We start from the raw sequence: 72,089 nt of genomic DNA, 5'->3' as shown, positions 1-72,089 counted from the left end.
GCAGAGAGGGTTAAACCTCTCTACGAACTAATTAAACCTGATTTTAAACAAATCAATTGGACTCAAAAACACACAGAAATTTTGAGATCGCTGCAAACAGACATGTTAGCAAAAACAAAATTAGATACACGTGACAACACACGTGATCTTGTAATCCGAGTCATCCCAGGAAGATGCGGATTCACGTACCTGACCTCTAATGAGGGAGAAAAGGTACCAATTTCAATTAAATCTCACTTGTACACACAAGCAGAAAAAGCATTCAGTTACACAGAAAGAACTGTGAAAGCAGTGCAAATCGCATTAGCAAATGAAAGAGAACTAGCACACGGCAAACGGATTAATATCCTTACAGCGGAATCCGCCTTCGAAGCGCTATTCAGCCCAGTATACATGCCCACAGTGTCACTGGATCCGAAATGGATACAGTGTATAGATTCTCTAGGAGCGGAAGATGTGAAATACTATTTCGCTCCGCAATACGAAGAACTGAATGATTTAGAATATGAAGAAGAATATCCTCTGCCAATCGAAATTCTGCCTCTCCCACTGTACGCCTGTATAATCTATACAGATAGCTCTGTACAGCATTTCAACGTAGAGAGAAAATCCTACGATGCAGCATGTGCGATTATTAAATGTCGTTGGCTGTGCGGTAAATTCAGACCGAAAGTAACAAAAACTGAATCTGTAAGAAACTGTTCGGTTCAGAGAACTGAAATCAGATCTTTAAAGCTGGCGCTTGAAAATGCAGAACGTGAATTCCCGACACTTATAGTGTGCGATTCTCATTTTTGCGTCAACTCTTACAACAATAAACTGCAGAGTTGGATTGAAAACGACTACAAAGATGACACAGGTGCCACAATAAAGCATAAAATGCTATGGAAACAGGTAGCTCTTTTAAGTAAAGAACTACAAAAGACTCACGTGATTCACGCACAGAGTCTTCAACGTGATGGCGTTCACGTTGCAGGGAATTAATTGGCTAATACAGCCAAAGCGGAAGCAACTAAACCGGCTTCCGTAGCCACAAAAAAGCGTACAGATAAATACATAGACGGGGAAACCATGCTGGCAGTAAAAACGACCGTAAAAGGCGACTGTGCAGCACTACCCGTGAACTATCCACTCAATTATGCATACATAATCGATGCAAACCTTTTGCTCGAATCCCTGGAGTGGGGGACAGAGTAATTCCAAACAGGAGCAGGAGGGGCTTCCTCTTACTGGAATCACACATGGGGTTGGGTCTGAGACACCAAACAATCAAAGCCTCTCTGAAAGAATTACAATCAGAGTACTGGTGGCCAGGAATGAGTATAGATATTCAATGTTTTGCTCAAAATTGTGAAGACTGCAACAGAGATCGCAGTAATGAACAGGCCAGTGTAGTTTCAGGATCCCTTCTAGACAGCATAAGGCGGTCTATCTGCGCAATCAAAGAAGAGAAGCGCGTCCCAGTGTACACCATTAAGACGAAAAGCACTTAAAAAATGAGGCCCCCAGCGCTCGGCTGACGCTAGAACGGTTATAAAAGATTTGCGAGTCTTCATTGGCACATACGCAATTACCACGTTCCATTCTGACCAGGGTCCTGCTTTCAGCTCTCGAGCTTATAAGGAGGCCATGGCTAGCATGGGAATTGGGTTGCGGTATTCTTGTCCGTCGCACCCCGAAGGGAACAGTGTGGTAGAAAGAAAAAACCGTGACATAAAGCAATCTATAACAGCGAAGGTATTAGGTTCAGGCGCTGAGTGGGTCAAACATTTAATAAGTGTCCAAACTAGTCTTAACAACATGCCAAGAAATTCTCTAAAAGGTTTCAGCCCATACGAACTATTGTTCGGAATTAGAATGCGAGTTCAGGACCTCGATAGTCAGATGTCAGTGGTACAAGAAGAAACAACGCACTTTGATGTAAAGGATCGTTTGGCTGTTTTACAGGAACTGAAGAAAATCATTAAGCAACATAAAGTTAAAGCAACAGCCAAGTACCACTGACGAGGCACTACCAGCAACAGCCCCAGCAAGGCCTGTCTGGATTCCAAAGATTGGGGATCTAGTCAGATAAAAGATCGCGGTTAAGAAGGAATTTGGGCCTTCTTACAGAAAAGCAGTACCTGTCTTGGCAGTCACCGGAACAAGATCAGTTGTGCTACCGCCCCTTGCTGGTAAAAAGGAGAACAGAGTTGTGTCTATCGATCTGGTAAAACCACAAGCATGTGGCCTATAATCAACAGTAGGCCCAGTGGACTCCCAAGAAACAACAGAATACCCAAACTTGCAACAATCCAAGAGGTTCAAACTGAAAGACTAATCACATTCGATCAGCCTGCAGTGCTCAATGAAGGATTATGCAATAATGCCATGGAACTCGTGCCTCTTGAAACACAGATTGAAACAGTTCATCAAGAAACAGCACCAGTCTACACTGATGTGGCATCAGAAAGTGCTACCGAGAGACAGATTGAAAGAACAATCCCATCAATTGACAAAACTGCCTCTGGTTATTTCATCAACTTCGACAACTTCTCTGAAGATTGAAACGACCCCGAAGTGATGCCAGAAACAAAAAAGTATTCTAAAGAAAATACAACAGGACTCCTTCAACAAATCAAAGAACTATATCTGGATTCACCGTTGATTGAGCATTGGATTATTTCAGGGGTATTCATACTCCTACTATGCCTAATTTTAGTTTTAATTTTAGGAAAGTTTATTACAATTGCATGGACACAGCAAGTCAGAACATCAACCTAGTCCTGAAACCACACAGATCATCCCACGTGAAGAAAAGAGAACTGTCAACAGTAAATGTCACAGCAATTCCAATACCTGGTGGGGTAGTATGGGAGAAAACAGACTATGAGATCTATGGTCCGGTCGAAATCCTGAAGTATCCTCATCAACTAAAGGTTTCCTTAAGTGACTTTGTAAAACCTAGTACATTCTCTAATGATTGGGACTTTAACAGTATTAATGACATGATGTCTGATTTAGTAATGTCAGCTAGATTCACAGATCATGATTATTTACAAGGTTAATCTAGTTATGAGCAGTTATTCTGTTACACGCACTATGGGGATCATTACTTGCATAAATCTGCACAGCCTAGAAATGTTTTTATGTATAATCAATGGCAACATTGTTCTACACCACCTAAAAGCAGTTCTAAAGCATTTTTTGAGAAATTCAAATACTTCTCAGGGTTTAACACCAGTGATGCAGAAACGTTTTATTACAAACTGTTGGATAAAACAGGAATGAAAACAATGCTGACAAATTCTAAATTGATATATTCAGAAGCATTTTATGACAAAATGATGACATTTGGTTTTGATTATTGGAAAAATAATATTGAAACGAAAACAATTTGGGGTACAAAAGATTGGCAGGTGCAAGGCATTGAAGCACTATTTAGAACCTGCATGATACCAGAACAAATGTTGTTTTTGAATGACACAACACACCAAACATCTTGTCTTGGCCTAGCTAAGATCAAAGACCTTAAAACACCGTCTATACCAAAGCCAATACCTTAGAATGCAACCACAGATATTGAGTTAGACGTGTCACAAATTTTACATTTCAACAGAACAAATCCTGATTGGAAAAAGTGGTTAATCTGGCCTACAGACACAAATAGCTGTCAAGATAGATTCCTGAATAAAACACAGGGGTTAAAAATGACCAGATTAGACTCGAGATATTCCCAGAGACAACATCCAGGGATTATAACAATATACAGTGTAGGGAAACTCTGCCTTGAATGGCTAACTTCGTCCACACTGGCTGAAATTAAGCAACACTTGTCTTTACTAAAAGATGGTGCTGATTTGCGCGATTTCATTCTTGGATCACGCAAACAGCGTCAAAAGCGTTTCATAGCGACCAGTATCTATGCTGCTTACAACGAGGCTTGGAAAGTAAAGCAAATTGAAACTGCTGAAAAAATACGAGAAATTGATCGTATTAATTTGGAGAAATCACTTTCTGTAGTAGACAATGGGTTAATGACTCTGTCTTCCAGAATATATTCGTTGGACAATATTGTATCCTCTGCCTTTGATGTGATAGACAGAGACTTGCTAATGTTACAACAGGGCCAGTCTCAATTACGCTCTATTATAGAACTAGGCTGGACGCTGCAAAATCTTCGTTCAGGCTATGTGCCTTGGCGTTTAATCAACACAACGTCATTATTTTCCAGTTTTATCCTTACTGATAAACAGATCAGTTTGGCGCAGAAAGGAGCAGACTATACAATCCTGAGCATCGAAAAACTCGAGAGATTACCATTGACAATGTCAGAGAGTCCTGTCATTGAATGGATAATACACGGAATTATCACAATTCCGATAACAACTTTCCGATTTAAAAAGTGCCTTGAGTACATACCTGCTGGCCAGTATGAACAATTGGGTAAAGGATATGTAAAATCAGAATGGAAATTACCATACACTCATTCTTGCTATAGTGACAGCTTCAAAAATGTATTTCTTAGTGGTAACAACTGTAAACATTCACTAAGCGGTATACTTTTGTGTCAGGGTATTAATTTACACGGAGCATGTGATGGAAATTCAAACAACCTTTCATGCCACCAGCTAGTCACACCTGCAACTCAGATAGAGCCCTTCTTTATGCAACTTTCGAACGGGAGTAACATTCTTAGAACGGATCACAGATGTTGTGGCCTCGTGCCAGGGAAAAGTTATCTAGTAGAAGTAACATCCATGGTCAAATGCTGTATGCAAGCATTGTTTCCGAGTGGGCCTGCAGACACAGTGACTCCCATCTGGCCTCGTCTGAATCTCTATTCTATACGAATTGATACATTAAGCAAAATGAAATCTGTACTTTTACAGACAACAGTGCCTATAACGTCATCTAAAGAGACGTATGATCTTCTAGTTGCAAGGACAGCTACTGAAGTTCATGACCTTTTATCAACAAATTGCCCCGTGCATTTCGTAGAAATGTTCAGCCAACTCCTTAACATGTCTAGTGCAACAAGCATCCCAGGCATATTTAAGACAGTCTTTACGGGACTGCTAACACCCTTCTAGGCAATTTTGGGAATCTTTCCTAATTTTGTACACTCTGTTTTTGGCGGCATACCATTATTTTTGGGACTCGTCGCAGGGATTCTATTTTTGACCCTTCTGCTACGTTATGGCAAGCCTCGGCTCAGACATAGCTCCCATGGGAATGGAAGAGACAATCCTAGCAATGCGCTACCGGGACAGGATAACTAACGTCCTTGGATTGGCCAGGCTGAGAGATCTAAACATGACCTGGTTCCTTTCATTCAGACCGATATGGCAAAATTGCATTTTACCTGTGCTACGGTGTATGCTTTGCGGCGATGAATGCGTGTCAAGCAATAAATCTTTGAATTGGACAATTTTTCTAATATTCATTTTTTTGGCACAAACAATTCTTTGCTTAACGTAAAAACTATTCTTAGAGAACAGAAGCTTCACACTTCTATTTCTAAACACATCTAGAGACATAACAACATTACACCAGCCTCTAGCACATGTTATTACAATGCATTTTTATGTGATGATTTATCTCGCCTTTCTTCTGTCAGAGATACTTCATGTGTAATTCTTTATGCATAATCGTTCATTGATTTCATATGCAATAATTTTTTAATGATTTCTATGCTTCCAAAAAACATACAGTACCTAAATTTCGTATATTTCAAGTACGCCTATTTCGAATGCATTTATGTATTTTGGGGTGGGCAATGTTACACATGCATCTAATTGCTTTAGTTTTAGTAATTTGATGGACATGAAAACGTGGAGTGGGTGTTGCGTGTTTATCTAGGTTCCTGATCGATACTGTGACCTTATGCCCCTATTCGGCTATAAATCCATTTATTCCCTATATTGGCATAACCGTTCAAGTGCGATTTTCAGAAAAGTCATCTCTGGCCTCACACGAACAGAGCCACATTCCAGCATAGTTCTCTGCCACTTCCTTTGCGACCAATTAGTGCAATGACAGAGCAGAAGTCACTATCTGATATTCCTAGATTAACACTCCGAGTTCTTCAACAAGATAAAAACTCAGCAAACCTGGAAATCCCCGCTTGCTTTGTTTTGATTAGTAATGGAACTCTAATGAGCAACTGATAACTATCACTTCCTAGTGACATCTTTAATTGACGTCTTATGTCCAGCAAACTTGCGTCAAACCCGGCACCTGTCAGGTATAAATATTACCAACGTTGCCTTAAGCAGCGAGCTACTGTTGCTGATGCCAGCTGCCTGCAAGACCCCGTGTTGGTAAATCTAGCACTCTGTCGCTGCAGCCTGCTGTCCCTGTGGTGGTGAAGCTGCTGATACCATTATCGCTGCTAAAGCGCGAACTATGGTGCAGTACGCTTAGGAGCTGAACAGCCGTCCCTCTGCGAAGACATCCAGCAGATTCCAGCTGCCCGCGGACGCTGTCCCCCCTCCTTCCTCGACGCGCTGAAGAGACCCGCTGCCTTGCTCGTGCAGAGAAATCCAGCTCCGGCGTTTCCGGTCTACCCTCGCGGGTGACTGGGATATCGAGAGTGACCCCTGAAGGAGATACCAATCCTCCATCATTCTATTCAGAGGTATGGTGTTGACTAAACCCTTAGACGAGAATTCTTGAAACAAACCTTGGCAAAACCAACTTAACTTAAAGCTACTTACTTACTCCCCTTCCACGTGTTAGGCTTAGGTCAGGCACACTGGGGTAGGCTTAGTTAGAAGCACCAGTTGAGTATGTTAGCCTAATGTATATATGACTGTATATATGTTTTATTACTTTTAAACCATTGTATGGCTAAGAAACCATATCAATGCTTTTACAGTTCTATTTCGCAATACTTATCTTACTGTACGTACTTTTTATCATAACAAGTCTTTCAATTGTGGCAATACATTTCTCTTGTACGAGAAGAAAGACTGTTCAATAAATGTTAACCTTTATTGACAAACGCCCGTCTCTCTATTCTCTACATCTCGTGAAAGTAAACTGCACTAGACTGACTGAGTGAAATGCATGTCTATTGTTTCACACGACCCTAGAGATTGACTCTTGATCTGAGGAGCAAAGTTGTCATGTTGCACGGTTGTTGGAAAGCTGAATCCCTTCTTGTCTGTGCCAAGGAAGCTGATCACTTCCCATGCAGAGAAGAAAGTTTCCAGTGACCTCTGAGCTAGTTGGCAACACACCCAATTAAGTTTAGCATAGTCAGTGGAGGCCTGGAATATCCGCAGTTCCACGTCGATACTACTGTTTATGTTATTCCAATGCGCAGGGCCTAGTGGGAAACTAGGAACTACACTACACTTGGCTCTGTGGACTCTCTCAGCGGATTTGCTGAGACGCCAGAGTATAAATATTGGATCTTTCCCCAACAAGGGGAGAAGGAGTGCTTAGTCAAAGGGCAAAGAAGGATAGGGGGATAGACGGTGTGGCGGGTAAGGGGAAGATTCAGGTGAGAGGGGATAGGAGCAAAGGAAGTAGACAAAGAAAGAAAGAGTACTAAATTGAAACAGACAGCATCAGTTAGGGGGCTCTTGCAGTATTTACATGCTTAAAAGTTCTAGTTGCTGGGGATTTTATAAACCGCTGCGGAATAAGCCCGGGATGGCGCTAATTGAGGAAATAAGAACAAACATTGAGTTTGCACCAAGTCTCTGTAGCATGAGCTCAACCCACTGACCTATCTTACTAATACTTGCTGATGATTGTAGACTCCCACCCAAAGTAGGTTGTGCCAGGCACCCCCAGGGATCAGAGACCGCAAATATGAAACAGGGGGCGGCCGATGCCCCCCCCCTCCGATGCCCACTGTATCAGATGCTATGCGCACCAATTGCTTCTGGGTGATGGAGGACCGGCGCGTAGGTGCAGCGCGGGTCGCCATTTTAAGGCCAGGCATAGTCTAGAGTTTATGCAGCATCTGGGTGCATGTACGGATGCGTTGGCACCTCTCTGAGGGCAGCGGACATCTCTGGGTACAGCAGCCTACCTCCTCAGGGTTATCAGAGTACTCCGGTGGAGGGCTACATCATTCCACTCTCTTAGAATCAGCTGCGAAGTCCAGCGGGTGCCATTTTGGAGTCAGGCATCTGTGAGCAATCATTGGCACCAGAAACCAGGTTAGTGGTATCACCAGTTCCCCTTGCCCGCTGATCTCAGGCGGGAAGATGGCTCCACACTGCCACGCTGTCGGCTATAGGGGCCAATTCGTGGAAGCAAGTCCGACTCCGCTCTTACCTGTAGGCATTGTGACTTGCTCCGTAGATGCCAACGGTAGGTCCGCTCCTTCACCAGTTGGTCCGCTACCTCACCGCTCCCCAGGGGAGAGTCTTTCTCCCGATAAATTGTGCTGTTGGAGCATTGCGATTAGTCGCGGGCTCCGTGGATTGGGACAGGGCTCTGGTGGTGGACAGCCGCCATCTTGTTTCTAGGGCCGGGACTGATCGCCGTGAGTGGCGAGTAAAATACAATCAAGTCCCAGGCCCGTCCTCCTACGCCACCAGCTCCCATGTGCAGCTACTCCCCAGGGCGTCTTTTTCTCCTCAGTCGCTGATCCCCAGCCACTTAACGCATCAGTGGGAAATGGGTCCCAATCTTAGATGGCCATCATAGCTACGAACATCCCCATTCCTGGGTGCACCCAGCCGTCGGCTCCGGCACGCACCCCGGGTCTCCTCTCTCCTCAGGCCACTGTTTGGGGGCAGTGAGTTCCGCCCAGGGCTAAATCGCGGGCCCGCCAGCACTCACCGCAGGCTCCGGTTTCCAGCCATGAATCATACTAGAGGGGTTCCTCACAAGCTGCCTACTGCAATCACCACTCCTACCGGTCACTCACTGCAGCCGGCCGCACTTCTCCAAAAACCTCGCTACTCGCCTCACTGTCTCACCAGGGCAGCCGTGCGGCTCATCTTTATCAACAGCAGCCTTTATCTCCGCAATCATTAGGGGGAAGCACGCCGTCAGCGGCCCAATCGCCATTCTGTATAAGGGTTGGGGCTGGTTCAGCCAGCGCGGTCAAAAACCACCAGTTTTGGTTGTTTTTCTGGGGCTATCCAGTCTCCGTTTTTTTACTGTTCCCTGTATTTTTCAGTTCTATTGTTGTAAAGTATTTTATAAGGCTAAAATGTGATGGGTAACATATTATACATATATACACTTTATCTATTTTTTAATGAATACATAATATTCTTCTCCCTTATTATAAGCTATGTCTGGTGCCTCAGTGGACTAATGTGTCCACTGCAGGGGCCTATGTTTTACCTCATTGTGACAGGTTCAAATCCTGACAGGTCCACTTGCCTTTCATCCATCTGAGGTTGACAAAATGAGTACCATTGTGTAACAATAAATATCTGTTATTCAGTGCCAAGATGCCTATGGGTGAACATGCGCTTTACAAATGCACATGTTATTTATTGTGTGTTAACCATGTTTGGGCTCATGTTAAGCTCTGTGCTGCTGCTGCGAAGCCCAAAATGTAGCCCAAGTCGTGCCTACACTGTATGTGTGTGTGTGTTTAGGTAAATCTGTGTGTGTGACAGGATTTGTGTTTTTGGGGGTGTGTGGCTGAATAGGTGTGTGGGGCTATGTACTTGTGTGTGTGTGTGTGAGAGTGAGAGAGAGAGTCTGTGGATGTGTATATGTGATTGTGTGGCTTGGCTGTGTGTGTATGTGTATGTATGTGTGTTGTGAGGGTGAGTCTCTGTGTGTTTGAGTGGTTGTGATGGACTGTGAGTATGTGTGTGGTGAGTTGTGTACTTGTTGCTGTGTGTATGTGAATGTGTGGGGTTGCTTAGCTGTGTGTGTACTTTGTGTATGTGATTGGAAGGCCTGGGGGATGATAGTGTGTTTGCAGGGGTGGCAGTGAATATCTGTGTATGTATATATTTGTGTGGGGTTCTGTCTGCAAGTGTGTTGGGGAATTGCATAGCTATCTGTGTGTGTCATTGTGTAGGTGTATGTCTATGTGTGTGGAGGGTTGTGTTGATGTGTGGCTGACTTTATTTTTAAGGGTTGTGTGAGTGTTTTGGATTGTGTGACTATGTTTGACTATATACATATTGGATGGCTTGGTTGTGTGAATGCCTGTGTCTCTGTGCATGTGAGAATATGTTAATCATTTTAAAAAACAGCCATCCTCGTGTGTGCATGTGAGAAAGTAAGTGTGTGTGGGGTTGTGTACTTGTGTCTATGTGTATGTGTATATGTGAGTGTATGCGGTTGTGAGGGTGTAAGTGTGACTGTGTATAGGAATGTGAGCATGGTTGTGCCTCTGTGTGTGGGGAATGATTGCATGTGTATGGGGGATGATATATATGTATGTGGGATTGTGTGGGTGTGTGTGCTTGTGGTGTGTGAGATGGGTTATGTTTGTGAGTGTCTGGAGGTGTTCTGTAGGTATCTCTGTGTATCATTGTGTGGATTTATGTGTAGGTGAGCATGTGGTGTGAAGTCTTGAGCATGTCCTACTGTGAGTCTTTTTAAAAAAACTGAGCGTTACGATGGCTTTGAGAATACGTGTATGAACAAAAAAATATTTCTTTAATAGTTTCAACTATGGAGGGGATCCCTTCTCGACACCCTAAACTGATGCAGGGAGTCAGAGTACCTCTACCCTGCTCCATTCCACCTAGTTTTTAGGGAGCACAGGGACCGAACCTTTCATCCATCTGAGGTTGACAAAATGAGTACCGTTGGGTAACAATAAACATCTGTTATTCAGCGCCAAGATGCCTATGGGTGAACATGCGCTTTACAAATACACATGTACTGTTATGTTATTGTGTGTTAACAATTTTTGTGTGTGCTCATTTTAAGCTCTGCGCTGCTGCTGTGAAGACCAAAATGTAGCCCAAGTAGTGCCTACACAGTATGTGTGTGTGTGTTTGTGTAAATCTGTTTGTGTGACAGGGTTTGTGTCTTTTGAGATGCGTGGGTGAATATGTGTGTGTGGGATTATGTACTTGTGTGTGGGTGTGTGTGAGTCTGTGGGTGTGTATATGAGATAGTGTGGCTATGTATGTATGTGTGCGTTGGGAGGGTGAGTGTGAGTCTCTCTGTGTTCAAGTGGTTGTGATGGAGTGTGAGTATGTGCGTGGTGAGTTGAGTACTTGTGTCTGTGTGGTATGTGAATGTGTGGGGTTGCTTGGCTGTGTGTGTGACTTTGCTTATGTGATAGTCAGGTCTGGGGGATGATAGTGTGTTTGTGGGGGTGGCAGTGAGTATGAGTGTGTGATGGTGTTATGTGTGTGTATGTGGCATTGTGTGAGTGTAGGTGTGCATATGTGTTGTTTTGCAGTGTTGTGTTTGTTAGTATGTGAGAGTGTAGTGTGGGTGTGTGTATGTGTCATATTATGGATGGATGTTTGGCTGTGTAACATTGTGTGATTGTGACTTTGTGTGTGTGGTGTTGTCTACATGTCTCTGTGTGTATGTGAGTGCATGGAGTTCTATGTGTGTGTGTACAACAGTGTATATTGAATTCTAAAGATACGCTTGAATCTGTCTGTGGGGGTTGTGTGTGTGCGGAGACTGAGTTGTGTGTGTGATTGTGTGGGGAGGTTCTCGGCGAGTGAGTGTGTGTATCTGTGTAAATCTGTGTGTGTGTGATAGGGTTTGTGTTTTTTGGGGTGCGTGGGTGAATATGTGTGTGGGGTTATGTACTTATGTGTGTGTGAGAGAGAGAGAGAGAGAGAGAGAGAGTCTGTGAGTGTGTGTATGATTGTGTGGCTGTGTGTGTGGGCGTGTGTGTGTGTGTGTGAGGGTGAGTGTGAATGTGAGTGTGAGCTTCTGTGTATTTGAGTGGTTGTGCTGGAGTGTGAATATGTGTGTGGTGAGTTGTGTACTTGTGTCTGTGTGTTTGTGAATGGGTGGGGTTGCTTAGCTGTGTGTGTGACTTTGCTTATGTGATTGTCAGGTCTTGGGGATGATAGTGTGTTTGCGGGGTGGCAGTGAGTATGGGTGCATGTGTGTAGTTGTGTGGGGTTCTGTCTGCAAGTGTGTGAGGGAATTGAATAGCTATCTGTGTGTGTCTTCGTGTAGGTGTATGTCTATGGGTGTGGAGGGTTGTGTTGGTGTGTGGCAATAAACTCTGAAACCTTGTATTATGCGAAATTCCTTTCCACGTGCAAAAAATGTGAGATGCCGTCTTTCTAAACACCTTTAATAATATTGTCCAACGTTATAGTGCGTTATAGCGCGCAGTTCAACCGTAGCCGCTTCGTGGGCACATAAACCAACATTATTCTCAAGTAACTCTTTCTGCAGCAGGGCCACTCACCTACTGAGAAGCCTCACTGGTACTGCCTGTGCCAGTCGTGCCCATCATCCCTTCCCTGCCAAGCCCCGCTGTGCCAGCAGGAGGGCTGCACCTGGAGCGCTCCCGGGTTCTGACACACCCTGCGCCTGAGAAGAATCGAGCCCGTCGTGACTTCCTCAAAGCACCCATCAGAGCAGAAACTAGAGGCAAGCGGCAGAGAGCTCGAGCTCGCTGCAGACTGCCATCGGGCGCGAGGGAGCCGCGCGCAGGACGACGCCAGTTCAGCTTTCACGAAAGGGAGGGCAGAGAGGTGAGTCTGGGGTCAGAGACCTACGCGTGCTCGTGTCCGTAGCGCCGGGTCCAGTGCTTAGCGTTGAGCTGCTTCGTGGCACTGGCCCAATCTTCGCTCGGAAAACACCAATAGGTTGACGGTGGGAGGTCGTTTGGAGTCTCATGTTTGTGCGTAACATTGGACAGACGACCCAGCATTGCTTGGGTTCAGAGGCTTGGAAATGAGAGCCCAGGCGTGGGTCAGCAAGGCGACTGGGCAGCGGGACGTGGGAGTGCCAATGCCCAGTAAAGCATTCCAGATTGCGCGTGTGAGGCAGTGTAGGGTCGAATTCTGTAGGCCGTCTCTTGAGGCACACTACGGAGGCTGATTCTCTATGTCAGTCACACCAACGTTCAATTTCTCGCGGCCACACCTGGAGTATATGGTATCCAAATCTAGAGAATATATGTAGGGAGTTATGGAGGACTCATCTGGTGGGTGTACAGCACTATTTCCAGCTGTGCAGCACATAGAGTATTGGTCTCAGTTTTAAAGATCACCTCTGAAATAATGAGTTGAGTTCTACTGTCTACACTATATGTATTGTATTGTAATATTTATATAGCACTTACTGCCTCTATGTTTTGGTGCTAAAGTGCTTGCTGACACGAGTAGTGTGTAAACTGTGATGGATGTGTGATTTGAAGTGTGCAGTCTTTGTTTTGATCCTAGTGGGAAGTGTTTCCATGTTTTGCGTGATGGTCCCCAAGGTGAAGTTATTGTATTTGGGGGATGCAGCGCTTAGCAGTGTGATGGATGAAGAAGTGTAAAAGAGAGAGAGGAGTACAGCTGATGTTTTTTAGTAACCTAGCAGCTTTGAACAACACTCTGCATGTCCCTTTATGGTGTTTCTAAAGATTACAGCCCACTTGGTTACTGCTTTCTGGGATGTTCTTCTTAAAGTTCATGGTCCTGAGCAGGCATATTTTAGTGGTAGGAACGTTGGAGAGATCTGTGGGCATGAACTTTGGTAATGTCATCCCACATGAGATTGTCATTGTGAGATGTCAAGAAGAGGTCAGAGTGTGTAGCTTTTTGGGATATGCAGTGATAGGCTGACTTAAAGTCCTCCATGGACCAGTGGCATTTCTCTTCAGTTATTTCTCACTCTTCAGTTAGTGATGGGTGGTTTATTGTCATGGACTGGTACAATACTGGGAGATGAACATGACCTGTAGCAGTTTTGTTTTATAGAGTGTGTGAGTGTCCAGCATTGCAAGGAAATGATTATGCTGTCTGTATAACCTGCAATCAAATGCCCAGCTGCCGAGTGTTATGTATTAGTAATCAGTGTGGGCCAGGTTTTATATTGTATTGTAATTGCATTTATATAGTGCTTATTACCCCCGATGAGGTGTTGAAGCTCTTTACGCTGGGTGGCACACCGGTGAGCAACCCAAGTTGGTGGGAGTTTGTTGTTTACTGGGATTTGGGATTATTCTTGTCCACTTAAGGAAAACACTCCATGCATTCACTCCAGTTTCTATTTGGTAGATTACAATAATAGGGTTAGGTGTGATATTTTGTAGGCGCGGGTATATGAATTCATGCAAGTGACTGGGGGTATTAATAGATGGGCTACAGGAGATTAGGTATTGTTAGGTTCCATTGGTATGATCCTTGAAGGAGAGCTTGTGATCTTTGAGACGAGGTGTGAGCAATTTAGAGAAATATAATAATAGAGATTAAGGCAAACTAACATGTGACTAAGACAAGGCTATGCTCAGATAGAGGTGAGACATGCAGAGAATGGAAATTAAGGAGAGATTCTTATTATAGGGAAACATCAAGAGGTATAGGCTGCACTCAAAGCCTGCAGTAAACTCATAATCAACATGAAAGAGTACACAGGATAAATAATGAAAACATTGAAAAGGAGATTCTGCAACTACTGGAGCATATGTCTTCTGATGCTCGTCCTAATTGAGGCTCACGGCATTAATTACAAAAGCAAAATGGGACCCATTTTGGATGCCCCTGTTTGTGGCATGTCACAAGTTGGGGGGTGAGGATGTGCATTGCCTGTATTCCTGTGGGTGGAGGGTGAAAACCCAGACAACAAAGAGACTAGTATGTAGACAGGGCTACTTTTAGCAATTATGAGAACCTTAGAAGCAAGGGGATGCTGATTAGGTTTTCTCTAGTTCTGCTCAATGGTAGATGGTAGGAGCGAACAGTGAAACTATGGTTTCTGTTGTTTAAGATGAAAATATTTTTAGGCCTGGCCTGCATTTTTTCTGTCCCTAATTGCTTCTTTATAATGGTTAAGGACAGCTAGGTGCATAGATCTGACACTTCTTTGTGCTCATGTTGTGGGGACTCCTTCTTTGGACCAGCCACAGTCCTACCGGCTATAGGAAGTATCACTCTACACAAAAGCAGAGTGCCTGAGAAGGACACTTGAAAAGAGCTAAACCAAACTGGTTCTTCACCAGCCATAGACTGTTGGAAAAGTAGCATTTTTCCTAAAGTTGCAAAGAAGCCTAAAATTGTAGGGGCCTTTGCTTTAAAATGACTGGGTTTTTTTTTGGGTCTTATGGCTTTTGGTCTGCACTCTCAGAATTTCTGATTTGGTAAGTCAGAGTTATATTTTGCAATCACTAGGTGCTAGTTGTAAAATTCTGGGACTTTTGACTTCAAATGTTTGAGTTGATTCCGAATCTAGTTGCTTTTGTTATGCAGTCTCCAGATATGTGTTTGAGAACCGTAATGTCTTGGTGAATGAGATGGAATCTCATGGCTTTAGATTTATAATGTAAAGACTCAGGTATTTTTGGTGTGATATCTCTGGGTTCCTTAATCATAAGCCCACTGCGTTTGGAATGGAATCCCCAGGTGTTTCTTTTGAATGTGTTTTTTTAAATTTAGTTTTTAGTTTTTTGTTTTTCTACCACTAACCAGTTTTTATTTGGTTTACATCTCACAAATATATATTTTTTTACAAGAACCAATTTGTCATTGAATTGCACTCAGACAATTTAATAACCAATATGATAATTATACATTACATATATTAGGCTCTGTGGCCACGAGCCGCACAGCATCCAAAACATGTCCTTCTTGGTATCTGTAACGAGGTACCGCCCAACAATGGCTGGAATACAGTGTCCTACTTGATATGGCAAAGCAGCAAGCGGGGTACCACTGGGTAGCCTGACAGTTTTGTACACCAAATCGATCATGCACAAACAAGTCTTTAGAGTGGCACAGACTAAATGCATTAGCTATACTTGATCATCACAACAACAGAGTAATTCTAAATGTAAACAGGAGACCATTGTTTAGCAAATTATTGTATGATCTCCCTCCTTAAACAAACTTGGCACTACTTCAAAGTCATCCTCATGAATGTTGCCCATGAAGAATTTATTAAAATCTCCAGCTGTCATCAGGAAATCCTAAATGTCAACTAACTCCTCATAATATGCAAAACTACCTCGAAAAATCATATTTACCCCACGGCACCAGCGAAAAGACAATCCTACAGATCCAAACCTTCAATACAATGGTTTTCCAAATAGCTCTCAGAGACCAAATGCTCCAAATGCAGAGAAACAACACATTGAAATGGATTAAAGCCCCCCAAAAGCTCACACAAATTAAAGGAGTCTACTACTCTCAGATCCCTCATCATCACAGTTAAATTCACCTTCTACAAATGTATCATCAGTGAAGGGACCAATAGGTAACAAAGCACTTTTAAAGACCATAAAACACTTCACTAACACCCTGCAAGACCTACCAATTCCACAATCAGTTGATAAGTGCAGAGTTGACAATTATTTCTTCAACAAGGGTGTACTCAAAAGCAGGACTAATATCTGCAAGCCAGGAATCCACCCTGCTTTCAAATTCCCACAGTTTCACCTCTAAGCCAGCAGCTTTTGACCTATTTCTGCAAAACAAACTTACCAACATCATCAACTACCTCAAAAACACCACCTGTGAAAATGACATTATACGGTCATCCATCGTAAATTTTTTTATGGAGATGCCCTCCTGCACCTTCTCAATGTTGTCAACTTCTCTCTATCCAACCTTCCCAGATGATCTCAAAAGGGACACATCATTTCCTGCTGTGAAAGTTCTTCCTGGATCCAAATGATATCAACATATGCTGCTTCACAACCCACTTACCTTTTATTAAAAAAAATCAACAAAAATGCAGTTCCCATTCAACAACGAGATCAGATTGATAAGACGTCTCCATTCAACTACAAGATTGGATCACTACGAATAACCCCTTAAAGGAGTATAAATTCAGCTTGCTCACCACAATGGAGGAGGGAAACTGCCATCTTTCAATGATGCAATCCTAATCACTGACAAGAAGAACCCCTGTCTCCTGATCCTACTTAGCATCACTACATCCTTCAATAGAGGCGAGTACCAAAAAATTATCCACATTCTGAAAACCGTTATAGGCTCCTCTGACGCAATCCTCTATTGGCTCCTCTCCTACCTCACCAACCATCACCAACTCATCCAGTTAGGAGCATCAGGATCCTGACAGGAGTATTGATATCCACCAACGCCTTGAATCCACACAACTCTACATCCTCAAAACGTTCCATGATCTCTTCCAGTTTTGAATATCACATGCCTGCCTAATGGTCCCCCTGACCTAAACAGAATTCCTCCTGCTTGCCAGTAGTAATAAAAAAGCACTGATTCACGTCTGGCTTTCTTATTTAACATGGACCGTCTTAGCCCAGCATGACAGCATTGCGAAATTCATTGTGGAATCACCATCAACACATATGACTTTTAAAAAAACACACATTACAAAAATTCATGACATCATATCATATCCTGTTGAGAAAAGCAAAATCTTGCCTACCTGGACCGACATCAGAACAATAGTCAAAATAGAGTTCTTAGTCCTCTCTCACATGGATGGAGGAAATGTTCTGTTCAGCTTTCTCACAAATGCCACATTAGTTCCCCTAAATACCCCTGCATGTCTCCTCAAAAGCCTAAAGCAATTTGACCACATCCCTCAAACACTAAATACATTACACTGCCCTCCTAATTGAGCAGCATCATCTTCAAGACCAGTTGCAACACATACAAGGAAACCTGTATATAAACCAGAAATATACCCATGAAAACCTGATTGAGAAGATAATTGCCTAAAATGGACAGTGTCACATCAGGGGCCAGGACTGCACTTTACTGGAAAATAACACCCTGAAGAGTTTGGTGGATGTGTTACTCTGACAGAAATGTGAAGAACTTCCTAATCACTTTATTCCATATGGAATGTTACATAATGCACTAGTAATAAGGCAGACAGGATATCTGTTACATTTGCGAAGGCGTAACCCATTTGTTAAATTCTTGAAAAGGCCCCTGAATGCAAATGAGAAAAGTCTGAAAGAAAGTCTTCTCCATCTATGCACCCAGGATCAAGAACAACATTCCAGTCAATATCAGAACTGCTTCTGGCTCTCCTATAGTTCTATAAGGAACTGAAGAAATAACTCACCAGAGTAAACTACTTTCCAACGTGAAAGATAGCAGCTACCCACAAAACCTGTCCTTGTTAGAAACAATCATGTATTGTTTTCAAAATTTTCCCCCTTTCTGCATCTCGCTGTGCTGCTAGGCTTGCTCTCTACACATACCATTACATGCATCCTAGGCCTGGATGACATCGTAATTTCATGTTACACATGTGATGTGAAATTATCAAAAATTACGTGATTATGCCTTCTCATGTAATTCTGAGTAATTTGGGAGGAAATGCCTGAGGCGAGAGCTTATGAACAAATTGCGAATGGCTGCTGCTGTACCTGTTCTGTTGCATTTAGCTCAAACTTTTTGACACGAGAATGCATTTTGTGCTAAGAAAATAGATCTAATTGCGTGGTTATGCTACTTGTGTAATTACGCATAATCTTAATAATTTTGCTGTAATTTTGTGTAATTATCCTACAGTAAATGTTGTGAGTTGTGCCCACCGAGCCACACACTAAGCCACAGATGCCAAAATCATGCCAAGGTGTAATATATATATATCAGGGCCGAAATCTGCATCAATGTTTGAGGTAAATATCATTATGCAAAAGATGGCCATTTTAGTGCCAGGATGACCATAATATATTCAGCACCGCTATTATGTCAGGGGTGGATTTCATACTAATAAGTGGGGCCCAATATACTAAAGCCACCAATAATATGTCAGGGTCCTGTTTATTCCAGGTGTGGCTGGCCACTGTTAGAGCCACACTGTGCAGAGGATTCCCATAACATGCTAAAATCACCAAAATGCCAAGGGTATACAAAAGCGAAGGATATCCACAAAAAGCTATGATGAGCATTATAGTCAGTAGTGACCAACATGAAGCCTCAATATGTCAAAGATGACAACAACATAATGAGGTGCACCATCATGCAGAAATTGATTACCATAATGCCATGGTAGGACAATATGCTAAATGATGCCCCCAACTTGTTAGGGTTACCATTATGCCGAGGGTAGCCAGTAGAAGGGCCATAATGTGACATGGACATCTACAATACACCATTACTACCATGACAGAGATGGCCACCATAATGCCATGGAAGTCAATACGTTCAGAACTACAAAACTATTACATGGACATTATTATGTTTCCGTGTGCCAAGGCCCCCAAAATCATTCTACACCCACTGCTATGGGATCAGACACACTGACATGCACAAATAGAGGCATGATTTCTCACACACATATTCTCACATGCACACAATACCTATCAACCCCTCCACTTAACTGGAAAATGACTGTGCTGATAAAAGATTTGCAGTGTTTCTGCATAGATCATGAAAATACCACAGGGTGTCATCAGGTACCAGGGTGCAAGAAGCAAGTGTGGGAGTCAAGAGAGAGGAGCTGCAATTCCACCAAAGTGAAGCAACATGGTGCAAGACCGTCGGGGGCTGCCTCTTGATACCTCAGAGCTTCTGCTACCAATAACCAGGGCAGCTGCAGGGAGCAGGCATTGGCTGGTGGATTCAAGGAGGCAGGCAGATTTCAGGAGCCTTGTGGCACATGTGAGTTTATAGTGATAGAACGAAAGTTGAAACCACAAGTCACATAAATCAGAGTGTAGTTGGTTAAAATTTAGGACTGACTGACAGTGACCAAGCTGACTTGGAACCTGCTGGCATCTATGAAATAGTATCCTTGCCAAGAGTCTACCAAAACACTGCCGGCCAAAAACTGGCCCTGCGCTGTGCAGGCTGTGGCTTTGGGTACTATTTTGGGAGCTGCAGAAGAATGACCGAACAGTTTGCCACTGATTACAAAGGGCAGTTGTGCTAAATTGTTCACACACACTATTGATTTTGGTTGGCGCAAACCAAAGAGGGTTGTGCTGCGTGAATATCCCCAAACAATAGGGTAAATCCACATGTAAACAATAGACATTGTTTTGATGTTATTGAATATTCTAAATTAAATTCATTCTGATGTGTTACATTTTTATTAGAATCACTACTGGTTTTCTACCAAGTAATGAAGAATCCTCATAAAAAAGATGAATACCTACATCACTAAACAAGCATTTGCAATGCAATCGGTCTCTCCTTTGGGACCTTATAAGTATTTAGCTATGCAGCACATTAGCCTGAGTGCGGAAACATCTACTGTTCCTTAACATGGAGGGAAAGTAAGCACCAACCTGCGTGACACGCCAGGTATGGAAACACATGGAGAGAAATATTGCTTTTCAGCGGGAAATAGTATAGTTCAAAACTCTGTTTTTAATATAAAATCAAGATCTTTTGTGGTCATATCACTGAAAATATAAGATTTGATAAAAATATTATTGTCTACGGGTGCTCGTGGAAGACAATTTCCATGGACTGAAATCTAGAGAATGCTAAAGTGATTCTGGTATTTTACTGACCTCTGCTGGTCGTTTTCTATCAAGAAAGTTAAATAGAGGCAGTTGCCAGAAAAATAAAAGAAAGAAAGTCCCTCAGCAGAAAGCAATTCTGGAATGTTACTGACCTCTGCTGGTCGTTTTCTATCAAGACAGTTAAATAGAGGCAGCTGTACAGAAAAAAAGTCTCTAAGCGGAAGCAGAAAGTCCTAGGGCTGATCACCAGAGCTCACAAAGTGCATACACATATAAGTATATAATAAGTATATACCAAAGTATATACAAGAGGTCTCTAATGCTCGACCTAAATAGGTGCTGCTACATATGTTACAATTTGCTATTGGCAAAAACCCTTTAAAATTATTTAAAAAATATTTAGAGCGCTCAACTTTCCCATGTCCCTGTTTTTGCTTTGCATTCTTGCAAATGTAGTTTTTTACCTATTATAAAACCAGGACTACAAAACCCACAGTGCAAAGTTAAAAATCTGGACTGGAGTGGCGGCTCCACCGCTAAGGTGGAGGAGCGTCGCCTCACTATTCAAAAGGAAAAATACAATGATAATAACGTAGGAATGGCTTGTGGGGCTAGGCAGCACATGGGGCGGAGTGGTTTGCACTCCCTAAGTGCGCAGGACTGCTTGGTCGGTCCTCTTGGGCCGGCCAAGCAGTCATGGACATTTTGCATGTTCACCACCAGGCTGCATTAAACTGCCTGGTGAGGAACATACAAAGTCTCCCTGTCCTGGTCTGATCGGCAAACCATGGTGCTCAAACCAATCACAACACAGAATTGCAGCGTTGTGATTGGATCAGGAGAGCCTGTGTGCCAGAGTGCTTCCTGCTGCTGCTGCTGCTGGCTGTGACTGGAGACCGGAAGATGAAGAGGATGGAGGCGAGACTGCTGTTTGTCCATTTAAGGTAAGTCCTATTTTTTGTTTTCCATTCCCCCACCCCCATCACTTAACCCCTGGCGGGTAGCAACTACTACTGCTGGACTGGATGAGGAGTTCACGCATGAGCCTGTCAATCTTGAGACCTAAGATTATTATGCCAGTAATGTAGGTGGATGAAAAAAAGGTTTAAGAGAAAAACCCAAAATGCACTAGAAAGAGAAACTATGGGCAGATCACTGACAGAAATCATAAACAAAAATACTGGACAGAATATTGTGTCAAAAATATTGAGGACCAAAATATTGAGACGGTGAGTGCAATTAGGTAAGAATAGATTTACTATTCTTAACTCCACATCTACTGTACCTCGGCAATATATACACAGTCAAGGTACATATGTTTGAAGTTATATATAGTAAAACTTAGCTTACTTTATAAACTTGCCTTCATATATTTTGCCCTCGATATTCTTGACATGATTTTTATCCCACAATGTTTGTCTTTCCGATATTCTGTCTAAACACTGTTGTAAGTACTTATTGGTAGATACAGAGGGATACCATGTCCAGCGAGATCAATGATGATACTTGCAACTGTTTATATTAGTCCTGTGGACCCACACACAGCTCACAATCGCCACTAGAGCTGGATCACTAGTTACCTTAATAGATCTGAAAGCTTTGACTTCAGTCAGAAAGGGCTTGGAGTTACTGGAGACATGGATGCATAGCTTTTCAGATCACACACTTGGGCACTCGTGGTGTGCCTGCAATAATGTTCTCCACAGTCTTTCGCAAACAGAAGGTAATTCAGTTGCCCATGGGCCACCATCACATATCCGGGTTGCCCACTTTGAGTGAAGGATAGCCATCAGGTGTCAGGGAATGCCCTCTATGAGTGAAGCATAGCCATCGGGTGTCAGGGATGTCCACTATGAGTGAAGCATAGCCATCGGGTGTCAGGGATGCACCTATGAGTGAAGCAAAGCCATCGGGCGTCATGGATGTCCACTATGAGTGAAGCATAGCCATCAGTGAAGCATAGCCCTCGGGTGTCAGGGATGCCCCTATGAGTGAAGCATAGCCACCGGGTGTCAGGGATGCCCCTATGAGTGAAGCATAGCCATTGGGTGTCAGGGATGCCCACTATGAGTGAAGCATAGCCACCGGGTGTCAGGGATGCCCCTATGAGTGAAGCATAGCCTTCAGGTGTCAGTGATGCCCACGTTAGTCCAGAGAGTCTCAGAAACAATGACACGCCTTTCTTTATGAGGACCTCAAATATATATATTCGCTATTTGAGACTATATGGACTGCATTACGTTTAAGTGGTACTGCCCCACTCTGTGATTAGGTGCACACTTAAGTCTGTGTGCCGGGGCAGACTGGGACAGTGCACCATGACACAGCAAATTCGCTAATCCCAGTGTGGGTATGAAGCCGCTCCAGCACAGGAAACTGCACACTAGTGAAAAGTGAACTGGCTCTTTGAGGCCACCAGCCCACCCTTCACTGTGCAGGTAGCAAACATCTTGACTTTAAAAGGGATGCTGAGATCCACTTGTAAGCAGGTGCAGTGAGTGTGTGCACCTGTGTGCAGGGGCATGCGCGGTTCTCTGGCGCCCCCTTTTCTCTCTTCCACCACCGGGAGGCACGCTGTCTATGTGGTTTGGTGCGCAGTCTCTTTGTGCCTGCCTCTGTAATGTGGCATGCGCATAAAGTAAATGGTTGCCCTCATTTCCAAGGGGCCACACTCCAAGGAAATGAAGGCACACCTCCTTGTGATAGGGCAGGCGCACATTTTAGATCTGTGCTATCTGTCTTACACCAGGGGCCACGGGAGCCTCTGAGCCTCCTTGTATAATACCAAAATGCTCGGGGTGCCCAAAAAGCAAGCACACACGCTAATTGTGCCCCCATGCACTTTCTAAAATACAGCCCCAGATCCACTTGGATCCCTATGATAGTTATACTTTGTTACAAACTAAATGTGTCTGCGTCAAAACATTTGTGAACTCAAAAACCTTTAAGTACTTAAGATAAATGGTCTGGCTTCTGGTTTCATCAACTAGTCTAGTACTAATACAAGGCCTCAACGATGCAATTATGAGTGGTTATGAATGCCTATGTAATTCTGATGAGGTTGGTAACCAGATTTACTAGCCTCATTGAAATTACAAGATCCTTGGGAACACTGTGGATATGTTGTGCTTTATTCAGAAATGTCAGGTCCTGGCGAAATCCCGACAAGAAACTGTGACAGAAATTCAGGAATTCCCCATTTCTGATTGAATCATCTATGCACTCACTCATCTTCACCATTCATTTATCAATGCACTCGTTATCCTCCATTCATCCACCCAACTATCCGTCCATGCTTTCACCGTTTCATCCATCTATGCAGCACACATCCATCCATGTTCTCACACATTATGCATTGATACACTCAGTTTCTCACACAAACTAAATTGCCTATCGACGCACTTTCCTTTAAAAACGCCAGTCCCGTTCGATGGCCAAAGCTTGTTTGTTGCAAGAATTGAAGAAATGAGGATAGCTGTCCGGAGAGAAGAGAACTATTTACTTCTACAAACACTTCCACCTAGTGCTAAGTATCTGAGAACCAGATTTGGCACACACCCAACTTGAATCACCTATAAGTCTCTCAGGAGAACAAGCCCCTTCTAGTCTCCATACGGATTTAGAGAATCATGCACGCGGCTTGTCCCAGAGCATCCTTCCAAGAGAGAGGCTGCTGGTACTTAAACCCTGCGTTTAAAGACATGGCAGGAGAGCTTCTTCAGTTTCCTCTGTTACTTCTTCTGGGGGATTTTGTAACCTTCCTCTGAGCTTAAAACAGCTTCCCTTAAAGCGACATAGAGCGGAAAGAAATATTTCGAAAGACATTTCAAGAGTTGTGTTCATTTTATGCACTGTGTTTCCCTCAAGTCTCGTTGAGCAAGTACCCCATTTATTGGTAGGTGGTGGGTTGTGCTGTAAATGACTCTCGTCATCCAGAACATAGTGTTCTGGAACAAATGCATAGAATCATATTGGCCTGGTCGGAGATCGCCTGAATCAGTGCACGTGGCCACATGATGCAGTGTGTGAGGACGGTGGGCCATATTTATGAAGAATTTCTGTCGGTGCAGTGTCACAAAAATCGATGCAAATTTGTTATATGTCTTGAAATAGGATTTACTTCCAGCACAAATGTTGATTTTCTACCGAAAGTAGCCTTAAAGGAATGCACAGAAGCACTTTGTGCTACTTTGCATCAAGGAGGCATCCATGGGTGGCACATGGGCATTCCCATCCAGCCACCCGTGGCTTTTGCTGAAAATCCCTAGCTAATAAAAAAAAGATAGATAGGGCTGTGCATCAAGAAGTTATACCTCCTTGAGGTAGGCTTAACATTTGAGGAAAAAAAAATATTTTCTTCAAACTTTCCCACCTTTGCATGACAACGTTAAAAAATTGTTAAAGTATGTCTAAGCGTCGTATTTTATACTAGAAGGATACACTTCCAGTCCAAAACCTATGCTGTATGCTAAACATCACACATACACGTTTCCCCTAAAGCAAAAGGGTGTGTGTGCATGGTGCAAGGCAGCCAAAAGTGAACAAGTACAGGGCATGACAGCAACAGTGCAATACGTTAGTAGATATGGCGCTGTCCTGCTGTCTCGCTTTCACGCAATGCAGCACAGAACGTTTGATTTTTGAGCTGCCTTGCATGATATATAGGTCAATACAGTCCAACATCTTTCGCTGTCCCAAGCTAGGAGCACATGATTTGTGCCAATGCTCCAGGTTCAACTGCCATAGAAAAGGGAACACGGCTTATTCCAGATCCTATAATCCTCCTGCAAAACTGTGTGAGGCTAGCAGTGGGGCGACAGAGCCTGCACCACTGCATGTAGAAAAGCGAAACAGTGTAAGCTACGTTTATGATGCTCTTTAAAATAGAACTCAAAAGGGTGTCAATAGGAAGACAATTATAATTAGCACAATCAATTGCTGAGGAATAAATCAAGAAGGGGAGAAACCAGGGAGACAATATTCTTTGCAAAACAAATTGTATTAGTGCACCTACATATTTGACATATTCAGTTTCATATGACCAAACAAACGAAGAGTTTCACTGCGTTACATTGAATGACATGTAACCTGTTGGATACTGTGCACAAGTGCTCGTGAAGAATTGTGACGGCGCAAGTGACACGTGAGGTAGTATGTACAGCGATGGTGGTGGGTGCAACGACAAACAAGTGAGATTTAAAATTATACAGAGTAGGGATAGCCAAGCAATAAATGATAATGAAACCAAAAGTAATCAAGTAGGGTATCCTTGAGGGGAGAGTTGAGAGTTCCACTGTGAAAGTCGACGGCGTTTCGGCCTCTAGGGGTGTTTAGGCCATCATCAGGACCAGGTTACGATAATTTATTTAGCAGTGCTGGGGATAAAGGAATATGCGTACATCTGTATATAAATGATCACTCCTGAGTGGACCAAGGAGACAGGATAGAGAAGAAAAGGGATATAATTTATAAATGTTACAGTTGATAGGACCTGGGATAAGGTGTCAAAGTGGCATACTAATTATATGCTCTATTACATTGGTCCTCTTTGTGCAGCATAGTAAACAATAAATACGACAATTAACACAGTATGCAGAAAAAGTGGCAAGTACATGTAGACATATAGCGACACTCAGAAGCCTAATAATCACTGGGAGATATGTATAAAAGCATGTATCAAATCAAGAAGGCCAACAATTAATAGCAGGACATGGACTATGTGTTCAAAGACCTGATTTTTAGAAGTTAGTAATTTTTTTAAAAGTAAATTTAGCCTTTTAGTACCATAGCGGGTTGTGGGTTTATAGGAGAAGAGGGTGGGAAGTAATTTAATTATAGTAAATTAAATAATCATTTTTAGAACTTATTAATTATTTTTAATGACATTTAGGGGTCGATTCCGATTCAGGAAAAAAAACGTCCGTACGAATCGTATCCGGAGCCCTCTCCGTACGATTAATACCCATCCGTCCGAGTCGCGTAGTACGATCCGTATTTGGTGAATCCGTCCAAATCATCGTGATCCGTACGTATTGCAAGGCTGAAACCGTGAACCGTATGACTCGTACACATGCCTTACGCCACGACGAGTATGATCCGGAACGGGGTATGAGGGCGCGATTCGTACGGTCCAAGTCAGGTAAGGGCAATTCGTACGGAAAAGGGTCGTACGGTGCGTACCCGATACAAATCGTACTTGCTGGGTCGGAAAAACCAGCCGCAAACCATACGGATGTCGCGTAAAGCGGGTTCTGAGGGAGAATCGTACGGGGATTTCATTTGTACCGTCTCTGTATGATTCGTACGGAGTACAGCTCCTGGTACGAATCGTACTTCATCGTACATACGGAGGACGTTGCAAGGTACAATTCGTACAGGAAAAACGCTCCAAACGGCTATTCGGAGTGGTTTTTCCCGAATCGGAATCAACCCCTTTGTGTTTTAGCTCTGTAGCACGTTGTGGGTTTATAGGGGAATAGGGTGGGAAGTAATTTAATTATAATAAATTAATTATTAATTTTTGTTTTTGGTAATGATAATTAATTTATTGCTAATTAATTATTAGGTAATTTTTATTAATTGATTAATTGATAATGATATTAATTGTGGTAATTTAGTTTAGGAGTGGGTTGTCTGTTTATAGGGAAATACGGTAGGACGTAATTTATTATAATTAAGTAATTATTAATTGGTATTGATAATTTATTGTTATATAATCATTAATTGGTAATTATTTTTTATTAATTGATAATTATATTAATTGTGTTAATTTTTATATAGAGCGGGTTGTGGGTGTATAGGGCAACAGGGAGGGAAGTAAATTAATTATATTAAAGTAATAATTTATTTTTATTTATTGGTATTGATAATTAATGTATTGTTGATTAATTAATAATTGGTAATTAATTTTCAATAATTGATTAATTGTTTATTATATCAATTCTGTTAATTTATTGAAGGAGTGGGTTGTGGGTTTATTGGGGAATAGAGTGGGAAGTAATTTAATGGTATTAAAGTAATTATTAATCTAAATTTATTGGTATTCATAATTAATTTACTGTTAATTAATTATTAATTCATTATTTAATTTAAAACATTATTTAATTGATAAGCATGTTAATTTTAACCCTCTGCTATCCAACACTTTCCCTACTGTTGCACTCTCTGGTGTGGGAATAGTAATTTTTACCCCTGCGCTATCCAACACTTTCCCTACTTTAGCACTCTCTGGAGTGGGAATAGTAATTTTTACCCTTACGCTATCTAGCACTTTCCCTACTGTTGCACTCACTGGAGTGGGAATAGCAATTTTTACCCCTATGCTATTCAACACTCTCCCTACTGATGCACTCTCTGGAGTGGGAATAGTAATTTTTACCACTTCGCTATCCAACACTTTCCCTACTGTTGCACTCTCTGGAGTTGGGATAGTAATTTTTACCCTTACACTATGCAGCACTTTACCTACTGTTGCACTCACTGGAGTGGGAATAGCAATTTTTACCCCTATGCTATTCAACACTCTCCCTACTGTTGCGCTCTCTGTAGTGGGAATATTAATTTTAACCCCTACGCTATCCAACACTTTCCCTACAGTTGCCCTGATTGGAGTGGGAATTGTACTTTTAACCCTTTCGCTATCCAACACTTTCCCTACGGGTGCACTCTCTGGAGTGGGAATAGTAATTTTTACCCCTACGCTATCCAACACTTTCCCTACTGTTGCACTCTCTTGAGTGGGAATAGTAATTTTAACCCTTACGCTATCCAACACTTTCCCTACTGTTGCACTTACTGGAATGGGAATAGTAATTTTTACCCCTTCTCTAACCAACACTTTTCCTACTATTACACTCTCTGGAGTGGGAATAGTAATTTTTAGTCCTACACTATCCAACACTTTCCCTACTGTTGCACTCTCTGGAGTGGGAATAGTAACTTTTTACCCTTACGCTATCCAGCACTTTCCCTACTGTTGCACTCACTGGAGTGGGAATAGCAATTTTTACCATTATGCAATTCAACACTCTCCCTACTGTTGCACTCTCTGGAGTGGGAATAGTAATTTTAACCCCTACTCTATCCAACACTTTCCCTACGGTTGCCCTGATTGGAGTAGGAATAGTACTTTTAACCCTTTCGCTACCCAACACTTTTCCTACGAGTGCACTCCCCGGAGTGGGAATAGTAATTTTTACCACTACGCTATCCAACACTTTCCCTACTGTTGCACTCTCTTGAGTGGGAATAGTCATTTTAAACCTTACGCTATCTAACACTTTCCCTACTGTTGCACTTACTGGAATGGGAATAGTAATTTTTACCCCTTCTCTAACCAACACTTTCCCCACTGTTACACTCTCTGGAGTGGGAATAGTAATTTTTCGCCCTACACTATCCAACATTTTCCCTACTGTTGCACTCTCTGGAGTGGGAATAGCAACTTTTACCCCTACGCTATCTAACACTTTCCCTACTGTTGCACTCACTGGAGTGGGAATAGTAATTTTTACCCCTATGGTAGCCAACACTTTGCCTACTGTTGCACTCTCTGGAGATGTAATAGTCATTTTATTCCCTCCGCTATCCAATATTTTCTCTACTGTTTTAGTTAATGTAGTGTATAATTTATTGTAAAAAGATTAAAAATATTGTACTTATTAAATTTGTTTGTATTTTTTTAAACAATTAACAAGTTATTAAAATAATCATTTATGAATATTATTAAATAAGTATATATATATATAATATTTTATATATATATGTTTAATTTATTTTTAAATTATATGTATTAGTTATCATTTGTAAACATTTAAAAATATTTTAACTAGGTTTCTTTTAATTATATGTATTATTTACTTTATTTTACATTATTTTTTTAGCATAAAAAAACGATATTTTTAACAACGATATTTTTGACAACGATATTTTTTTCTCTCAATATTTTTGTACTTACCATGATATATATAGGAATATATATAGGATGCCGATATTCTTGACTTCCATATTTTTGTCATGATATTTTTGTACCTCGATATTGTGGTAGTCGATATTTTGTCAGTGATTCGCTATGGCACCGAAGATGGTGGTCACGTGGACCTGTTGCTCTGCGTCAGCCCAGTAAACATCCTGCTGCATTGGGACAGAGGTCGGCCACAGACGAGCCTGGAGTGGCATCCCTGATATATCGTCCACCCCGAAATGAAAAATCTGGGGCTAAAAGTAGTTTCTGGGCGTGATACAGCAAAGTTTTGCCCTGCCTGCAAAATGTCCAGGCTACAAGATGGAGGCGAGACAAAGACAGGGGCGAAAAGGCAGACCGGGCTCAACCTCTGCTATAGATGGTACATACTGCTGGATTGTATCCTGTAAGACTCTCTGCGACGAAGTGGTGAGCTGGCCACCCCGTGTCAGTGTGAAGAATTTGTTGGTTGCTGTGGGCCTGGGTGGAGTGGCAGAGCTACCAGAGTCCAACCCTCTCAAAGGAGCAGGGGCTGCCTCAGCTTCCCCGCTGTGCCTGGGGTTCCCCTCTGATCTGCCAGCCCCTCTGTTGGGGCCTCGGCCTGTAGGAGAGTGTCGGAGCTGAGGAGACTGGGGCTTCAGCGGCTTGGGCCCTACGGGCTGAACACTGCCCTGTGCCATGGATGCTCAGGGAATAGATCGGGGCCCAGCGTGTGAGGTGCGCAAGGCTGGGCGATGGGCCAAACTTAAGGCCCTAGACCACTGGGGCCCACAATGGTGCCCCTGCATTTTCTCGACATGTCTGGACTAGGGCACCATGCCCCCTGGAACCTACCTGGTGAGCTGTGGATGGTTGAGTGGAAAGAGGGTCCATACGCCAGCAGTGGCCATGTGGTGAAAAACTGCTCCATTCCGAAAGCTTCTGCCTTAACTACAGTACTGGGTGGACAGTCAGTATGGGTAAGCCACAAAACAAACAAGAGGCCGCTCACCCAGAACCAAGAGAGGCCTCTCAGGGGTTCCCAGAACCAGTGGATAATAGAGATGCTTCAAATAATTCGATCCACTCACTCTTGGATAAAGTTTTGGCTGCTTTAGCAGACACCAAATCACTACTTCAACGGGCCATTGGAGAAGTTTCTGTGAGGTTGGGCCTCCTATCAACAGAACACCATAAATTGGTGGATCCAGTCAAAGAGTTGGAAAAGTCGGTCGGTGCAGTCCTGCCTGTACATCAACAAACTGAAGGATCCAACCAACAGAGTGGGCACGCTAGAAGGACAGGCAGAATACAAAGAGGGTCTTTACAGCTGCAATAACATTAGGCTGGTGGGACTCTCTGAGGGAATTGAGGGCAGAGACATGGTGTCCTTTTTAGAGAACTGGCTGCGCACTGAGGTGGTACCTGATGGCCTCATGTGCGATTTTGCCCCAGAGAGGGCTCATCGAGTGCTGGAACAAAAGGAAGGTTCCTTTCTGTGGTTTCTTACCTTTAATTATCTTTGTATAAATGTAACTTGTAATGCCAAACACCTGTCAAGAACAACTCAAATACCTCAGTAACACATATGCCAATAGACCATGAAATTATATCAAAAATATCACATTTATTAAAAAGAAAAACATTTCTCATAATAGATAATTAGACATAAACAATTTCTTGCAATGAAGTTACATACAATTAAACAATAGATAAAAACAATTTAAAAAAAGCCAGTGTTGTCGACGCGTTTCGGTGCTTAGACGAATAGCACACCTTCCTCAGGACTATGATTAAAAGCTTCATGAATCTAAAAAGTATATGGGATATATGTTAGTATACAGTACATGAGATTTTTTGGTACTTTTACAGACAGAGTTTTTTTACGAGAATCACACAGGGTTATGGCTACAAAAAATTTTTTTAAGATCTTACTAGAGCATTTTCAATTTGCAGTACCAGTCTTGATCCTGGATTGTAGTATTCTTTATACTGTTATGTTCCTCCGCTTAGTCGTCTAGAGGATCTATATATAGAGTAACAACCATATTTCAGTTTATAGTCCAACTAACATTTTTTTGTTTGACTAGTATACTCCTTATGTCATAAATTGATAGCTTACTTTATGGTAATACAGAATATCTCTTGGATTAGAGGAGACTCTTCCCGGCGCTGTATATCTAGCGGGTTGGGTCACTTTTTAAGTTGGCATATTCATTCCTTTAGGTCGTCAAAAGTGTTTCTTGATCCTCACTTTTTTATGAATTTTGAAGGCGACCTGTACACCCGAAATAAGTGGTGGAACAAAATTTGGATATTAGCGAAATGCCCAATTTCCAATTGATAACATGTTTTTTTGTAAATAAGGGGCTTCATTGCAGCCTAATATGCCACTTGAACTGGGGGGGGGGGTTTGCAAAAAATTCTGAAAAACCAACTTTATTTAACAGAAATTTTTTTTTTCAATTTAATTTTGGGTGTTGTACTTTGTTTTAATCCCCTCCCATATGTGCGGGCTCGACTATTTAATTAGAGGCACACACTCTCAAATGCGGAGCCAATATGATCAGGTGGGTTGTCAGTCTCGATATTAGTAGTGTAGGAATCTTATGGTTTCCTCAAACAATCTAAGCTTGTGTGAACACGATATTAAAACACACAAGAGGACTGACAAATATACAGGTTGAATGCAAGAGTTACTTTCATAGTTTAAACATGCACTATATTTAACCTGGGTACATGGCTTCTAACTCGGGCATTAGCTTAAGGCAAAAAGTTCAGAGAACGAGAAGCAGCTTCTTACCTCTTTTAGTGTATGCACGAACCATCCGCCTGGTCTCCCCGGTCTCCAGAGTCGGTGTGGGGGCTATGGCGTGAAGGTTCTATTTATACGCATGTCCATTGAATTTAATTGAATAATGTCCCGCACCTGGTCGGATTAACTTTCGAAACAAGGCAGCGCCATTTTAGTAGTTTTTTCGTTTGTTATGCATTGTGCTAGTTCATTAATTAGAAAATGGACTCGTTTGTTTAAAACTCAAGCGCCATGACAGTCGTTTTTTCCTTCGCTCGAAAGTAGCGGACCTATGTGTCTATTGTTTATATCGACTAAGGGTGTTATCGTAAATGATCACCCTTCAGTCTGAAGGGTGATCATTTACGATACATTTACGACACATAGGTCCGCTACTTTCGAGCGAAGGAAAAAACTACTGTCATGGCGCTTGAGTTTTAAACAAACAAATACTACAATCCAGGATCAAGACTGGTACTGCAAATTGAAAATGCTCTAGTAAGATCTTAAAAAAAAATTTTGTAGCCATAACCCTGTGTGATTCTAGTAAAAAAACTCTGTCTGTAAAAGTACCAAAAAACCTCATGTACTGTATACTAACATATGTCCCATATACTTTTTAGATTCATGAAGCTTTTAATCATAGTCCTGAGGAAGGTGTGCTATTCGTCTAAGCACCGAAACGCATCGACAACACTGGCTTTTTTTAAATTGTTTTTATCTATTGTTTAATTGTATGTAACTTCATTGCAAGAAATTGTTTATGTCTAATTATCTATTATGAGAAATGTTTTTCTTTTTAATAAATGTGATATTTTTGATATAATTTCATGGTCTATTGGCATATGTGTTACTGAGGTATTTGAGTTGTTCTAGACAAGTGTTTGGCATTACAAGTTACATTTATACAAAGATAATTAAATGTAAGAAACCACAGAAAGGAACCTTCCTTTTGTTACACTTTTCCCAGTCCTTTCTGGGTTTGTTAGGGAAAACTCTCTTCTTTTTCCGACTCATCGAGTGCTGGCACGCCCACTGGTGCCAGAACGCCATCCCCTGTTGGTGGTGGTCCATTTGCTACACTACAGGGATCTTCACATTATCCTCCAGATAGCCAGTACCAATTGCCCTTTCAAAATAACTAGCAGTAAGGTGCCAGTATTCCTATATTTTACTGCCAAGGTTTGGTGCTTCATTTGTGGAAGCCAAGAAAGCCCTCCACAAGGAAGGTATTCAATGTTCATTGAGGTTCCCTGCTAAACTTCAGATTGTACTAGAAATATAAATTTCTGTGACACATCAGAAGTGGTAAGGATATGGTTGGGTCATACAAAGAGGGGACCTAACTTCCAAAATCCCAAAGGCAGCGCCTTGGGAGAACGTCCAGGGACCTACATGGTCCCTGGTTGGCCTGCACCCCCCCTTATGAAGAGCAGGGTCCCTTCTCTTAAGCTAGGCCCCATTTGTCTTCAGGGTAGTACTACCACACCAAGTCAGGGAACCTATAGATCCCGGCTAGGCCTGCACCACCCCTTTGCGAAACACAGGGCCCCTTCACTGCAACGCTACCCTCTGAGAGTCAGGCGCTACAATTGGCTGTTTTGTTCCCAGTGAAGGACAAATGTAGTCATATTATTTGTGCAGGCCTCACAGATGCTGCCTCATTTTCCAACACCCTCTGTTTCCCCTCCTCTTTGTCCTGACCATATGGCCATTGCCATAGCTTTTCCCACAGCAAGGAGTAGGATACAGGATTTTTAATGGAGGGAAGGGCACATATTATTTCCCTCTATGCTGACAACCTGCTGCTGTACCCAATGGACTTCCATAGAGGAGTCAAGAATGCATTGTCTCTGCAGGAGGACTTAAATAAGTCTAAAACATGTCTATTCCCTATGACAACGGGGGCATCCCACTCAATGGCCCTGTCCTCGGGGCTGAAGTGGTTACCAACGACCTTCAAATATTTGGGTATTCAGGGATTTCATGATTTCAAAAAACCTTAAAGAAGGTAGTCTGGGACCAGCGGTTTGCTCTCAAGTCTTGTATCCAATTTTGTTATTCCCTAAAATTACTAGTGATGGCGAGAACATCATTAACCAATATGGCTATGCTGCCCTGGTTGCTGTATTTCTTTGTTGATCTCCCTGTACAGATAACGTGCTCTTGGTTTAATCAATCAGATATGTTGCTTTGGGAAGTGATATGGGATGGGGAGCGCAATTGAGTGTCTTTGGTGGTACTTTTGAGACCGCCAAATGACGCAGACTCGGGTGTCCCGGATTTGAATTATTTTGCCTGGCTGCCTAGCTTCAATAGACATCTCAATGGTTGAATGGCTAGTTTCTTGAAGAGCTGGGTCCCATAGGGTTGGCAACTAATCAGGGGACTTCAATAGCTAGACTCCTTAAACTGAAAGTGACAAATCCGCAGCCAGGAGTGTTGCTGAAGGTGGCGTTGCACTGTCGGCAGAGATGTCAGGAGAGGATGGCTGGGGCTCCTTTGTACGTTCCAGCTTTGCCAATGATGCGGCTGCCGCGAGGTGATCCCTCCCACCCCCCTTCCCATTCACAGGGCAACAGTTAGCCGAATGGTCCACAGTGAGCCTGATCACAGTTGGGGATTGTTACTGATTGGGGGAGCTTTTCCCATTAGTGGACTTGATGGTACAGAGTGAGTTGCCCCCGTCCAATTCCTGATGTACCAAGCCATAATGCGAGCATTTACGGCCTTGTGGCCCAACTGCCAACAGGAACCTGAGACACATATGTGCTTCAGGCATTGGTGACACTGGGCACCGCACATCTCCTTGTAAAGTGGCTCTATCGGGCTTGCCCCAGGTGCAGGTTGCTGGTGGCAGTTTTTGGATATATGACATGGAGCTGTCCAGGGTTGCGACCCTTCTGGGACTCAGTGATAACTACAGTTAATGGAGTGTTGGTCTGTTTGCTCCCCTGCACTGTTAAGGTGTGCCTTATGGGGTTATTCCCCAGAACTAAAGCACATAAGATTGGTTCTAGATTTGCAGACCTGGCTTAAGTGTTGGACAGACAACAGATAGCAATGCACTGGAATGCCAGGTGTGGTCCTTAGGTGGCCCTGTGGACAAAAGATGTGGGCATGTGGGCCTGAGCAGAGTAGCTGGCATTGATCAAAGAGCATTCGTGAGGGATAAGATGACGCCCATTGGCGGACTTATGGACGGAGGTGCTCCAGGCAGGGGATGGTAGACGAGAGGACCAAGGGGATGGAGCCAAGGGTGGCTCTGTGCCACATATGGATAATGAGGGCTCATCTCGGAATCACCTGGGAGGTCAGTAGATATTTGTAACTAAAATTTTAAGGGACTGGCTTACAGGGGGCTATGAGCACAGCCCCTGCAGATATGGGGTATAGAAATCCGAGAATTCCTTAAAAATTAATCCGGATAAGACGGAAGTGTTGCCCATTTCCATCACGGGCAACCCCTGGAGCGAGAAATTCTGGCCTGTGGAGCTGGGTGTGCCACCGAAACCGGCGACAGCAGTCAAAAGTCTGGGCCTGTATGTGGATGATGCACTCTCCATGAAAAAACAAGTGATGACGGTAGTGGGTACCTGTATAGGCCTGATGCGACAACTGCGGAAGATCTCGGCATTACTCTCATTTTCCACCTTGAGACACGTGGTCTCAGCCACAATTCTGGCTAGGCTGGACTACAGAAACTCCCTGTACATAGGCCTGCCCCAGCGGCTGCTGGATAAGCTACAGGGGGTTATGAATGATGCAGCCAGGCTGATTTATAAGAAACCCAGGACTGCCCACTCGTCCCCTCTGATGCAGGAGCTACATTGGCTCCCGATTCGGCAGAGGGTAGTTTTTAAAGGATTGTGCATCGTACACAAGGCGCTGTATGGTAAAGCACCAAGATATCTGAAATCCCGCCTATCCCCATATACACCGAGCAGGACTTTGCGCTCGTCGGACGCTACCCTCCTGTCCCAATCCCGTTTCAAATTGGCCACGGTGGGGGGACGTGCTTTTTCCAACACGCTCCCTGCTTTGTGGAACAAACTGGCCCCAGAATTAAGGAAGGAATGCAATCTGCTTTCCTTTAGAAAAAAACTAAAAACTGTTTTGTTTAAGCAAGCATGGAGCAGCCTCTAGGTGCACTGTTAAGATCAAGTATATGCTAAACCCCACTACGCAATCTGGACAAACAGCGCTTAGAGACCCCGGTGGTTATAACGCGCTATACAAGTCAGATAAATAAATAAATAAAATAAATCCCGAAGGAATGGCGATGTTTGTTTTTCCCTCGCTCCTTCTGGAGATGAGTACTATTGATAACTTATTATATATGATAGCTGGGTTATCCTGAGAGATGGAATGCTCTATGGAGCCTCCTCTTCCCCCCTGACCTGTTTGACTAAGTGACATGTGACCCACCGGGATAGTTATGCACCCGGGATGATTTTATGTGTTTTCCGCTCTGCCTTTTCTCCCTAATTTAACCTACAGCCTACTGGTTATACTGCTAGACACATTGGTGACGGTAGATTTACCCTATAACTCCCATGAGGAAATACATATAAGAAGCAATTCCTGATAATACGTATATAGGAGATTGGTGGCTAAGTTTTATAGACTATTTTAGTGTTTGGAAACGTGGGATGAACAAGATCAATATAGGCAGGAGTGTTGCTAGTAATCCTGTCTCAGATAGATGTTTAGCTGGTGCTTTGCACAAAACTTACTTTACAGTTCCAAAACCACCTAACTTCATCATGTGCTATATCTGGTTTAAATTTCACTATTGTACGAAAGATGAATAACCCTGTCTTATACCATGTAAGGACATGCTCGTATGTGAGACATTGTAATGTTATCACTAAATGCCAATTAGAAGCATATTTAATAAAAATGAAACAAAAGTAGCACAATGTGCCACTTTGCGTTACTCAAGGGCTACTATCCAATGCAAATTAGGATGTGTGCTGTAAAGTAAATACTAAGTGATACAAAGTCATTGTGAGCATTGTGTTAGTATAAATGTCCTTTGGTGTAATTACTTACACAGACCTTTCACATCCACTAGATTACATGCAGTAAAGGGAGATGCAATTTTCTTGGTTTACTTCGCATGATGCAACTTAAAAATCTGCTGTTCCTTCATCTAGTCCACACCTTGGCCAATTGTGAGGTGACCTAAAGAGGGCATCTTGGATTCTCTGGATTGGTTGTTGGTGTAGTGACAGGGAAAGGAGTATTCAGCTGTGTTCCCTTTGATTTCCAAAACCCCGCACTGATAGTACACTCCTATAGAAATCACTGGCAAACCCAATAGTACAGCCGTGAAATAAAACAAATAGGGCACAGATTGAAGAGCCGAAGAGAAAGATAGGTTGCACAGAGAAAAGGGTGACATCCCTGAACAAACATCACATTGATTGTGACTGAGAGTGCAGAAAATCATCTTGCATGAGAACACTGTCAGTGTGGCAGTAACCAATATGAGAAAGGAATTCACAGATGTAACTTCCCAAAATGCAGGGATTTTGAAACAAAAGATGTTTTTTTGTTCAACTAAACAGTCTTTTACCACCACTCCCTTTCTCTCTCGCTGTATAAGGTAGGACAGGGATTACACACAAATAGCTTTTTTTTTGGTTTTACTCCATTTGATGAATCTGCACAAAACCGTCCAAAAAAACTCATCCACCACAGCCCATTCCTATAAAATTGTGCGATGATCCATCAAATGCAGGGGCAGTAAAAAGGGGGAACCCCAAAACATTCATTTCCACTGTTAATTCCCATAGAAAACTTTTCTCTCTCATGCAGAAACAATGAGTGAATGGAATTACACCTAATTTGACAAAACGTTATTGCTTTACTCAGAAAGCATGCTATTGTATTTTGCTGTAAATATCTTCTACCATTTTCAAACACCTTTGTTTAAAGAGGTTCTCAGGTTGAGTTTGAAGGGATTAAAATGTTAGGTGTACTACGGAAGTCCCGCAGTTATGAAAATTCCAAAAATAGTGACTGCTGGAGCTTTTACTTCTATTGGGCATTTTGGTACCGTACCAAGTGATCAGATTGGTTGCAGCAACTCTGAAATTTTTTTTGTTGCAGCCACTCTCACAGGACTCAGCGACTCAGTCCCTGTGCCCTAAAACAAGTTTTCTGAAGTTAGCATAAGGGAGCACCATGACCGCAAAGAGCAGAGTGCAAGAAAGGAGTTTGCAGTTTAATGCCACAATTCAGTGATTCAAGACTCCTGTTAGTCAGAGGTGATTTTTTTGCAAAATGTGATTGCCTCGTCATGGTATTTGTAAAATATTTGTTTTGCTCTCTTGAGAATCACAATTCAATTTCATATCACAACATTTGTACTTTTGAAAAGGCCAGGCACAGAGGTGTGGAGAATTTGACTAACTGACAAAAAAAAGAGAAAACTGTACATGATTCACAACTCAGGATGTGATACTTTACACATTGCCTCTAAGTTAAGCCTAACTGTTCTGTGCCATGCTACCACAGGGTTGAGGACAGGCTAATTTGGAGTTTGCTTGTGCCTCACCCTGACAAGGATTCTGGTTGCTGTTTTAGTGTGCTTCTTGAGTAGGAGTTTATTACCCTCAACCAGTAACCCAACTTTTCACACATTCTCAGTGGGTTAAAAACAGGTGTGAAAGGCCGATGGGATGAGAAAGAGAAGGGTACAGCCAAAGAGCGAGAGAGAGCTGGGCAAAGACAAGGAGAACGAAAAAGAGGGACACAGTGAGAGGAGGAGAATAAAGGACATACACATTGGAATTGTTCAAGCCATGCTGTGAATGTGTGTGTACTTGTTATGCGCACTGTGACTCCAAGGAGTATCCTGGCACTGAAGACCGCTGGGGAACCTGTCCTGGTTTTCCCTGTGAGATGGTCTCTTTCTGGGTATCTCCAGGGTGAAACCAGGCATCCCCGGCGGGCCGTTGTAGAGATGAGGCAAGCTTAATGCCCAGAGTTGCCAAGTGTGTTCCCTGGTTAGAGTAGGCACCGAGGCAAGAATTATCGAGTCCGTTTGACCCTAGTCCACGACCCTGCAGCGTCGGGGATTGAACCTTGGTCCCAGGCCGTTCTCTGCTTACGGGTCTGCCGCCTCTAACCAGTGAGCCACATCACTCCACTGAATGACTGAAGGTGTTGCATAGCAGTGTTGGCACCCTAAGGTGGATTGTGCAGAATGGGTACATGGTAGGAATATAAAAATGCCTTGTAAAAAACATAGAAATTCAATGGAGCAAACACAATTAAAGGTCATTCCATCACTCCTCACTTGCACTCATCATACCACATTTCTCTTAAAAATATCTCCGCTAAAGTGACCCTTCTGGGGACCCGTAGGGCATTGCAGCACCGGCCCGAAAAGGAGCACTGCCCTATGATGAAGCATGACATCCCCTTGGGGGTGTGTGAGGGCAACATGAGACAATCACACTGACTGTCTTGATTATGTTGGTCTGAATGTACCTTTCTAGAAATCATATTTTTTCTATCTTAGGAATAGTAGCCCTATTAGTTGTGTCTTGTAGTTATACAGAAACAGATACATGGGGGCATATTTACTGATCTTTCATGCGATGAAAAGCAGCAAGCAAAGTTGCTGCACTGTGTTGCGTGCAAGGGAGAGAGCAAAAATGCTCCATATTTACAAAGCTATAGATACTGAGCATTTTTGCCCTCTACTTGTGTTGGTGCACTGTGTGTTACCTAGCGCCAACGCAACTGCGTTACGGGCTGAATTACGTTTATGCAGGAAGGAAAGTCTTCCTGTATGAAAACATTCATCAGTGGGATTTTCCTACTTTGAAAGAACAAATTACAAGGATAAACAGAGATATTTCTTCTTGTTACGCCTCACTGTGGAAGGAAGGCATAGCATTTTGATACCCTCTCAGGTTAACTAGCTTTAGTAAATCTGGGAAAATGCCTAAATCCATGGGTGGATGGATGAAACACCATGCTTCACCTATTGAATGCCTCCCAGCTTGAAATGTAATGTAACCCAGCAAGCTGCTCTGTTGCATTTCTTTACAAAGCTGTGCAAGGTGGCATAAATAGCCCCTTGTGTAGCTTTCTAATGTGTTACTTAAGCCTTTGAGCTGTCCTTGTGGTCTCATGCACAACACAAGGACAACGCAAATGGTTGATACGTCTGGACCTCCTCCTTTGAGAAGGGTCGAAGCTCAGTTAGGGGGGACACAATGACGGTTGTCCCATTGAAACCCACCCACTGCCTCCCTCTCACTGTAGACTCTGGCCCTGGTGCTGAGTCCTCCGGTGCTTGTTGCCAGGGGCATTTTAAGGCATGGGCAAAGTGGACAATACTACCCTCGGATATGCAGTAGAGTAGTACTGAGTACTGTTGAGATTTGAACCTTTTTAGACCTATAAATCACTTTAACTCGACAGGATAACCCCGTAGGTTTCGCGCCTTCTATCCATTTAAATTTTGGTACATTGAGTCCCTTTGAACTGGTTATTAGTAACCTCTGTTATTCACTGCACATAAGAATGACAGAAATGCGGGTTGAAGCACGATGTAAAAAGGCGTTATTATTAAAGATCCTGCATGCTATTATTTTATGCTGTGCACACTGCTGTGTTGTGTGCTATGGCATGCTATAATACATTTATAAAGAGACAGCATGACACCTTTCAAGCTGTTCGAAAGGGTAGTAGCCACAAGAGCATGGGCTGTGGTTTCATACATATTTAACTATGTTCTTTGTTTACCACTACAAAACAAGTGGGGACGTCACATTATATGGAACCAAAGTATTCAAACGCAGCACGCCTCAGCTTATATTTAGCAATTTAAATTAACGTCATTTTTCTTTCATCCCCTCAGTAGCTTTCTCTGGGTTGTGTTTTGCAGAGTAACTGGAATTATGCGGTTCTGCAGCCACGGTTATTTTACGTATAATTATGCAGCTGCCACACTTACCACATAATCCATCATCTTCAGCATAGTTTGCAGATTTTAATAAAAAAAATGTGTTTCTAACTCAAACGGATCAGAAGCTACTGAAGACACTACTACACGTGTCGCCAGCAGTGGCAGGCCTTTTGTCAGGCAGTCAGTTTCAGTTTGTGATTGTGATTGTTATAGTTAGGTGTTAAACTGATATTAACGAGGTGATACCTTTGCCCATACAGCAGTAACGTGTAAAAATGAGACAACACTCAAGAAATACTGCTTCAAAATGTGCCACATTAGACAGCATTAATGGACTATTCTAGTCGCATAATATCTAAACCCTACCTCATAAATTGGTTTCCTGTACTGCATAATTCCAGTGGCCCGGCTCATATCTATTCTTTCTGTTAACCTTCATACTCTCTCCATTTCTTCTTTTCATACTATACTTACTCATCTCCCCATGGCATTTACTTCCTCACTTTAGCCCCCTCTGTGTAATGTTTCTCTCATTTCTCATTTTTTTCCTCACTCTGTTGCATCATCCCTGTGACACCTAGGGGCATATTCAGAAGGAACTAGCGCTGAACCAACGGCACTTTATTGCAGCCAAAGTCGTGATAAATTGACCAACCCATTCACAAGCTGGTGCTAACAGCAGACATTGGCAGAATTCCTGCGATAACACTCCCAGAACCTAACACCACGGCGGACACCACCAACTAACGCTAATGAGATGCAGAGTAGGCGTTCCCGTACAGAAACACATGTGAAAAACAACAACACAACTTTCACAACAAAGTGACAGATCGGCAAAGCGAACCAAAAGCAGGCGATAAGCTGTGGTAGCCGCAGGTATTTAACACCTGCCTCAAACAGGTGTAAAGACGGACGATTAAATGCAGTAGGCAATGGAGCCCCGCACACAGCCACACCAGAAGAACAAACAATGCCATGGAGCTACTTATCAGGCAGCTAAGAGTCCCAACAGGCCCGCAACACCCACTGCCACCCCAGGACCACCACCCCCAGGACCTAGACCCGCACCCCCCCCGGACCACCACAGAGGCAGCGCAGAGTAAGACAGCGGACCTACCTAAAACGCACCACTCTCACAGACCTTGAGCCCAAGGAAGTCATTGCCCACTAGAGGCTCAAAAGGACAAACATTCACTGCATCATGACCCATATCGCCCACGGGTTGGCGGTCCCAACACAGCAAGAACCAACATCCCTCCTCAGACAAAGCTGCTGGCCGTGCTGCACCTGTTGGCCTCTGGTACCTTCCAACCAACATCTGCCAGAGTTGGAGGGGTCTCACAGCCAGCCCTATCAAAATTCATCACACCTGTCCTGGTTGCCATCCTCAGCTTCATACCCCAGTACCTCCACTTTCCCGAACACTGTGCAGGGACAGCTGGCGACAAAGCAAGCTTCTACACCATAGCCGGATTCCCGGCCGTGATGGGGGCGATCGACTGCACACATGTCCCACTTGTGCCCCCTGCGGATACTGCACACCACTACTGCAACAGAAAGCACACACATTTCATCAATGTGCAGGCAATAGTGGACCACCGGGGACTCTTCACCAATGTCGTTGCCAACTACCCAGGTAGTGTGCATGATTCCTTCATCTTCTGACAGTCCATCATCAACCAGCACTTCCAGGATGGCACATATGGAACGGGACTGCTCGTTGGTAAGTACAAAGTCAACACACCACACATACCAATGCCTCCACAGCACAATGCACAACTGTGGGGATGCACAAGTGACCAAAGCACAATCGACATGTCAAACTACATGACAGCCTACCAGGAACAACCACACCACTCCTTGGTCATCCTGGCATACCCCTGCACCCAAAACAGACACTACATGGCACCACACCCACACAACAGTGGAACGAGTGGATTAGCGAAATGTAGCCATAACACATTTGAGGCACTGCTCTGCCCACATGACCCTTCCTCAGTCTCCCGCAGGTCAGCATCTCGTGCAGGTGGGCCCGTTTCATCCACTGTGCATTCGGGGCCACTAGCCCTGTACGAATTGTGTCATCCCCCTTGTAGTTCTGTCATCGTATTTCTGGGTGCCTGGAGATTGTTGGTGTAGTTGCCAGCATCAGCCACTCCCTGCGGGCTGGCTTACACTCACCCCACATACAGCCAGCACATGCGTCACTGGATTGGTGGACCTGCCATCACATTTGGCTGCTCTAAGTATCGACTCTTTTCTCCCTACACTGTCACAGGTGATCAAAAATATGCATTCTGCCCTTGGATGATAACACCCCTCCGAGATCAGAACACACCCGTCCAGAGGCAGTACAATGCGGCACACATACGCACCAGGGGCATTGTGGAACGCACATTTGGCATGTTGAAGTCACGATTCAGGAGCCTGGACGGCACAGGTGGGAAGCTCCTGTACAGCCCGGACATTGTGTGCAAGCGTACCGTTGCATGTTGTGTGTTGTACAACATCTGTGTTCGCACCAGGGACCCATGGATCCCAGTCCCAGAGGTACCGGCAGATGATGGTGGTGATGGGGTAGGTGGGCCACATCCAACTGCAGCAGCAGCAGGACTGGCCCGTAGAAATGCCATCTTTGACACTTACGACTCATGAGCATGTAACAATGTGACCGTCCATGGCAATCAAGCGACAGTAGTGAATGTCCATATGCTCTGCATTTGTGAATAAAACATATTTGCAGGTACTTGTACATTACTTGTACATTTTAATGTTACTTGTCCCTCCAATTTCAGATGTGATTTGCAAGGTCGTGCACATTTGCGGAATCAGTTGTCTCCTGTGCTCAATTGTGGTGGGGGTGCTGTTCGTACCGGGATGTTCTCACTGTCAAGGTGCACTCCTGTATATGTGCGTATGCTGCACGGTGGGTGTGTCACTTTGGCAGCTCTGATTTGTCTGCCAATGGTCTCTTTCATGCGGTGTGCCTGTCGGTTCTGTTCTTCCACGGTGCTTGGATGTTGTGGTGTACATATTGTCCTCTAAAGTTGGCCAGGGTGTATCTGTGGTACTCAGCTGTTGTTGGATTTTGTTCTGTGGCTATTTCAGTATCCTGTTCTTGCGCTTGTGTATTGCTACCTGCACAATGGTTGTCACTGTTTTCTTACCGCGCTTTTACCCATCGCAGGTTTTTGGGTGTTGTGATTTGTGTTTTTGTCTCCATCGAGGTGGTTGTATCACGAACATTGCCCGTGGTTTTGGCATGCTACCGCTATGTTGTGAATTCCACGTTCCCACGGGGTTATGTTTCCGCAAAGGGCTGCAATGTTGCAATTTGTGTTATGCTACTCTTGCTGTAGTTATCACACCTTCTTGTGAATAAACCCCCTAATTTATAATGTTACTAATGAACATCATACAGCACACACTTAAATACCCACTGAGGGTCAAATGATGTTGCTAATTATTACCCGTAAAAATTGTAGTTTTAATCCACCTTGCAATGACGTTTGCTATTTGCACTGGAATTCAGACCTGTGGTTTAATGCTAGATCTCTGAGACGAGTGTTTAACTAGTGGAGTGTTGTAGAGTGGAGTGGCATAGGGTGGAGTATGCATGGTATGATAGCACACTGCCATCACAGACAAAATATTCTCAATTGAAATGACCATTACATTTTTCCCCAATATTCATTTTTACTGAAAAGTATACAGGCATCACACAAACAATAATGTGTGGAAATGTCATCACCTAGTGTACTAATTTGTTTTGATCATATTAAAATATTTATTTCAACTACACTTCATAATATTTAAAAAATTGCTTAACTTGTGCTTTCCTGATTCTGATGTATTCTAAAATATCTGCACAGTTAATTAACAAACATTTACATTTTGTTGTGTGCTAGAAAAAGCCTGTCCTTTCAGATTATTATTGTCACATAAATCCTCTCACCTGAAGTCAGAGAAAGAAAAGTAGACACAAGCTTCCTGGAACACAGAGCCTGACATGTGACCTCTGTCTTAGAATGTACAGCAAATGTGACAATATAAGAACAATGTTTAAAGGCCTGTTTAGAGAAAACGAGATCTCATGGAAGAATACAGTTAACAGGCTATGCTCCACGGGAAGAGTGGACTCAAGCTGGACAACCTAAAACAAATAAAGCCAGCAAATAGAAAGCAAGCAAAAATGAGTTAGAACACACAAAGCCAATGGTAAGCAATGGGCTGGATGCATAGTGGGGATATCTCGTGCCATTCGCTCATCACCCTTTGCTCACCCGACCCCAGTAAAACACTTAAAAGTGACTGGTGTCCACTGCGTAGCTTTATTATTATACCAAAACACCATTTCATTTGTGGGTAAAACCTCCCACATTGACCATTTTATGAAATTCAAACATAAATGATGCGCTCTATACATATGCGCCACAGGTTAACATGTATTTACAATTGGGCATCTCTAGAGGTGTGTTGTACCAGCAGGACACAACACCACCCCCTTTTCCAAGCACCAGCTACTACGGTAGGGCCAGAGAGTCCAGGACCACCAGCAGGACGGCCCCCTCTCCCGCCAGCCCAGAGCCACCATAACTGCCTCCCCTGCTTCAGGGTCATCCATTTTCCGGCCAAAATGAGTCCCCCGGCTTTTCTCTTATCCGGGACCCGCCACAGGGCAAGAAGCCCCTCTGGCGCTCTTTTCCTCCCCCACACTAATGCTCTGCTACTCTTCCAAGGTGTAAGGCAATGGCCCCCAGAATGGTTTGCACAAACACTTCCAACCCTGCCTTGGACAGGTGCGCCCTCCCTGCCCGGTACTCATCTGAGGTCAATGTCTGCAGCAGGCTATGTCTGACAACATGTATCTGTGACCTCTTAAACAGTTTTTCAACTTCCCTATTCATTTTCCTCACAGACGTGTTCACTGCAGGTGATGGAACGTCACCCCCCCCCGTACTCTCCGAGTGAGCACCTCTGACCAAATAATTGTAGTGCCCGGCAATACCTTCCTGATCAATGTAAGTAGAGAGAGAATAAGGCCTCCTTGGCTCCCCTCCTGCCCCCAGTGATCATGCTTTCCGCCCGAGTGAAAAACCAGCACGTCTGGAATAGGCAAATCTTTGTTGAGTGCACTCCGCAAATGAGCTGAAACATCCTTGGCCCGCTGCCCCTCAATCCCTAACCAATTATGGACAACTCCAATGGTCCTTTGCATCTCGTCCACCCCAGACTTTCCGAACCATTGCCCTGCTCTGAGTATGACCGAATCTCCACACCAGCATACTTGCGTCCTCTGACTTGCCACGACTGCATGCGAGACCAAAAAAGAATAGAAAAAAGAAAGAGGTGCATAAATACCAATCTTCTTCAAATACCGACACTACCTACACCAGCTGTGGTCGCACATAGTGCTCAAAACACGATGAACTCCACCTGCCCATCTTCTTAATTGCGCTCGATGAGAGTCCCAATTCCGCTGCTGTAGTGGCCGTCCTAATACGGAACTAATGCGATGTGAAATGAGCTATGTCCTCACCCAACAATTCCAGAGCCCGCTTACATATTCGTGTGAACTGGAATCTCATCAAAGGTGTACCATCTGCGTGAACCAACAGCCTATCATCACCACATCCCGGCCTAATCTGCAGGAACCTCCCCATCAACATCACCGGGCAGTAACCTGCCCCCGAACTGCTCTTAGTTGCACCCATACCCCTTTCCCCAACGGGTCTGTTTTCGACCTCGGCACTCTCACCTGCAGTAATTCTGCGGCAACCACCACATCCCCCACAGCCATTCTCCCTTGTTTGTCCATCTTGGAGCTTGGCACTAGCTCTGATATCGGGAATGCCCCAAAGAATGCTAAAGAATAGGCTAATCGCAACAATTGCTCCTCATAATGCAACCAACATACCTGTGATAACACCCCCAAGATATTCACCAACCTTTTGGAATCTATCGGCCTCCTGGTATCCTTCCCTCTTGGAGCCAGTTGTTCCCAACCTCTCATGCTCTTCTAACTCTAAGGTCCTTAGTGGGATCCGTTACCCCTTTTATCCCTGCAAAGAAGGCTATTGCCGACAATTATCTGCGCACCAGAGTCAAGGACCTTCCCTAATCTCTCTATGGCTAACTATGAACTATGAACCTGAGAGCCCCCTGCGGTGTAAACTCCCCTGCACCCCTTTTGATCTGCAAGACTGCTATGTAAACCTGCCAAGCCCTTTCATACCTACTCTTAGTCTTGGGTGCAACCGAAGACGCTATGAGATCAGAAGCAATAGGGCACCAAGCTTCCACAGGCTTTCCGGGAAGGCCCTCATCTGACCGTCTGCTTGTGGCCATTGCGCTCTGAATTCTGTCAACTTAAAATGAGACAGAGAGTCAGCTACTGTGTGTACCACACCTGGCACATGCTTGGCAGTAAAATGCACATTACGCCTGAGGCACTCCAGCACCAACACTTTTAACAAACTGAGTACCCACAGGCATTTTGCCCTTTGGTTGTTCACTGCCAGGACCACTGACATACTGTCTGAAGCTCCACTATTATGGCAAATAACTCCAGGAATGTTATATTGCGGACCAACCCCCTCCTGAACCAATCCGCCGGCCAATGCTGCATACACCACCTTGCTCCTAGCACTGCCCCGAACCCGACACTGCCCGCTGCATCCGTATAAAGCTCTAATTCTCTATTGTCCTGTGCCGGTTGTTGCCATATCACTGAACCATTGAAGTGCTCAAGAAATCCCTCCATGTGACCAAATCATCCTTCACTTCAGCTGTCAGCCTAGTGTGGTGGTGTTTTTACGTCAAACTTGACATTGCCCTGGCTATATTCCTTGAAAAGACCCTGCCCATCGGTATCACCCGCAGTGCAAAATTAAGTTGACCCACCAACACCTGCAATTGATGCAGTGTCACCTTGCGTGCCCTTAAGCATTGGTCCAGAGACCCTTGAAAAGTCTTAATTTTGTCCTGCGGTAATCTGCACACACCTTCCACCGTGTCTATCTCGATACCCAATAAAGTCAATTGTGTCGCTGTTCCCTCTGTCTTCCCTGCCGCCAACAGCACCCCCAATGCCTCCGCCATCCGCTGAAAACCCACCAATGCCTCTTGACAATCTGATGAGCCTGCCGGCCCCGTAAAAAGGAAATCATCCAAGTAATGCACAACCTCTTGCGTGCCCACCACTTCCTGCACTGTCCATTTAAAAAAAAAACGGAATGTTTCGAATATTGCACATGCAATGGAACAACGCATAGGCATACATAAATCCACAAAGAAATTGCCATCAAACGTGAAGCCTAGCAATCTAGTGTCATCCGGATGCACCGGCATGAGGCGAAAGGCTGACTCAATATCAGCTTTAGCCATCAGTGCCCCCCTCCCAACCTCTGCAGTTTCTTAATCGCAGTGTCAAAAGTGGTGTAGCGAACCGTACACAAATCTGGATCCAGCCCCTCATTGACTGACTTGCCCGGTGGACTCGACAAGTTGCGTATGAGACAATATTTTCCCACTTCCTTCTTTGGCACTGGCCCCAATGGTGAACAGACCAGGTCCTGCCTCGGAAATGTCTGGAAAGGACCCGCCACCCTCCCCAACACTATCTCCTTTTCAATTTTTTCCCAAGTCGCTTCTGGGTTCCTTGTCACTGACAGTTGGTTGCGAGGGGGAGCGGCACTTGGTACTGCGGCAGACGGGATGTGAAAACCAGATTTAAAACCTTCATACAAAAATTGTGCTTCTGCCCCCCTCTCATATCTGGCGAGCAGATGTGCTAATACTGGCAGGTGTATGGGAGTGGGCAAGTTCTGATCTTTATTGGGTAGGGCGAGCTTTTGGTTGAGCGGTAGCTGTGGGAGGGCGGTGTTCCTTGGGCTTTCCCCCTTTCTTGAAACACTTAATCTCTGGGTGCCCGAGCATCCCACAGAAGGAGCAAATGTCCTTGAACTTACATGCTGTTCCCCTATTACATTCATTCTTGTGAATTGCCAACATGCTTGCTTCTTGTCCCCTGCTCCCCTGTCTCCCCGAAAGGAATGTGTTGGTTTGCTAACTGGCACCGCTGAATAAAACTCCCCATGCCATATATTAATCTCCCGCTTGTCCCAGGCGACTTCAGGCCTCACTGCTTTCATCTGCCTGAACTTTGTGTCATATTGCAACCAGGCCGTCCCCTGAAATTCTGAAGCTGCCCCATGAATCAATGACATGTAGCTTATCAACTGATCCGCCAATGTAGGAAACCGCTCGACCATAATTGCTGCGTAAATAGCAAACCCAGTCACCGCTATAAACTTGGAGACAGCGCAACCTCTATGCAACCGGGCCGCGCTTCCCTCAATCATAAACAAACCTCCTCACCACAAATACACGTCATTGACAGGCCTCGAACCCTGCTCTCTTCTGCCCCGAAGACCGACACCTCTCTCAGCATGCCACGCGGTCCGCCATCAACGGCTCCTCTCCCCACGTCTAAGCAACGAGCTGCGCCCCCCTTGTCCGCACTGTCGCTGCCCCCATGCCATGCCCATATAGCTCTATAAATATCAAACACCATTTTTTATAATGCCGGCATACATTTTTAATGAAGCCTACGCCGAGGCTCAAACCCGAGTCTCTCGGCCCAAAGGCAGCCGCTTTGTTCGCCACGCTATGACCTCTCACCTTCAAATTGCACCAGCGCCGCTGGGCCTGTCCTTTCACTGCTTGGCAATTGTTGCTCCGGCTAGCCTTCCTGTGCTGAAGGCGAGAGACAAAGAGGGCTACTCTGGGGCACTGTCATTTTAATACCTTGGGGGGAGGGCTCTTTGACGCCCTCCTGGCATCTCACATTACTGAGAGACCCTCCTCATGACAGTAGCCTGGAGAATCAAAACTTTCCTGCCAGGCACGGAATCCCACTAAAGGCCCCCCTCCCCTAGCCGCGGAGGTGGCCTCTAATTTCCAGGTAAACTTTCAGAATGTCCTCAAGACGTTGTTGGCAACCAAACAGCTGCACTGTCTGGCATGCTTCTACCTAAAAAATGTGTACACCCGAGCACAGACCTAAAAAATGTGTACACCCGAGCACAGACCTAGCTTTTGTCCAGTTCATCAGGGTGCACTTATGGGCAAACAGGAAATGCACGCTACATTGGGAATCAGAGACCCGGGGTCGTACCGTGATACAGTCCTCTGTGCTGCACCCATGTAAAAGGGGCTGGAACGTTTCTTCTTTCCATCTACAACATGTATATTAACTCTAGAAATGTCTGAGTTAGCACATTTGCTGCTGACAGCAAGGCTCGGAAACACAGCACCAGTGGCATTTGGAAACTTGAGGGGAGCCCCCTGCAAAGTGCACAGAGGAGCCCGCCTCCCCAGCTCACCGCCTATCACTTTTGCTGAGGTGGCCCTCTACAGCTCAGGCCCCCCTGCATCGTGGGCAGGGCCGCATTAACAGCATTATAGGCCCCTCGGCGAAGCAGTGTACTGGGCCCTGTTTAAACAACCACTCACAGGAATACAAAATTTTAACAGGAAATTTGAGTTACATGTTGCTCTGCATGGGGCCCCTACGCTTGTGGGGCCCTTGGGAAACTGCCCCGCGTTGCCATGAGGTAGGATGGCACTAGGGCCTATGGTAGCTTATGTTATGCCACTATACAGCACAGTAATTGGCTCTTCGTGTTTCCGAGCTCTGCTGTCCTCAGCACATGCAATAAACCTGAGAATTTCTCGTGTTAATATATGTACTACAGAAAGAAAAACAAGCATTTGCAATGCAATAGGTCTCGCATTAATGAGAGTTTAAGTTTATTGGCAATGCAATAAATAGCTTAAACACACGCGAATGCGAGACCTATTGCGTTGCACTTATTTGTTGTTTACTAGTACCCATGCTTTCACATTCATGAAGGCTAAGCCCCTTTCTTTAGACAATCCGCGTCTAAAGAAAGAGGCGTGTCTGACATTAAAATTAACTCGCAGCATTGGGGCTTTGCAAAAAAAGCATCTGTGTGTTAAGTTGACACACAGATGTTTGCTTTTTTTGGTGAAGGCGTCCATGCAGTGCTTTCACTTTAATGTCAGCTGCAAACATTTCCTTACACGCAGTTTGTGTAAAGAAAGTGGCGCAGCATCTATGATTGTGGAAGCGCCGCATCGAAGCTAGTAAACAAAATAAATAAGCACGGCCGCTAAATGAGGACCGGGCTGCTAAAATAAATTAAAAAACACAGCTGCTATAGTTAAAGCGGATCTCCATTAGTAAAAATGTAAATAAAAGCGTGCAACGTGCCGTGAGGTAGTAGGTGGAATAGGGGTAGAGCATTAAATAAAATAGTGCTCACCAACTTATAAAGCAGGCCATGTAACAACACAAGTAAATGGCCCAGCCGTTGTGCGAGGTAACAAATGCAGACAAGATGGTACCAAGGAGGGACTAACAAGGCTAATAATGACTCGGAAGCCCGAGTTTATGAATCACAATGACAAAAGCTAATTAAAAATATGGGCAGAGAGTGGGCGGGGCTTCAAAGCCATACTCCATAATTGCATGGCACTGCCCTGGCTTGACCTAAATAAAAATAGTTTTACTCAATGAAAACATGTCTGTCTGTCAAGACCAAAGGATCCCACTTTTAGGTGATCACAGTTTACTGGACAGTAACAAGGTGTTCGGGATAGAATCTGTAGTACAGAAATCCAAAACGAGGCATAAACATACCATCAACAGTCGAGAAGACTGCTACCAATTCGGAACAATTATATACACAAAAAGCATTGCATTCGATGGATCTCTTCGAGCAGAACAGCACAGATAATGCTACAGTTTAGATCAGGGGTCTCCAAACTGGTCCTGGAGGGCCGGATCCAAGACAGATTTTTTGGATATCCCCATTGAGATACATGTAGTAATTTTAAAAATCTGGCATGGATCCGGCCCTCCATAGCATGTGGAATAGTCAAGTGACATAGTGGCTATTCTTGTAGTGGCAAAAACATCCACTGCAAAAAGTAAATCTTGATGTACTACGCATTGAGAATCATTACCCATCAATGTAAGTTGTGGATTATGCCATTATTTACTCACAGTTCCGGTTCCATGGTTCATAACTTCCTAGTATACAAGGGGCACATTCACAAGAGTTAAAGCATGGGCAAAGCACTGCAGTAACATTATAAATTGCTAGAAACTCAATCTGTATCCCCATAAATTCTTAATCTTGAGGACTACTAAATCGAGACTGGTTTCTTAAATTAATGCACTTATTTAACAAGATGCTTAAACTGGATCCAACATGTTTAGAGATCAAATTATGGTACGATGAGAGGCTCTAGACTAGAGTTGCAAACGTCCAATTTGCCTTCTACCACAAGAAACTCTTAAATCTGTGATAGTGGCCACCATCCTCGCAAAGATAGACTATTCTAATTATACCTAGGTTTCCTATCACAGCCGAAAATGTTCAAGTCATTCAAAATCTCGCAGTTCATCTTATTCCTCAACTTCCAAGGAAGGCTCATTTGTCTCCGGCACTAAAACCACTTCAGTTACTACTTAGAGTACAGAGTTCAGCTCAAGTTGTGCTACTTAACACAGAAAGTCTGTCACAACCTTGCTCCTCAATTCCTTAATAATAAAATTAGGAAATATGTGGCAGGATGTGTACTGAGGAAATTGGACTAAATCTTCTAGTCAATCTGAAATACAGAAGGGCAAGAATAGAAGGACACCGCTTTTCGGTGATGGCCCCACACTCTGGAGTTCCTTTTCACTGCACTTGCATATTTTGGTGCCCACGCAGCCCAGGACCATAATACAGGTGCAGATCTTTAAGCAAGTGAGAACAGCCAGGGAGATCTTTGCACTTTCTAATACAACTATACATAGCAAAACCTATTAAAAGGGGAGCTACTTATGTTCGTCTTAATTGTACCTGGTTCAGAAGGTTGTTAAGGTGGGCGATCAAAGAAATTAACCGGAGACGTTGCAAGGTTTGTCCGGGATCTGAGAGCCTGTGCACAGCCCGAGCTCTGAAAGTATTTGGCATGTGAATCACGCCACAGACATCATGTAAAAATACAACTACAGTTCTTTAGCAAGAGTTTCACCTTAGTATCAGATTATATCACTTCAGTGTGAGGCATCTATTTAGAGGTTTTAAACACAAACTAAAAACATTCTTGTCCCCTGCCCAAACAACAATGTCACTAATGCACAAAGGGTAGACATGGGCAAGGCAAAAAAAAAATGCCAACTCAATTTTGCAACTCAGTGGTGCAATAACAACAAGTTTTTATGGACTGCTGAGAGTAGAGCAACAAAAAAAATCAAACTTCCTTTGCCTTCAGAGACTTTGAAATGCACAGTTCACGTTGATAACAGTAAGGGAACTTTACCTTGACCTATGAGAATGAAAGCCCCACCCTAGCCTCCACACACTAAATTTTCCCAAGCCCCAATCCGAGCAAACAACAGCCTTTCATATACTCTGCATGCACTCAGGGGCCACCTGGAGGCTCATCCCAGGGGGCACAGAGACAGAGGGATTGCAGTGTCTGAAGCCTGACCACACAGGTCTACATGGGGCAGTACATGTTGGCTTTGACTTAAACGTGGTGGAAGTAGAGATGCGCGAGCTTGCGAAACAAAATGGCCACCTCCCGGTGAGTTTTGCTTTTCACAGCCTGTTTTTAGACCAAGTACTACGACATTTTCGGCAGAATATCCTCCTTAATGAGGTAGCTTTGCTCTGAAGCCCTTATCTGCTGCTGTGAGGCTTTTCCAGGAATTTCTGTTGTTGGAAGTGGTGTTTTCTTCCCTCCTGCTCCCAGCTCTGCCTCGAGGTATTGCCCAGCTTGTCTGTCAGGGGGGTCGAGTAAGTGTTCAGGAGAGGGCCTGGCTTTGGCCTAACCACTCCCACAGTCTGTTTTAGCTGCTGCACCAATCATTTTTTCAAGCATTTTGTGTGCAATAATCACCTTTTCCTTAATTTTACATTTCTCTACCTCCTTAATTCTTAAAAAAGGAAAATGGAAAATAAAAATATGCAAACACCTCGTAATAAAAGGAAGCAACAGGTTTCTCCACCTCCAGTTAAATAGAAAGTGGTTAAGTGAACCTTCTTTGACATTAATTCTTCATGAAATTCAAGCACTTCATGCTAACACAGATACAATCGCGTCAGAGATTAAAAATGTGCGCAAATACATGTCAATTAACATTTTGGATAATTAAATTAAAATACAAGACAATAAAGTTAAAATTGATGCATTTACTCCACTTGTGGCAAAAAGTTCTCCTATGTCTGCCCTCCTTCTGGATATGGAAAATCGTACCAGGCAATATAACTTACGCATTTTTAATTTACCAGAGGATGTTGAATTGCAGATTATATTTAGAGAATCTGTTTCCTGGCCTTCTGAACATCAAATTTCTGGAGGAATTTTAAATTGATAAAGCACGTAGGATTCCATCTCATCGTAATCCTTATCACACAAAACTGTGACAAATGATTTTTAAAGTTTACGTCACCATCATTTGATCTTGATAAGGAAAGCAGCACGATAAATTCCTTCCTTAATGGTTAATGGTAATAAAATCTTTATTCACCAAAACTTTGCTAAAGATACTGATAAGATTTGCAAGGAATTCACTGCTTTTTGCCCTCAGCTAAGAAGTCTTGGATATAAATATGGTCTTTTTGACCCTTCAAGAATGCGCATTTGGAAAGATAACTTTTCAAAGTCCTTATATCGACTTGAAGACTTTAGATTGTTCCTGGATCAACATTCACAGCATTCAATGGATACACATGATTCTACTACTTAAATATTATTGTTACATATATATCTTACAAATTTACTGTTTATTTTCACATGGAGCTCCAGCGGTTTCGGTCATGCTTGTAAAGCGGGTGTGCGTTTCATTCCTGTTATTAATGTTCAATTGTTGTCTTATTTTTCATAATTGTTTGTATTTTCTTTTTCCTACTCTCTCATTGTCCCCTGTTCTGGAGCTACTATTCTTCATTTTCTTTCTTCACTTTTTTGTCCTCTTCTTGATTTTTTCCTTCTATCATTTTTTACTACGGCTAGTGTTCATAATGTCAAGACAATTTCATTAAATGCCAAGGGGCTACGTCATCTTGTTAAACGTACAACATATTAGATTATTTAGGAAGTTGTAAAGCAGATATTTGTTTTATACAGGAAACACATATTGATGACAAAATCTTAGATTATATGAAAAAAGTGGCTTGATAGCATTATATCTTCTCCTGCAAGTTGCAAAAAATAGTGTTGCTATTCTTTTTGCAAAAAGACTACATGGCCAAATTTTGAGTAAATCTTCAGATACAGAAGGGAGATATGTTATAGCTAAAATTAAAGTTAATGATTCAGTCATGTGTTTGCTAACTGTATATGGTCAAACTGCTGATGATCCTACATTTTGGTCTACTTTAACTACTGAAGTACTCAAGTTGGGTAACGTTCCTCTTATAGTTGGAGGAGATTTCCACATTATATCTGATCCTTTATTAGATAGATTCCCTCTCACTAAATTTTGACCTCCTAAAGCATGTTTTGCTTTCGAATCTTTTCTTCAAACTATAAAGTTGGTAGATATTTGGCGATTACACTTTCTGACAGAAACAATGTTTACATTTTTTTCTAATCCTCATAACTCTCACTCTAGGCTTGATTATTTATTAATTTCTAGACGTCTAATTAACTCTGTGGTCACACCAACTATTGGTAATATTGATATTTCGGATCATGGCTCAATTTCCTTTATTTTGAAATTGAATTCAAATTTTACAACACAATCCAGATGGCGAATGAATATTAGTATTGTTCTTAATGAACAAAATAAACCAAAAACTATTAAATGCTCTTCATGATTACTTTCTTCACAACCTAGAAGGCTCTATGTGAATAGATGGGATGCTTTTAAAGTCTATATTAGAGGAGCCTTTATTTCTCTCATGGCACATGAAAATAAAACTTTTAATGCAAAAATTAAAGTTTTGAACAAACAAATCGCAAAATATCAGAGACTTTTTATTACATCTAATGATCTTCAATATAGATTGAAATAGCAAAAACTTAGATATGAGTTTAATTCAATCCTTCGCAGAAGAGCTGGTATTCAACTTTCAAACTCTAAAGCCAAATTTTGTTCTAATGCTAATAGATCAGGAAGACTTTTAGCCAATTATTTACACATTAAATAAGATAAAGACACAAATAACTTAAATTCGTGGCTCTAATGGTAAAATTGCTTTATACCAGAATGATATTGTTAATGAATTTCTGGATTTTTCTACTACTTTATATAACAAACCGAACTTTGATGATTCTTCGTTAATTGATTCTTTTTTATGTAAATATGGATTGCCCAAGATTTCATAATCAAATAAAACCAAATTAGATTTGCCTATTATTCAAGATGAAATTTTATTAGCCATAAGGCCTCTTAAAAAATAAAACATTCCCTGGAGCCGATGGTATTTCCACAGAATTTTATAAAGAATTTCAGTTACAGTTTATTCCTCATTTATTTAAACTTTTTACCTTTTTGGTTCTACGTGAGCTACTTTTACTGAGGCTTAAATTATTGTACTACCCAAACCTAACAAAGACCCTACACTTGTGTCAAATTGCCGTCCTATCTCCTTAATAAACCAAGATTGTAAAATTGATGCCAAAATACTTGCTACTAGATTAACTCTGTTTTGGATTCTATTATTCATCCAGATCAATCTGGTTTTATGAAGAATAGATATTCTCCCAATAATACTGGAACTTTACTACATGTAATAGAACAAGGATCCACTCTATATTTACCATTAGGAGTTCTCGCCTTAGATGCTGAAAAAGCTTTTGATTAAATTCATTGGCAGTTTTTATTTCATACTTTAATATCATTTAATTTTGGCGACTTATTTATCCGTATGATATCTGCTCTATATTCTATTCTTACTGCTCGTTTATTTATTAATGGCCAAACTTCGAACCAATTTTCTCTTTTCAGAGGTACAAGACAAGGTTGTCCTCTCTTCCCACTTTTGTTTCTTCTTGGTATCGAACCCTTACTTGTTTCTATCAGAAAATGTGATAAAATTACTGGAATCAATATTAAAGAGGTTACTATTGAAACTTTAGCATATGCGGATGATGTACTTTTATTTATTAGCTATCCTTTATCCTTATTCCCTCCCTTCTTTGAAATTATTTTGTCTTATTCCACAGTTTCTGATTACAAGTTAAATACTAATAAAACAGAATTCTTTCCCTTAAATATCTACTATACTCCTGATGTGTTACCCATGAATGAAATCATTTGGCAAGGAGAACAAATTTAAATACCTTGGCATTTTGTTTTCTTCATCTGTGAAAACAACAATATCATTGAATTGTGACTCTATCTTAAATAATATTAAGGATAAAATATCCAAATGGTCTTCACTTCATCTTTCATGGTGGGGTAGAATGGACTCTATAAAAATGACTATTGCACTAAAAATGTTTTATACCCTTGCCATGATTCCTACTCAATTTCCTTTAACGTTTTATAAAGCTGTAGATAAACTCTGTTCCAAATTTCTTTGGAACAACAAATCACCTCGTATTAGCTATAAAAAAAACTAAAATTGCCTAAATGTGAAGGGGGATTTGGCTTACCCGACTTATTTTTTAATTACCATAAAGCTTTTATATTAAAACAAAGCTCTCTTTGGTTTAATTACTCTCATTTGAGTAATCCCCCTACATGGCTTTTTATAGAAAAAACTTTAAAAGAACCATTTCCATTATCTACTTTGCTAACCATGTACAATAAATCTGCATTTTTTCATAAATCTGTTATTTTAAAATCCACTAAATTAATTTTAAATGATTTTGATTTAATTTTCAATCACCCATATCCACTACTGAAGATATGTCATTATGGTATAACCCAAGCATAAAACTTAATAGAAATGTTAGATTTTAGCATTCATGGATTAAAGCTGGTATTTTTTACCTTAACCGCATGCGCGCTAGCGGGTTTTCCCGCTGTGCGCTGAAATTTAAAAATCGCGGCTTTCGTGACAAAGCCAGCTCGTCATGCGTGCAGCGCAGGTAATGCCCATGACGAGCTGGCTTTGTCATCCGCAGCGAAGGGGTTAAAGATGTTTACTACAATAATGCTTCTATATCTTTTGAGGATTTACAAACAAAAATTAATTTTATCTCTTTCTGATTTTCTCAAATATGATTTTGTATGTAATTCTATCTTAGATTAATTTAATCAAAATATTCCTTCTAATGTAAAATCAGATCTATCAATTTATATTCAAACTGTGTCCACTTTATCTCATGGTGCTTCAATATTATATAAAAAATGAACATCTCAACACTCTAGAATAACAAACTTTCAAATTCTTTATCTATTGATACATGGAAAATTAGTTGGCTTAACAATATTTCTGGATGGTTACCTGTTTCGCTCTATCAAACAAACTCATATATTTTATATACTTGTTTATGGTCTCCATTACGTTTGTTTCAAGCTAAACTTCTTCCGACTTCAAATTGTTGGCACTGTAATTCACATACTGGTTCCCTAAAACATATGCTCTATGATTGTCCTTCAGTTTTAAAATTTTGGACTGAAGTTTGGGATATTATAAAAAAGATACTAAGGGCCCCATTAGGATGGCGGGCGGATTGCCCCCGCCAGGCTGGCGGTAGCCACCGCCAGCCTGGCAGGGGAAATCCACCCGCCATCCTTCCCTGTAATCCCCCCCGCCATATTAGAATGGCGGGGGGGACCATGGCGGAGCAAAACACCGCCCGCCACTTTTCCGCCCCGGTCGCCTTGCGGCCGGGACGGAAAACAAGTGACATGCAGGCGGTGTCTGTCAGACACCGCCCGCATTATTACAATGGGCATTTTCCAATGAGGCATGCGGTGTTCACTCTGGGGGCCCCTTGTGGGCCCCCAGAGTGAAGGCAAAGGGGGGTGGCACACGGGGGGTACCTGTGGTACCCCCCTGCATTTACATAATCAAAGCGGCAGGCACCGCGCGGCGCCTGCCGCTTTGATTATGTAAATGCTGCACAGCGTTTTTAGTATTGTGGCGGGGGGAGCACAGAGCTCCGCCCGCCACAATACTAAAAATACAGGATGTGCCCGCCACAGTGGCGGGCACATCCTAATGCTGCGTGCGGGACCCCCGCCCTTAGGGCGGGCGGTCCCGATTTCCGATAGGATGGCGGGCGGGCAAGCCCGCCCGCCATCCTAATGGGGCCCTTAATATTCATGAAGATTTTTCATTCAAATTGTTAACCTGCAAATCTGTGGTTCTTTCTCAAAAAGTAAATGACTTAGAAGGTAAACTTGTTAATTTTCTGTTATCTGTAGCTTTAAAATCCTTTACAACTTGTTGGAAAGGTGTTTCATTATTATCGGTTCATGTTTGGTGGTCATGGGTTATTTTTACCAGAATAGGAGCTCATTTATCTATGAATGGTATTAATCATAATTTTAATTCTTATCATTCATTTTTCGAAACCTGTTGATTATTATTTATCTTCTTAAATATGTAACTGTTTTTAGTTATTCATTGCCATCATAATAGTCCAGTCTTAACTTTATAGTAGCTCTACTTTAATCATGATTAATAAGATATTTATACATTCTTCTTCTCCTTTCCTTTTGTTTTTCTAGGAATATTATATTATATGCTTTTTACCCATTGAAATTTAATTGCTGTTCTTAATATTTCTGTATTGTAATTGGGTATTTTGATGGTACTATTTTTTGGTATTGTCATTTGTTTATTATAAAATGTATTAAACTATTTTGAACACAAAAAACGTGGTGGAAGCAACTGAAGATGCGCACTATTTTTCCCCTCTGTCTGAAATACATTTTGTAACTGTTGGCAGCAAACAGATGTGAGATACAATTCTGACAAAAGGTAAAATGGTGCTGCTGGTCTAATGCAACAACCCAATGCACTTCCTCGTGTGCAGAAGGCATAGTTGGAGGTCACTGTGGAAGGAGCCAAGCTCACTTTGCTTTGGGCTTGAGGATCCAAAAAGACCCGAGCTGAGCCAGAGCCAGGCACACAGCTCGACCCAGGTTTGAGCTCGCAAGGGCTCGCCAACCTCTAGAAGTTTGTTACATAAACATTACGCCTGTGAGTCACACAGATTCTGAACATGGTTTGCAGTGAATTGCTTCTGTACAGTGTAATTGATCAATAGGAACCACCTAAGTCTAATTAGGGTAAGACACCTTGCATGCTGATTTGACCACCCCCTTCCCTTGTAATCTGTGCTCACTGTTGTCATCCTAAGCACATCCGTGAAAGAAGAAAGAAATCTATCTGCACGGAGGCAATGCACAAACAAGGTAGTCAGCCTGCTGGCAGCGCATTCACAATTGCCCCTAAGTGTATAACTTCTCTATAAACACATCTGCACGAGCCACAGGAGCCAGGCACGCATCGCTCTGTGTCTGACTGCTGAGGTTGTGATGCTTTGCTGCACTTGTAGGTCCACAAGGTGTCAGTGGAGCAGATTCACATTTATGGAACATTTGAATGTTTAAGGGGAACATGAAAAGAGTAGCTACTAAAACTTAAAGGCACATGGGCACTACGGGGAGAGGATTAGGTAGGTGGGATGATTATCAGTGTCTTAGGAATTCAGAAATTCTGGGTGTGATTAATAACAGGGCTCATTGGAACTGAGGCATGAAGGGTCCTAGCTAACATTACTTTGTTGAAAAGAGTGAGAGAGTCCCTTTGCGTGATTGGGCGAGTTCATGGGAATGCAGCACAGCACTTAACATCCAGTAGTTAGAATGGGCAAGGCACAGATGCCCCTCACTAGCCCTTGGGATGCTCAGCAGGTGATGGACTAACAGTTTGGTGTTAAATTGGAAGTGTGATATGTTTAACTAATTCTATTGACTTCTCACGACTAACAGTATCACATTTTTCCCCCAGGAGGAAGAACTACGACGATGGCGAGCTTGCCCACCAACTCCACCTACCTCAACTCCTCCTTCTTCAACAGCACCCCGGTGCTGGCGTCTCCAAAGGGACCGGGTGCCTCACCAACTTTGGGCATTACCATCCTCTCTGTGGCACTGATCGTCGGCCTTCCTGGCAATTTGTTCATCATATGGACCATCCTGGCCATCATGAAGAAGCGCACTGTCACCTGCCTCTTGATTCTGCACCTGGCTGTGGCCGACACGGTCGTGCTACTCACAGCCCCATTCTTTATCCATCTTCTGACCACGGGCTACTGGGCCTTCGGCGTTGCCATCTGCAAGATCTGCCACTACGTCGGCTGCCTGAGCATGTATGCCAGCATCTTTCTCATTGCCTCTATGAGCCTGGACCGTTTTCTTGCTGTGGCCAAGCCGTATGTGTCACAGAAGGTACGCACCAAAGTGATGGTCATGGCGATTATACTGGGCATCTGGATTCTGTCGTTCGTGTTGGCCATCCCAATGCCCTTTTATAGGGTGATTTTCCCCAACCCAGCCAATGGTCTGCCAGTCTGCATTCCATTCCATAGCAGTTACAAACACATCATATTCCAGTACCTCTTTGAGACAATATTTGGCTTCATTATTCCCTATGCAGCCATTCTAACCAGTTACATCTATATATACTTACGGTTAAAAAGTGCTCAGTTCCAGCGCAAACGTAAGACTGGGCGCCTCATCACTATTATTATGTTGACCTTTGCCCTTTTCTGGCTTCCCTACCATGCTATCAACGTTATCCAAGTCCTTGGAAACATGGCATCAGGTACATCCGGTGACAGCCTGAAGAAGGGGGCCAAGACGATTCGTCCCACTGTTACAGCACTGGCCTTCCTGAGCAGCAGTGTCAACCCCATCCTCTATGCCTTCGCCGGCAGCTCCTTCATCAAGTCCGCTGGACTGGGGTTCATGGCCAAGCTCTTCGAAGGCACGGCCTCTGAGGGCTCCAGTATCCGGAAGGCATCCCTGGCTTTCCAGCGGCAGCGCAGCAGGAATGATTCTGTGGAGATGGAGAAAATTGAAGTCAATCCAGGAAGCAAAAGCACTTCTACAACCATGTCACGGTGAACCATGGGAGAATGTACTTTCTGGATTCTGCTAACAATACAGATGCCTCACCCTTCTCAAGCTGAGTTAAGCTAAAGGGTTACTACACCTCTAAGCACAGTACATTTAAGAGAAGAGTGAACAGAGGGAATTTCTGTACCATGTTTGTTTGCACCACCATAATACACTGTCAGTGGTAGAAAAACGTTTTTCAGGCACCCTACCAATTTGTGTTTTTTGTTCCATTGCTGCAGTGCCAGCCACATACATGTCTGACTGAACTTTGTAGAATGATGCAAACCTTTCATCACACCATGAACCTGGGACTGCAACTTACAGCTCTGCTGAGCAATCTATCGGAAATCATGTATAATGCACAGCCTGAGATGGCGGATTATATTTAGTGAGAATGGAGACAACCCAATCACAGACTCATTATCAGAATCCTCCTGGTGAACTTCAAGTACTTTCTTGCACATTTCATTGTCTACCACAGCCTTCATTGGATCCTTCCTTCCCAGAAATATTCTAGAGGGTTCCATCCTAGAGAGACCTAAGCAAAGAAAGCTTTGCATAGTGGACTGTGAGGAAAGGAATGTCTTCCAAGAAGCTGGTGCCTTCATTCATAGACCTTCATCTCCGCTGTGAGCAACAAAGGAAGGATGTAACTTATACAACATGTATATAGGACACAGGACCAGAGATCATCACAGATTACATCCTGGTTCTCTTTAGTCTCTGCATCACCTTTAAAGAGGGAATGGGACATGGGAATTATACACTGTGCACCAAACAGACACACTGCATCGGTATCTGTACAACATTTATAAGGAAAATTAAGCGTTAGAACTATATTCTATGCACTCCTGGCACTTACTCCACTGGTGCCTACAAACACTTTAATAAACAATGGAGTATGAGTTTATACACAATGTGCATTGGGACTCACATCAACACCTGTACAAACACTGAGCAGAAAAACAGGCATGGGATGTTTATAAAATGCACTGCCTGTGACTCACTTCAGAAGCGCCTATACTGCCACTACACAGGGCCTGGGCATAGGATATGTATATAAAGGTTACAGCTAGGGGGTAGGGAGTGCATTCTCTACGAAATGCACTCCCTAGACTCCCCTCACCAATGCAAGTATTGTATTTATATATGAGGCAAGGACAACACACTTCTTTTGATTGTGCTTTTTCAAACACAACTTACTGGACATATTGTGAGCTACAACTATCAATCTTAGCCTGTGATATTAGCTAGCACTCTCGCAAATGTACCCTTCTACAATCTACAATGGGCACTTTAATCATTCATTTCAGTAGCAAGGTTCAGCCCAACCTCATTATTAATTTGTATTCCCATTCTTTGCCATTACTCCCAACTCAGTCTTTTCCATATTTTAACCCATCCCTGCTTCAGTAACTCAGCCAAATCTCCAGTCGCATCTGCAATCCCACTTTAGCCTCAATTTTAGTGTCAATGTTCCTCTCATCCAACTGTTCATTTCCCTCTAGTCCTTGCTCTAACCTCGATTTATTCCATAGCAACTTCTTTCTTATACGCCACCCTATAGTCCGACTCTATCTTGTCCTTAACCAAATCCTCGGTCTTATCCTGATTTGCACATTTCTTATGCATGTTACCGAATCGATATTTACTGAATTTTACCGATTCGGTAAAATTTACCGAATCAATATCTACATACCATTTACCGATTCTGAAATACCGAATCGGTAAAATTCGGTATTTTAGAATCTGTAAATTTGGATTACCTACATATGGCCCATTGTCTCTTGAATGTTGTTCTCATATTACGTTGTACACGTGCTGTGCTCCTACTGTCTGTTACACCCTTCCCATCTCCCTTTTGTCATCCTAATATGAAATAATATTCACACATTTTCCCTGTAATGTCTTTTTTGTTTCCACCTGAGCACTATGTGATTAGGTGCTTTACAAATTCATTCAATAAATCAAAAATAGCAAACTTTAATCCCACCCTCAGCCTCGTCCTCTCTTTTACGTGACATTTACACACATGATCTTCACCACACCTCCAGTACTATCCTTCGGAATAGGCTTATTCATAGCCAGAGCCCCTCTTCTGACCCCTAGCCGATACTCAGTCCATTTTCTATTGACTGCTCATCTCATTTTTCAGTCCCATCTTTATACCCCAGACCCATTATCAAACACAGTCTGAGCCTTAACACCCAACCCCATCTTTACCTGAAGTCCAATGCTCACACTATGGCCCCATCCTTAGCCACATCCCATAGTTAAAACCCAGCCAGTTTCAATTATTATTATCACCCTAGTCTTGTCTTTAGGCCTAATCCTACCTGTAACCCTAGACCCACCCTCAACCGGATTCCATACTCATCGCCAGTCTCCGCCTACTCTCTCTACTTCCAGTCCCTGATCTCTTCCCCTCCAGTCTATTGCTCATCCAGCTTCTCCCGCGACTCAGTCCCTTGCATCATCTTTATACAAAGTGTAGTTCTCAGTTCCAATCCCCTTCTAAACAATGCCCCTCTCAAAGCAGTTTTATTATCAGTCCCAGGCCAAATGTAAGCCTCTGTCCAATTCTCAATCCTATTTTCAATGTTCTGTGCCCTATCCTAGCCCTAGTCCAATTATCCTTAGTCACATGACTGGTCCTTGCCGCATCCCCCTCTCAGACTCATCATTAGCCCAGTCCCTCTTCAGCCCTATCTCATCTGGTCTATGGTCACCTCCCACCATCAGTCTCTGTCAGAACACATGGCCCGGTTCAACTCTCATCCATGGTTCCAGACACTTGGCCTCAGTCCATTCCTCAGCTCTAGACGTCGGACCACTACGCACAATGTGTTAGTAAGAATACACGATTTTGCTAAATATTGTTTGAACTTTCCAATTGGTGAGAAATAAAGCTCACTTTGTTAAAAATGATAGAACAGAAAGTGCAAGCATTGCTAAGAAAATATTGTTGCTCTTTAAAGGCGATATTGGGCGTAATGCCTATTAATTCATTTTTTTGAAAAAGAAGGAAACTGTAATCATTATACTAATAATAATCTTATACCGCGTGCCAATATTCTCAATAAAATCAGAGAAATGATGGTAATGGAGCCATGTGTTAGGTAATCTCCAATCTGTTTGTTCAATCTGAACTTTAGGCTTTTCATTGATATAGTGTAAGGTTTTTATCTGAGCAATAAACTTGAATATTATCACATTATGCATTTTGTTTAGGGCGCTCACCACCCAAGTACAACGGCATGTGATCTGCGTAAAGCAAGTTTAGATGGAAAGAGTCAGGACTGGCAGATCTCAAGTGTTAGGCCCTGCTCCCTAAAGCTGACTGAAAGGAGTACAGGAGCTCATGAAGCCTGGACTTGGAAGGTTTGACCATCCCAAAAATTCCAACCTCAACAAGTCTTAGTTGCATCCCCAACCCTAGTCCACCCTCAGCCTAAGTGACATCTGTAGCAAAAGCTCTTCTCCCATCCATAGTACCAGTTTTATTCTCAGATCATGCTTCACGCTCAGTCCCAGTCACACCCTATCCCAGTACCACTGGTAGCCTCAGACCCACCTATCACCCACTCACGCCCACTCCCAGTGCACCTGTAGCCGCAGACCCAGCCATCACTAAGTCACACCCCACTCCCAGATCACCTGTAGCCCCAGACCCACCCATCACCCAGTCACGCCACACTCCCAGATCACCTGTAGCCTCAGACTCACCTATCACCAACTCACGCTCCACTCCCAGTGCACCTGTAGCCGCAGACCCACCCATCACCCAATCATGCCCCACTCCTAGTGCCCCTGTAGCAGCAGACCCACCCATCACCCACTCACGCCCCACTCCCAGATCACCTGTAGCCGCAGACCCACCCATCACCCAATCACACCCCATTCCCAGATCACCTGGAACCGCAGACCCAACCATTACCCATCACCCACTCACGCCCCACTCCCAGTGCACCTGCAGCCACAGACCCACCCATCACCCAATCACACCCCACTCCCAGTGCACCTGTAGCAGCAGACCCACTCATCACCCACTCACGCCCCACTCCCAGATCACCTGTAGCCGCAGGCCCACCCATCACCCAGTCACGCACCACTCCCAGTGCTCCTGTAACCACAGACCGACCCATCACCTACTCATGCCCCACTCCGAGTGCACCTGTAGCTTCAGACCCACATATCACCCACTCACATTTCCACACTCACCCCCTCCCATTCTCAGACTTCATTCCCATCTTCAGTCTTTGACACTTAGCCCATTGACTGGCTGCAGCCCTAACACCAAAGCTGCTCCCAGCCTCATTGTCACCCTTTCGTCTCTGCATAATCCCACTCCTAGCCCATGCTAAACCCCCTCCTTATACCACTATCATTATCAGCACCTGTCCCATCCTTTGCCTCAATCCATCCTCAGCCCGAGTCCAAACCTCTGCCCTGGCCTCCACAGCTGCAGACTCATCCTTAGCCTCAGTTTCATCTTGAGCTTCAATCCTATCTTCACACACTGGCCCACCTTCAGCTCCAGGTCCACAGATGTAGGGATTCCATCTGCAGCTCTGCTCCCTTTTTGACCTTAGCTGAGGGACCAAGCCAAGATTGGGATTTCCTATGTTCACCGGTATTACCGCAAAAGTATGACCATGGCAGTAATGGCTGGCTGCACACCATGAAGGCCTCTGGTCCTTTGTCTCTGCAGGTCCAAAGATGGAATTATGCTTGTTTCTAAATCAACTGTCAGTAGAACGCTCAATTTTGAAATGTTTCTAGATCATGGGGAAACTGCTCCTAACTACTAACTCTTAACGCTTAACTACTCCTAACCGTGCTATAGAGTATTTGTTTTTACAGTTCACACAAAAAGTTCTTTTTTTGAGAACAGATTTCAATGAGTAATTGGAAATTCTAGACTCAGACAAAGCCAGCAGACCTGGCTCGGATGGACAAACATATATATCCCCCAGGTGAGGCAAAATGGAGGCTCTACAGTACGTCTGCTCCGGAAGGGAGGGAAGTGGAGAAGGAAAAACTCTGATCTACACTCATTAGGGGTGTCCAGGTTCAGTTACTGGGGACTTATTACCAGGCGTGGCCCGGGCCGGGTGGGAGGGGAGTCCACAGACGACAGGATAGGTAATATTAAATGGAGAAAAAAAACTCTTACCTTGCGCTCGCCGCATTGCGACTCGGCGATGTGGCGAGCGCCAGGTAAGTGATTTTATTTATTATTAATTTTACCTATTCTGTCATTTGTCGACTCCCACCCCCCACACTAACTTGCCCCACCGCTCTTACCTGTGTCGGCCGGGTCTGCTTATTACCCCTCCAAGGACAAGAGACTATTTCATCGGCTAATCTGTAATTCAGAGAGGGAAGAAGCCTAATGCTCACTCAGGGAGACTGCGAGAAGCTATCTTAGAAATGTGCAGTGTAATTTCCATCACAATCACCAACTCCCGAGTTTAGGGTGGTTTCAAGATGTAGTTACAAGAGGTGGGCAGGTCATTTAAGATCTTCAAATGCACCATATGAAAAGTTAAAGCACACCAGGGGCCATATTATGTATACGACTTGTTCTCCCTGTTTGTGCGATGGCGCAACTTTGAAAAGGTACGACAGGTGCAAACAGGGACAGTGTGCCGTATTGCAAAGAATGCTCTGCCACTCAAGGCACACGCGAACTTGGGCTGCCCCGGGGGCAGTTCTATCAAGTGAAATATGGAGCAGTGAAGGCGGCAAGGTGGCACCTACATGCACTTTCAAAAGGGGAGAGAGATCCCCTTGCAGGCGGGAACAGTGAGTAACTAGGGCAATGGTCCCTGGGACTAACCTATGTTATCTTCCAGAGGGCTGCCTTTAGGAGATTCATTGAAAGTGTGCCACCTTTCCTGGTGCACTTTCAGTGCGCTTCCTAAGGGCATGTTTGCCTCTGCGTCTGTTGCCATAATATGGAGTGGGCTTAGAGGCAAAGTGATCACTTCATTTGCATGGGCCTACATCCCCCATGCAAATAAAGGAATGCCCTCTCATGATAGCGCTGGTGCTGCATGTGTGCCAGCTTTGCTAGTATCACAGAAGGAGATACACAAGTGTCTGCAGCCCCTTTCATAATACCATTGTGCCCAGGGGGCACCCAATGAAGGTGCCCACATGGTTTTTCCCCCAAGGCACAATGTTAAATATGGTCACAGGTCCACTCGTGCCACAGCCTATTGATCCTTGAAATGCCCTTGTAGGGGATTAAATGTTGTTGTATCCCCTGAATACTTTAATTAATGAACATGCTTCTAAAGCACACTGTTTTCAGGCAACAGGAGTTCTAGCACTACATTTATGCAGTTTTTGCAGTACTTGGCCTAACGGTATTAGAACACTTTACAACAGAACTAGACTATTTGCACAATTGTGTTCTTCCCTTGGCACAGATAGTTTAAAGGGGCCAATTTATAATTTGGGGGACAGAGGTTTGGCAGTCAGGGCGATAGAGTAATTTACCCCATCGCTATGACTGCACTTCTGCCCTTCAAATTATGAATTGATCACCAAGGCGATGTTCATATCTTAATGCATTGCCATATGCTTATTGGAGTTTGAGGCATGGTACCATCAAGTATGACAGAGCCGTATGGCAAACTGCTTTCTTTTTATTTTCAAAAAGAATATCCAGAAGTGGGATTTTCTTTTTGAAAAAAACAAAACAGACAATGTTTCCCTTGCCATGGCAGTCTTCTCCCATGCTGAGTGGAGCATTTCATAGTTTTCACTGTCCCCTACTCAGGGGTTTCCTTGTGGTGGTGGGCAGTGAAAACTGACCTTTAATTCTGCCCATCTAAATTAGGTGGGTAGAGCTAGAGGTCAAACTCTGATGGCCCTTACTCCGTCATGCCTTTGGAGGTGTTTATTCACGGCAGAGATGGAGTAGGCTCTGTCGTGATTAAACCAAAGATCTGTCTGCATTTAAATTATGCGGGCGGACCATAGTCTTGCAACAGAGTATCCATACTGCCAATATTTAAATCAGACTCTAAGATTGCATTGAACCAGGTTTCTCTTGTTCAAAAGTCTTCAGCTCTAGCCAGTAGGACACATTTCCTCCCTAAATATACTAAGGGCCTCATTTATGAAACTGCTTGCGCCTCCGGAACGTCACTGTTTGTGACGTTCCGTGGCGCAGAAGCCAGCGTGATATTTATCAGGCAGCACTAAGCCACTTTTTTTGGCTTAATGCTGACTGATAAATATCCGTCCCTTTAGAGCAGTGTTCTGCGTTAAAGGGGCATGCAATGGGTGTTGCTGGGGGCGTTCCCAGCTACATCCATGGCCATTTGATACTGCCCCAGATTTATGAGAAATCTTAAATCGGAGGAAGCGTGAAAATCTCACGCCTCCCCAGGGGTGGCGTAAGGGAAGCACAACGAAGAGAAATATCTTCATTTCTCATCGTTTTTCCTTTTTCTGTGTGTGCTGTGTTCTGCAGCACATATAGAAAGAGAAAAAAGCCTCTTGTGATTATTTTTTTTTTTTTAAAATTTTTTGAAAACCTTTATTGCACAATAGAATCATACAAGTACGGGCCTACAACCATCCGGCCGGCCTCAGCAGCATCTGAAGCGCAGTAGCAAGTTGTAAGGGCGACCCGGTAACATAGGAGCACAAAACAGGATAAAACTGAGTTACACTGGAGACATATGTGCCACCGGGAAGCAGGAGAAGTGAGGTTTAATTTTAAAGTTTTTAGTATGTCCATAAAGAAGCTAGAAAGGATCTGAGGCAAAATAGACCATCCAGGACATAAGTGGGCAAGTATCAGCATCAATATCAGGCAAACAATATCCGCTCAGCAATTGACCGCAGAAGACCGGACAGGAGAAATTGTAAGCAAGCATTACTACGGTCGGCAGTTACCGCCCACACCATAACGATCCACCCAAAGACCCCGAGAAAAAGTAGGAGAGAAAGAGTAGAAGTAGGAGAATTAAAACCAAGGCCCATAGTAACAAAAATTCAACATAAGAATACCCGCCCCACCCTACACACATGCAGAGGCTACGGCCTACCCCCCCCCCGCCTAGCAGAGTGTCTGTCGCCCCAAAAGGAGTACCCGAAATGCAGAAGAGAAGAAAAGAGAGAAAAGAAGTCACAGAAGACCGGGGGAGGGCCCAGGTAAAGGAAACATACAATCAACGGGTTTACCCTTGGCCATCCCTCCTCGGATCCCGACCCGACACCGTAATAGCATATACCACCCCAACAGTTCTAGTTTTCCGTCAACCATGTCAGCATCCGACCACATTCAAAACATGAAGATAGTGTCAGCCTTGTCCCCGTCGATCCAGCCGAACAATGAAGTCCAGGCGGGCAGCGGCCATCTTGGACGAGAGGCGCAGATGTAGAGACCACCACCAAGCCAAAAACCCCTCGCAGAGATCTGTCCCACGTAGTGCCGAACAGTCAGTAGCTACCCAGTAAAGGTGGAAACCCAGCAGCAGTACCTGAAGGCCGACTGGCCAGGGCCATTGCAACAATCTCCTGGCAGAGCAGGGGGGCCCAACGGGGGACCCCAAGGTGGGCACAAAGCAGGTCGACCAGCAAGAACTCTCCAGCCGATGGGCAGGGTCCAGTGCCACACTTCCCAGCACCTCCAGAGTGGGGAGCCCGGCAGCCGAGTCGTCCGGGGTGTTCCGTGCCTCGACACACGGCAGGATACACATGTCTCCACCGCCGGCCACCGGGTGCAGTAGGTCCGGCAGGGAATAGCAAGCAATACAGTCGTCCGGGGGCTCACCAGGCAACACAGCATCTAGTCGGTCTTCCAGGTCTCGGGTGTTCGCCCGCATAGATGATCGCAGGTCGTGCAGGGCATTTAAAACAGCAGCAAGGACAATGGGCTCCTCAGCAGCAGAGTCCCGCACCCGGAGGGCGTCGCCATGTTGTCGTCCTCCGTAATGTCCGCCAGAGCCCATCTCAAAGACAAAGCCGATAGTGTGATCAATGGGCTCAGTCACCACGAAGCTACGTTGCAAAGTAATCTCCCGCTGCCCGGATCCTGCCATAAGCAGCTTACGTTGTGAAGAGTGCCTCATGCAAGTCTCCAGGGACTGCCAGCCGAGGTGCAGGGCGCCCGGTAAAATGGCGTCTACCGCAGAGCCAAAGGATAGAAAAGTCACCCAGCGCCGATCCTGAGACGGGTGAGGGATACAATGTAGCGCCTGCTACAGTCTTCGGGTAAGCGTGGAAGCGCGGAGGGCCGGGCGGCAAACTGTAGCAATTGTTGCAACAGTAACACACCAGCCGCCGGCCCCTCCCACTGCAGGCGTCCGCTGCTGCCGAGTCCAGGGGCAGCCTCTCCGAAGAACAAAGACCCGGTCCCTCACACGCCGCGGTGGGGCAAGACGAGGACGAATCTCCGGGTCCACAGCGAGCTGACCGACGGGGAGCACATCATCCGAGTCGGAAGCCCAGCCCGGTTCCGAAGCGCCAACTTTTGTGCAGGATAGACAACAGGATCCGCTGCGCTTCGGATAGAAAGCGGGCGGGTCAGCGGAGCCGAGGAGTCAGGCGGCCATCGTGGTTACTGGCTTGGCTCCTCCTCTTGTGATTATTTTTGTACAGAAAGGTTTCCTTTCCTGTACAAACAAAATCATCCCTGCAACGCAGGCACCCTTGCACCATGGTGCAAAGGTGCTTGCATTGGCGCACAGCAGCCCATTGTGCGCCGGCGAAAAGCACAGGAATGCGCAGTATCTTATAGATACGGCGCATTCCTGCCCTTCTCTTTTGCCGTAGGGAGACGCAGCAGGAAGGCCTGTTGCGCTGCCCTAA

General features: G+C 43.7%; 1 protein-coding gene across 1 annotated transcript; it reads left to right on the top strand.

The window, feature by feature from the left end:
* Positions 1-12,485: 12,485 nt before the first annotated feature.
* LOC147715144 (leukotriene B4 receptor 1-like) lies at positions 12,486-64,242 on the top strand. The gene is made up of 2 exons (XM_086923627.1): positions 12,486-12,605; positions 61,144-64,242. The coding sequence occupies exon 2, from the start codon at positions 61,161-61,163 to the stop codon at positions 62,259-62,261; it is 1,101 nt and encodes a 366-aa protein (XP_086779753.1). The 5' UTR covers positions 12,486-12,605; positions 61,144-61,160; the 3' UTR covers positions 62,262-64,242.
* The last annotated feature ends 7,847 nt before the right edge of the window (positions 64,243-72,089 follow it).

This window comes from Lissotriton vulgaris, chromosome 5 (genome assembly GCF_964263255.1).
Source record: "Lissotriton vulgaris chromosome 5, aLisVul1.2, whole genome shotgun sequence".
Classification (NCBI taxonomy): domain Eukaryota; kingdom Metazoa; phylum Chordata; class Amphibia; order Caudata; family Salamandridae; genus Lissotriton; species Lissotriton vulgaris.
Note: the sequence above shows the minus strand (reverse complement) of the source record. Positions and strands in the feature narration are given on the sequence as shown.

Coding starts and splice junctions, on each gene's coding strand:
- LOC147715144 (XM_086923627.1), top strand. CDS start 61,161: ATGGCGAGCTTGCCCACCAACTCCACCTACCTCAACTCCTCCTTCTTC.